A 71239-nucleotide genomic window follows, 5' to 3' on the forward strand; every position below is an offset into this window, starting at 1 on the left:
CATTCCCACACGCTGACACTTTCACATTAACGGTCTTACTGTTCCACATGAACAGGAAACATTATACGGGCTGTTATTGTGGTACGATTGCACTTCCCCTTACGATCCCCTACCTTGGCAGCCACAGAGGAGCCAGGCTTCTCCAGGAGATTCCACAGCTTCTTCCTCTTCTCTGCGCAGCAAGTGTTGTCGAACTCGCTGTCTCCCTCACGTTCCCTCATGGTCTCCGCCTCCCTTCGCAGCTCCTCGTTCATCTGCTCCTTTTTCTGGTGGTAGCGAGCCTGGCAGCAGGACTCCAGGTAGATCTCATCAATCCCCCAGAAGTCCAACTCCTGCCCGAAGGAAAGGGCGCACATTTCCTCCATCATGTGCAGCTTGCCCGTGCGGTAAAAATTCAGGATAGATGTGAAAGCCCCTGGGTGGCGGTCAAAGAAGTACTCGTTCTCGTTTAGGCTGTAGTCATCGCACACCTCCATCAGGGACTCATGCGTGTTGCAGTCCCGCAGCTTGCCGAGGCGGGTCCTCGGCAGCCTGTCCAGAGTCCGCCACAGGACCTCGTGGTTTAGGCCCCCGACATTCAGGCGGACCCGGCGCGAGCGGGCTTTAGTGCGGATGATGTCGATGGGTTCCGGCGGCACGGAGGGAAGGGGTAGGACGTTGGCGGGCTTGAGCCCGGCGGGTCCCAGCTTCTCGGCCATGGCGACGGAGAAGACCCAAAAGCCTTGTGACGGTTTTAAAAAAGTCCACCCAAAAGAGCCTAAAGATGGGCGCTGGGTCCTTTTAAGGCAAGTCTCTCCATGGCTGAGGAAACAGAGCAAAGAGTTTGAATGATGAAACATCCAGTGGTATTACAAATTCACACGACAGCACTGGTAATGACCCTGCTTCATCAAGTCTCCGGGAAGGTGGTGGCCGGAATCAATCATTTTGCTTTAAAAGTCAATATTTCTTTTGGAGAGCAAGATGAAAGCTATGTACGTGAATAAGAATCGTCATCTTTGTTGTTGGTAATTTTCCACTTTGTACATAGGCGAGAAAATGTGTCCTCTGCATTTAAACCTCATTTTACATTTGTTTCTCAAGAACAGCAATACTGTTCGCGGGTCAATTTGACAATTTAAATTGAATGTGTTTAATACATAAACTGTTTTACATGTACAAATATGTTAAATATTCTTTAGAAAATGTTTTGGTCTAAAAATGTGTCAGCTTGATCCATAACGTAAGAGGTTTACTCCATCACAGTAGTGAAGCTACTGGACCAGAGTATTCATTCCAGAAGAATCGTTATTTTTGTTGTCATGAATTTTACACTTTGTAAATATTTGCAAAGTTGGAACCCTCCTGTTTACGTTCATTCATCAGGAATAGCAATAATATTCCTAGCATCAATTTGACCCGTGTCACGTTTAATCATTCAAAGGTTTCAGGAATGCCAGTTAAACATTGTTTTCTACATTTATAAAACATCATTAACTCCATTACTTACCCTTTCAATCAACATTTATAGTTAATTACACTTAATTAGGCCAGAACACTACTACCTAAAAAAACCTTTTTTTGTGTGAAAGTAACGGGGGGGGGGGGGGGGGGGGGGGGTTAAAATGGGTCAATTGCACCCGTAACATAACAGGAGGAATAACACAACACTGTAGCGAAGCTACTGGACCGGTGCATTCACTAGAAGTGAATTTTACACTTTGTTACACTAATTTGTACTTTACATTTGTTGGTTCCTCAGGAACAGCGGCGCTGTTCCCGGGTCACTTTAAGCTGAATTATCCGAAGTTTCAGAAATTACAAAAAAAAAAAAAAAAAATATTCATATTATAGCACGATTAATTTAATTACCAACCGCTTAAATTTTAGTGCATAACCTCTCAAAACTACCTTTTTGTTATTTAAAATGGGTGAATCTGACCCTTTAACATAACAGAAGGGTAAACCTAGCAAAATAACGAAGGTGCTGGACCGAAGCATTCAGCATTTAACCCTCTGGTGACTTTTACCTCCATTAAAGCAGTTTTTAGGTTTTCCGGTGCCTTGCTCAAGGGCACCTCAGCCCTTAAAGGTTTCCTTCAAGCATTCCACCAACCATTCATAATCTCACTATTTTAAAGCCAATGCGAGACAACTGATGCGGACAGAGAATTAAATGACATATTACTTCTGGTTGACTTCAGAACAAATGCCCTTGCAGTATTAGTGTGTAATAATGCAACAGTTGCACTAAAATTTGCGTCTCATGAAAGTGATATTTCCCCTCCAAAACACAAGAGACATGAGTTTTGTTGTTTTTTAACACCATATTCCACCACCTGCATCCCAAACATTATAGTTGCTTTCAAATAAAGTGAACAGGGGTCTTACCTTGCCAAGTTAATTCACATTTGTCCATACGAAGTCCTTCCATCTAGGCGGGATCCCCCTCCTGCTCCACTGTGTACAGTCAAGCATCCACGGCCGAGAGCGATCCACAGGCACGGCGTAAAGACCGCGCGCCCCGCATGTTGTTGAGCGCTGCCCAGTGTGTGCGCTGTTAAAAACGGCTTCCTCTTAACGCTCCATCATTGCCCAAAGAGAGAAAAATAAACAGAGTCCCGCCTCCATTCGCGAGCCCTCGCTTGTTGCGATCACTTGCGTAAAAAGGGAGGGGAGTGCAGAGGAGGAGAGTGCGCGGAGCGAAGAGTCCAGCTGTAGTGTGCGCACACACCAGGGTGCAGAGGAGTGAGGCTGCAGCACCTCCCCGGCGAGAGGTGAACTAACTAACTGGCCACAAGCAGGCGGACCGCGCAGCTTCCAGGCGGGCCGGGGGGGGACGCACACGGTTGCGTAAACGCTGATTTGTGTGGGAAATGAGCCCCGTGCGAGCCAGCACGGGGCGACAGCACGCGCTGTTGATAGACTTTTGACATGGAGAAACTTGATGAATCAGCAACTTTTATGACTTGAAAAAGGACATTTGTGCAGATAACCGCAGTGCATCCCTTTGCTTTTCCGCTTGCATTTGCAATATACTGTATATGTATTTATAAAGCGAGTGTGTGTATGTATCACTGAGTCAAAAACGTAATAAAACGGCTAATAAGAATGTAGTAATTAGTTTGTTTATGAGTTGCTAATTTACAGTTTACACGCCAACGTCCTCGCACTTTTAAATCAAATCTGCAAGCTGTTTTTTTTTTTTTTTTAAGTTCAATGTTGTTAAATGAGTTTGAAATGATATTAAAGTGTTTTGGAATTATAGTTGTGAATACATGTAAGGTTTCAACTCTTTAATTATTAGGGGAAGCGTCCATTAGACCCCTGCATATTTGTGGTTTGGCATTCACAAATTCACCTATTCACCTTGATAGTCTTCAGATTTTCCTGAACACCTTATGCCAGATGGAGCAAAGCAGCCCCAGAAACATAACTGAGCCTCTTCCATGTTTCACAGTAGGTAAAAGGTTTCTTTCTTGGGTCTTTATCCAGTTACAGGGCCCCCAGAGACCAAGCTTTCTGACACCGAGCAGCATATTGCGCTCCAGAGTGCCTTAATTGCCTGTGGAGATTTCCTTGTACTCAGCCCAGATTGCAGCAAAGCAATCCCAGAACATAACAGAGCCTCTTCCTCTTGGCCTACTGGAAGTCTTGAAGAAAATGTTCACATTGATATCGATCAATCTCTCTGTGTGAAGAGGCAAAAAAACAACACGCGACAACCGGTCAAGCACTTGAGACACGTAAACTGATCCCGAGCAGAAACCAAGACGACGGTCTGACCGTTATTCTTGAACAAAAGAACAGTCGACCAAACCAGACACACCTGCACGCCTCCGCCACGTAATCAAAACCCGCGTTATCCTCCACTTATGAAAACGTAATGATCTGCCCCCACTCCCAGCTCTTCAATGAATAAATAGAAATATTAAATTATGCATCCCTTATTATTTCCAGGATGATTAGCTACACTGACATATCGGCCTCTCGCTCACTCTCACTCATGTGAATATTGTTCGATAGAGCGATGATATTTCCCCGTAGAGCTTCCGTGTGTGTGTAGGGGGTGAGTTGAACATTTCCCCTTAGCCAAGCGCTTTTCCGAAATTTGATTATGCACTGCATATGTGTCATTGATTTCCCTGCCATTTCCTTCCTCCCAGGGACGAGTGATCAATAGCGCAACATTGATTAAAGGAGCGCTTTGCCGCACGAGTACTGGGCCTTAACTGCGTGTGCGTGCTCGAAGGTTAAAGGCGCACTGCGGGTGTCACGCGTGGCCCACGCGCCTCCACACCGCCTTTAATGGCAAATCACATATGGACCTGATGAAGTATTTGTACTGTACGGGGGCTTTGCCTCTGTCGCTTGGGCGGTCACATGTGATTTGAATGTGGCATGCGCTTCCAGAAGGTTTCTGAGTTCAGTTGCTAACTTACGGTACAAGGAAGCGATTTGGGTCGGGCACGTTGCATCGGGTTGTCGTTGGACTGGCAGCATCAGTTTTGGGCCGGAGTCTTTCAAACATTTTCCATGGATCCCGTTATGATAGGCATAGCCACCGAAGTGTGTGTTTATTCGTAAAACAGATAAATACATACATCTTCACAAGGATTTCAAAAGAAGTCAGTTTTCTGTAGCGTTGGGGACCCCAAAAGGGGAATCATTCAGAATTTTGGTGAAGCGCTAGAGATATTTCATCAACAGCATTTGAGAGCTGAGAGAACGTCTCGATTTTTCTACATTTGGAACCCTCATTATACTTGTCGGTTTCTTTAGTCATTCCAATTTTTCAGGTTTGTTACCAACACTTCTCTTTGGTGGGTCGAATGTACAACACTTGCAATGAAGTGGTACACAGTGCAACAAATCCAAGTCCAGTGCCTCAAGCATCTAAAGCAATCAACAAATTTTCGTGCCGTTTGTCGAAACCGGTATCGCGGCGGCACATTTTTTTCCGTTCTAGGGGCCTTCATTTTTACACCTAATCCTCCAAATGATCATCAAATTTTGATGCCACGCTGTGCTCACATTAATTTGACTAATTTTAACTAATAGAATTCGCAATTCCTCTGTGATCTCATCGCCTGGTGGGTATGTTGATAATTTAAAGTACATGCAACAACTGTCCTCATGAGCTAGCCTCGGTTGCGTACTCCCCCAAAAGTGTTATGATGTGATAATGATGACTTTTTGCGAAGTGCTGACAGCGTCAGAAGCGGAAAGAGGTGAAGGAGGGGGAGGGGGGATGGGGTGGAGCGTGAGTCAGTCCGTGGTTGTTGTCGGCATGATTGAGCGGACGCGTTTTGTGACAAATTGGAAAGGAAAAATACGGCAGTGCACTGACAGCTCAAGGATGAGGCAGCTGCTCGACTGTAGCAGCTCGCTACAGTTAGAGACTTGTGACAAAGCCGCGCCGCTACGCTACTGTTTGGTACCCGCACTCGACACATTAACAACATGTCAGGGGGATGTCGAGGTTAATAAATAAATGCACCTCTGCCCGTTATTAAATGACGCCATCGCTGTCAAAACTTATATTTACTGCACGGGTGACCCTAACCCAACACTCCTATCATAGAAGTTGCCATTTTTTTGTCATTGCCGCACAGATTATAAACAAATAATACAATTTCAAAATGAGAATTAAAAATCTTACAATTAAAATATACTGACCCACCATTTGGGTTTGAGGCAGCCATTTCGGGCCAATTCCAGAGCTCGTACTTTGGCGACCTCCAAGTAGGGATTTCACCCGAATGAGCCCCAATGGTGAGCAGGTATCGCAGACAGATGGGAGACACTAAATTACACTACACCAAATTTATTTTGCCTACGCATCTAATGTGGACTGAGCGTGGTGTCAAATTATCATTTTGAGGATTCAACATGAAAAGGGGTTAACCCTTGGAAACCACTTTCACCAAACGGCACGAAGTTGGGTGGACATGTCCATCGTAACAGGATGCACGAAAATGTCTCAAGAACTCAAGTCTGAAATAAGTCAGCCATTTTGTTTCAGTAAAAACAAAATGTGGGCTGCATCCTTATAAATAGAAAAATGCAACACAAAAGCAAAAAAAAAAAAAGAAACTAATAAACTGCAAACATTCTTTTGTCTCCCACTCTCCCGCCTGCTTCCCAGTGTATCATTGTTATGAGAATCATGCACTTTAATAATTTAAAAAAAAAAAAAAAAAAAGGTGCCATTTGTGATATTCAGTTTTGGGGAAGGTCCAGAACTCCCTCACAGCGAGACCACCAACTGCGAGCATAACGAGTGTACGCCAGTGCCTGAGTGTACACTAGTGTGTGTTCAAGGCCGGAAATACACAAATTGCACCAGCCTATTTCTTTTTCTCTCTCTTTCTTTCCTTCTCTTGTGGCTATTTATAGACACCGGCCATGTCAAGGTCCATACAAAGCACCCACCCGCCCACAGTGGGCAGCAGAGGCCTTCGGTTTAATGGCCCGCCATAGCCCAAAGTCATAAATCCGTGTCACTTCTTCATTCATCCAGCAACAAACACCTGTTCACCTCTAACACTGCCAGCAGCACCGCTACGAGTCAAAAATACACACAACAACACAACACACACACGGGCTATGTCTCTAATCATGCTACCACAAAATCCCACTTGAAATCCCACCAAGGACCTTTTTTTTTTTATGTCATCTACGTTAATCACTGTCCACCGCCATCAATCAAAGCAAGGTAGCCATGTCCTCATCGCACAGGCTGTAGTGTTGTGTTGGCGGCTCGGGTGACACACACACACGCGCGCAATTGATCATAACTCAGTGCTGCTGCTTGTGTTTGCATAATACATCCAGGACTGTGAGTCCTAATTGGGAGAAAAGAAAAAAAAAAAAAAAGGTGGTATTTATTTGGATTCCCATTGCGACTGCCTGCTGTGTAATACAGCTCAGAATGGCAAAACAGAAGCATAAAAGAATGATACACAACACTATGGTACTAAACACTGTAAAAAAGCTTGATAAACTTTGGGGTAAATGTGTAGAATAAAAGTGCTTCCACACCTAGTCATTATGTATCATTAAAAACTGAAAACCGAAAATGCTTTTCTTGTTATTTTCTGCTCTTACTAGCAAACAGAACCCTATTAGCACAGGTTGTCCATTTATGTGCCGATAAAATTTCCTAGGCCATCTTTTTGACTATATCGTTAGATATTCTTGACAATATTTTGGTGGTGGTTATTTGAGCTAGTTACATTTTTGGAGACATTTACAGGGTTCTATTTTCTTATTATTTTCTGGTCTTACCTGTTAGCTACATCTTCTTAGCAAATAGGACCGCATCACAGGTTGTCCATTTATCTGCCCGACTGAAACTCTTCTATGTTTTAGCCACGGGTATTCAAACTACTGCCCAGCGACCAATTGCGTCACGCCTTCCATTTTTTTGCACTAAAAGTAACATTTGACACGGCCCGCAACACTATTTAAAAAAAGAGCTTTTCTAGCTATGTAAAGAAACTATTTGCCATACCCATAACCATTTTTCTTCATAACAATAAATAAAGATAATTTGGTTTCAGAAGCAAAAATTATCAAAATCAGTTATCAGAGGGTGTGCATACTTGCACTACCACATTGTCTCAGTTATTTATTTTTGCTTCTCAAAGATATATTTTTTTACCCCAATTGCGTTACAGAAGTTGTACGTAGCATGGTGGAAAAAGATTAGAAGTGATCTTGGTTTCATTTTTTTCAAACCTGGAATTTAAAAAGGGGTTTAAACCCTTTTATATTCACTGCGGATTGCTTCTTACGTGTTTGAACAATAAAGTCAAAAGATTTCAAATGGATCCATCCATTTTTCTGAATGCGGTCACTTTATCAACTACATTTTCATTTTGAGCACATAATAAAATAACAAGCAGGGCAAATCTGAATGAATAAAAAAAAAGTTGCAAAGTATGTGAAATCAGGCTTAATATAATACCATGGCAACAATCAACCAATATCCAACGTAAGATATATTTTTTATAAGACTATGTATGTGTTTTCTAACGTATAACATTTTCATTGTTGCTAAATATAAAAGCTTACCTTCAACATAGTGGTCATAACAAACACGGACGTATGTTTTGAATGAACTTTTTGACCATATTTTCACATATTCTTGATTTAAATTGTATTTAAATCGCGGAACTACAAGCCAAATATCCACGTATCTATATATATCGACGTATCTATATATATATATATGGTAAGGAGCAATCGTCGCACAATCACTTAATCTTATTACAATTGATAACATTAGTGAAATGTGCCGATATTGAATTTTTCACCCGGTAGCATTTACAGGCATACTTTGCAACGGTCAAGAGTCGCAAGGTGTTATTGGACTCGCTTGGACTTGGTCATATTTTTCACGAAATTGGGAAACGGCCAGACATTTATGGGCTGTAAGTACGCGCTGGCGCTAGCCTTGGCTAGCTGGCCACTTCATCAAGTCATCTAATAATAATGTACCGATGAGTTCAATCGTGATCAGTGTCCGGGCGGTGATGTCATATCACTTTGCTGGCTGTTCCTTCAAGGTTATATAGGACGTATCGCTCTTTAAACGCCAAGCTAGCTTCCCGGGTGTCAATTAAGTCGCCGCTCCTTCTGACGTCTGTCCTTGAGATGGAACGAACCAACTGAAGGAAAAGAAGGGATTGATGTACAGTAGCTCGCCGACCTGCTCAATCACCGCGTTTGCGTTTCTGTGCACGACGTCACGTTGGCTGTTGTGATCGAAGACAAGCGGGCGACGACTGGCTTTGGGGTCTTCAAACGGCGGGAGCTCATTCTCAATGCCACTTGTCAAAGTGCGACACGCGTCGAGGACTTAGTTGAACTCGCGCTGCATCTCAAGCAGACTTCCAGCGTCAGTATAAAAAAGCCCCGCTTGTCTGATGTTAACGCATCACAGCCGAGGTCCTTAATTGGTATGCAAAGCTCAATCCTCAACGGGATTCATCTGTGACTTTTTTTTTTTTTAGATTTGCCGCATCACTCATCTTAGTGTTCTACAACGTTCACTTTTTAACATTCTCCGCATTCTCCTGCGTATTAAGTTAAAACGCAGTAGCAAAAAAAAAAAAAAAAAAACAACGGCGATCACCATTACTTTGTAGTAATAAACCACGCGCAGAGCGTGAATAATGAGCGGAACAGTCCTAATTGGGCTTCTTAATTAGGCACTGGACTATGAATGACTTTATGTCTTAGATACCTGCTTTGTGCTATTATGAATTCCACTTGAGTTCGAGGTCCCCAGGTGGCCAATGGGCACACACCAGAATGAGCAGCACAGTGTGCATTGAATTGAATGAAAGTATTTAACCCAGTTCAAATCTTAGAATTCTTTATATATTTATTTTATTTTACGTCAATACAGTATGTTTTCATAATGTACAATATTATAGTGTGCTATTTTTCTCATTAAAAAACACATTGCAAATGTTTTTTTGGGGTTTTTTTTGGGGGGGGGGGGTGGAAGCTGGAACGGATTAGTGGCATTTCCATTCATTTCAATTGGGAAAGATGATTTGAGATTTAAGTGTATGTGGTTTTCATGTGACAGCAACAAAATACATTATGCCAAGATACTTGTGCCAAAATCAAATATCAGCATCCAGTTCGGCATGTACCATACATTTAAAGTACGACCCCACAACAGCTGATGGCTTAGTACGTGTGGTTGCTAAACAGAAGGGCTGCTCCTCAGTTTCCTACACCCGTGGGCAGTTGTCTCATTCAAAATGCTCATCCGATGAAGTCATCTTATGCTGAATACTCCCTCCTTAAAAATAGATACAATAGTACGCACAGTGCCTCGCCGTGTATTTGTTTGGGTGTACGCCAACCGCACCGGGTTCCGCGAGGTTGACATTCTGTATGAGTGCTTGTCTTCCTGGAAAGGTTTTTTTTTTTTTTTTTGTGGCGTTCGCTGCGATGTATGGTCTTTGCGCTACGAGACTTCACTTGAGCCAGCAGCGGGAGAAAAGGTTTTTAACGTCGTCTGTAAATTTACAGACAAGCCCGAGGCTTCGCTCTTCTATTTGGGCCTTCTTGCACCTTGAAGTTTAAATGCTCCAAAAGTGGAGCGAGGCGCAAAAAACAATAATTTTGAAGATCTGCCATGAAAAAGAGTGTGATGGCTCCTGGAAAGTGAGAAAAACATTAGCCGCTGTCCTTAGTTTCATTGATCGACACGAAATTGGGTGGACATGCTGATCATAATAGGACACCACAAATCCTCACGAATCCATGCCCAAAATTGCATAGAAGTCTGCCATGTTGGTTTGAAGCAGCTATATTTGGGGGTGAAAATGCAAAGTTGGAAAAAAGAAAAACAACCCCAACAATGATCAAAACGAAGATTTGTGAAGTGCATCTTAGCAGGATGCACGGAAAAAGTCTCAAAAACCCATGCCCGAGGTTGAATGGGAAGTTAGCCATTTTGGTTTGAAGCAGACATTTTGATGGTGAATTCCATGAAAAAGTGGCTAGAAAAGTTTAAAGAAAATGTTCTTTTTGCACCCCATCAACCTTCATTTGGATTTTATGCAGCCATTTTGGGGAGATTCCAGGGCTGGTTTCCATACATTCCTACAAGGGAATTCGTCCAAATGAGCCCCAAACAGAATCAAGCATTTTAAGATTTGCAAAGATTTTTGCAGACGCTATAATGTACATAGTTCGGACATTGGCCAGGTAAAAGCTTGCAGCTTCAATTCTGTTAGTCCCCCGAGCAACTGATTGCAGGTCTCTGTAGAGGAAAAGCAGGAAATGTATTTTTGGAGCCGTGACCCAACCGGCCCGCACAATGTAAGCTTGTGATCCCTCCGCTGGAAATTTAATGTGGCTGCGATGATCCAAGGACCACCATCGGTCTCCGCCGGTTGACAGCGATAAGTCATGTTGATACATCTCAACATCATTTCCCTTTTGAACCCGCGTTGTATAGATGGGCTCGTTGCGCCGAGGAGGCCTGCCAGGAACACCTTACGATCGATGGCGGGGATCACATTGGCCTTGCCTTGTCCGTGGCGAGTTGTTGGAGCTCTTTTGGGGCATTCATTAATTAATTGACGGCCTTGTTCCTTGAGTTGATATTGGCCCGTGATGCTTTTTAGAAAGTGACGTGTTTGTGTCCACTGGCTTATTGTAGCTGTACCTGCATTTTATTTCAATGTACATTTTATTATAAAATCCAAATGGATGACTTCCTGCTCAATTTCGGAACACGTCCACCCAATATTTTCTCAATATATCAATTTTCCCAGGGCCCTGGTGGCTGCATTTTTGCTGACGGCAAATCCTTGAAATGATCCTGATGATACCTGCTTACGATTACGGTTCATTTGGGCGAATTCTTTAGTTGGGATTAATCAAAGTGCAAATCTGTGGAAAACGCCCGTAAGGCTGCTTTAAACCAAAATGGCTGCCTTCCTGTTCAATTTCGTGTAAGGGTCCTTGTGACTTTTGCGTGCATCATGTCAAGTTAGACATGTCCAACCTTTTTTTTTTTTTAACTTTACAGGGGATGCTAGGGTTTGTGGTTATGACCTCGAAGATATATTAATTTGTGGGAAAAGGATTCATTTGTCAGAAGACTAATAATAAACACTGATTCCATGAGGGCCTTAAAAAAAACAAACGCAAGCAATGACAGAAAGGCGGGAACGTTATCCCCCGAAGGCCACAGAGCGTAACAGACACCTAAGGGAAAGGTTAGCTTGCGCCGAGCCCGAACCCGATCCGCTTGATTACCCTGTCAGGCGTAGAGGTAATTAAATCAATACAGTTTAATTACGGTGAGTAGGCCTTCAATGAATCTTTCATCCCCAAGCGCTGACACTTTGGGTAGCAGTCCAAATAGCGACACTCGCTTGACCTATTTGATACACTATTTTCTATTTACTGTACAATAATTGTTAGTGAGCTTTATTGTCGAAACACCATACAGTTTGCACGGGACGTGCAGGAATTGAAATGGTCTTCGCAGTCTCCAATGTTATAAAGAAAATTAAAACAGTCGCAGTCTTATATTTAATAATTATATTTGTATTTATTTTATTTTTAATTAATTGTTTCTATATATATATATATATATATATATATATATATTTTATATCATTGAATGTATTTTTTTAAATAAACATAAAATAAATAAAACTATTTTTGTTCTTTTTATTTCATTTATTGTATATATTACCTATCAAATTTTTAAAAAACAATAATAAAAATAAGATAATTTATGTTGTATTTACAGTGACTTTGTTTTTTTTCCAAATTCATTATTATCAAAATCAGCGCAGAAAAAAATTGGGGCAAATCACACAAAAATTAAAACATTTTATTGTGTACAGTATACGACAGTTTATTTGAATGCAGTTAGGAAATTAGGGAATATCATTTTCAAGTAACCCAACTGTTAAGTTCTATTTCTAAGAAATGTAATGCAATGCTTTTGTCCATGCTGGACCATCATGAATGGCAAAAGTAATAAAACGTGGAAATAAAGGGATCGATACATGACAAGATGCTTGATGCAGATGAGCGGTTCCTCACAGTGCCGAGGAACAAATTGCTTTTTTTGTTGTTCTTTGTTTCTGTATTTGCTTCACAGTCTTTTTCTCCGGGGGAAACCTCTCGGCCGACACAAGCACACATTTACATGCGGCTACACACACGAATACATCTCGGGAAGGACCAATCTGCATTGATTTTTGGACTTTTTTTCAGTGCCCCGTGTGTTATAATGTACGACGAGTTGTACAAAGGGCAACTTTACAGGGCAATCTCTTGACCCCGCGCTTGTGGGAAGCGAGGGGGAGGACGTTCAAGAGTGCAAAAAATTCCACACAGGAGTACCAGTGTTCGTGTTTGCTTTAAAGCACAAATAGCACTTTCAAATACAATAATCAGAAATAATGGAAATAGAAATCCAGTGGTACCCCGACTTATAAATTATTATTATTATTTTTTTTTTAGATACGAGTCGTTGCTTGGACGATATTTTTGTCTTGTGAGCAAAAATTTGAGTTGAGCGCTAAACGGTGGTAGCGAACTTGACAACAAGCAGCAGATCGTGTGCAAATCTTCAAAAAAGAAGGGCTTGCTTCAAGCTGTTTATTGCCATTCCCAGTTGACGTTTTAAACACGCAACAAAGGCAATTACAAATTAAATTGTAAGCAAATCACATAACTTACGAGGGCCCGCTAGCTTCACGCTAACGTGCAATGTACAAGGCCATAACAAAACTAGCATCGATGTCGCGGTAGTTATAACCCTGAAGCAACGCATATCTGAACACAAACGGTGCAGAAAAAAAAAAGACAATACAGTGGAAAATACAGTTAAGCCAGCATGTCTTTAGTTTCTCTCTCTACTTTAATCCCCAAAAATGTCTATGTCCTGTACTGTACACTGAACCAACCCAGCAGTAAATCTAAAGCACTTTTTCTTTTCTGGAACTTTTTTAGCCCCGTTATTTATCGTTTGCTGAGCGTGTGCGCGCACACACGCACGCAAGAATGCGGCTAATTTATTTGCGGGGCATCAAAAACATTTACGAGTCTGTTTCAAGAAAAAGAAGCAGCCATAAATCCGGCCGTGCCTTTTCACGCTAGTACCTCTTCATCTCCTCGTTTCTCGGCGGCGTCTCTTTGCAGAGATTTACCTCCACGCTTTCTAATTCTCTTTTGCTGTGTAAAAGAAAAAAAAAAGTGATGATGTTATTTCTTAACATATTTGCCAGGTGTGCACTGCTGCAGCCAGCACGGCCTGCTGGCTGCTACGGTGTCCACGAGGTGGTATCATCCTCATTTGCCTGCAAAGCCTGATTGAGGACCAATGCAGCAGCAGCAGCAGCAGCAGCAGCAGCTTGTAATGCTGATACCTCGTCCAAGGCAACATTTGTGATGATGACATTGATAAAATGGGAGAAATCGCTCACTCGTGTGTTGAAAAAGCTGGCGAAACGAGCGATTATGAAACCGGCTGCCGCGAACCCGTCCGTCGACCTTCAAAAATAATGGCACCGTTGGAGCGGAGGCGCTTCATTACCCGTTCGCAATCTCGCAGCCCCTCGGCAGCTAAATGGGGGCCGGGGGAAAAGGTCAGCCTAACTCTCTGCTCTCCGTTTTCTCCATTGTTCTCCTACAAGCTGAGCCCTCAAGATGATGATTTCCCACGTCGTGCCTTAATGACACTTGCAAAACAATGACTTTGCAAAACATACAGTAATGACATAATTCAACACAGTGTAAACATTTACAGTTTGTGTCTCATGATAAATTCATTGTGGCTCCTTCTGGTGTGCGTGACTTGACCACTTGGGGGCAGTATAATAGAGTCATGCAGACAAACGAAAACGAGTTTTACATTTACTGTGACTCAGAAATCATTTTGAATAATCGTTTCTTTTGTTTAACCAGGTTTGAGAAAAGTTTCTGTTACTTTCTTTTTTGCACCATTTTGAGTTCAAATGCAGCTGTACAACCCTCCCCACAATTAAGGAAATGATTTCAAACTACTAAGTGTGGCAGACAAACAACCCAAAATTCGGCCCAATTTTTTGTTTACTTTTGTTTGTAAAAAGAGTTTCTTTTTCGCTGTCACCCTAGAATTTAAAAAAAATGGTACGATCCTGTCATCTTGAACCAGGAAGTAACATATGGACAGAGAAACAAACTAACAAATTCGGCACTGCGCACTTTTACAAATCTTTTATTACAAGAGGTTTTTCAACCGCTTTAGTCAGAGTTAAAAACGAAACTAGAAAGAATGCACCTAGATTCATCTGGAAACAACATGTGCCGCCATAATTCTTTTACTTTTATTGGTAAAAAATATTTTAGCTTCTTTTTCACGCTTCATCTCACCCTGCCCAGAATTAAAAATGGGATGGTCCTGGTGGTTTCCAACAAACAAGGAAGTAGTCAGATAATATACCTGCTGAGCTATTAAAAAAATAATAATAATTATGAGGACTCTCTTTTTTTGTCACCATTTGAGTCGCAATAGAACCTGTTTCATCCACCCCAAAATCATGAATGGTACGGTCCCATTCTCTTAGCTTAGCTTTCATGACCCAGGAAATAACCTGATAAAGTTTCTCACTAGTTTACAAATTGTTTATTTTTTTTTAAAAATGAGTTTACATGTTGGCTTACATAAAAGAGGTTGAGTGCAGCAATATGCGAGGTGCACAGTGCTGTCAATCACAACCCAAGTGATGCATGGGTGTGTGTGGACGTGACCGCGTGTGCGTTGGCGTCCTATCACTTATGAATGAGATTTGCTCTTAGGCGGAGTCCTCGGGGGACGAGACCTCCACTTCTTTTTTTTGCCAGGTAAAACATTAAATGCCACTTGACAAAAACTGCTCGCGTCATCATAAACCCACTTCCACAGCATACAGGGATTAGCGAGGGAAGCTAATTAGCATGTAACAGCTATATAAATAGAATATTTCAATGCCCTGCGGAAAATAAACATCTTTGAATAATGAGAACCCGTAAGTTAATGTGAACTAAGTTTTGGGTTTCAAGCAGGGTCACAGAACGAATTCAACTTGTTTATCAAGGCATAACTGTAATAGTAAAGACAAAAAAAATGTCGAGTGTCGTATTTGTGTTGTGTTTGTTTGTCTGTCAGTCTGTTAGCTTGTTGTTTTGTGTTTTGCTGGGCTGTACCATTTAGAATTCTGGTGTGGGACGGAACAGTTACGGACTTTGTTTTTTGTGGGAATTTCAATATCAACTCGTTAAAGTGACAACTTTAACATTTCCAATATCACAAACGTTATTATCTAAGCTTTCCTTCTCAGTGTGTTTCTAATACACCTCGGTAACGTTCACCATTCAAATGAGTGGCGCGTTCGTATCGGCCGCATATCGAATGAGCTGTAAACTAATATTTGCCCGGTTATTATTCTTCAGGCCTCGCATTCTGCCAATCACAAAGCAAACATCATCCAGAACTTGTGTGTGTGTGTGTGTGTGTGTTGGCAATTTTTTTTTTTTCTGAGGATTTGTCATCTTTGTTTAGGTAATGGCTATGTAAACATTCATAGCATTTGCATCGTCTCATCGGCGTGCACCTGTGCACCGGTCCAAACAAGCTGGCCTACAGAAAGCTACAGCGATAAAAAATAAATGACATCAATAATGACACGCAAGTTCGTCCATGCCTTTGATACTACCATGACTCACACCAGCATAAAAACAGATTACAGAGGCGCCTCAAATCGTCTTCTCCCACTGAAGTGAATGGAAACACCATGAATCCGTTCCAGCCACGCAAAAAACACCATCCACATTTTTTTAAATAAGAAAAATAGCACTCAATTACTGCTACAGTAGTCACATTATTAAATAGATAAATTAGATAAAGAATTTAACAATTTGCGCATCATGATTTCATGCCCATTGAGATTGCGCTGCTCCTGCGGGTTTGTGCGCCTTGGCCACCGGGTGGCAGTATAAGACATAATAAACACACAAAAACGCTCTCTTGTAAACTCAGTAACTGCCGTCCATCTATCCATTTTCCACACCGGTTAATCTATCCTCGCTAGTGTCGCGGCCGCGCTGGAGCCAATCCCTGCTGACACCCTGAAGTGGTCGCCAGCCAATCGCAGGGCACAGATAAACAACTGACCACTCGCACTCACATGCACACCTGTGGACAATTCAGTCTTCAATGAACCTACCACGCATGTTCTGGAATGTGGGAGGAAACCGGAGTACCCGGAGAAAACCCACGCAAACTCCACACGGGCGAGGCCGGATTTGAACCCGCAACCTCAGGACTGTGAGGCACATGTGCTAACCAGTCACTCACCGTGCCGCGTTAACTCATTTATACGGAATTTTACATGAAGGCTCACTATTTGGCAAGCTTTCCATGCAAGCTCCTGATTTGGCAAGTTTTTCTCGTCTATGTAATATTTACATCAGTTTATTAATATGGTTTAACAAAGGAATTAAGAACCAGTTCATATACATTTTTCAATTTGAGCTCGCTATATGGAAATGCTTTTCTCATCCATCCATGACTTCCAGAAATGTATAAAAGCTGTACAACACTTTAACAAATAAGTTAATAATCAATATATACCCGATTTTACCTGCCGGTTTACAATTTGATGATTTTTTTTCTCATCAATATATGATTCATAGTTTATTAAACCAACTAATTAAGAACCCATTTTCGAAACCATTTTAAATTTGGGCTCACTATTTGGCAAGCTTTTCTCTTCCCATTCAAATGATGCCGTTCCCACCCTGATGGGAGCGCTTGGGTAAGCCCCTGCTAACGATGCACTTTATCTGATAATCTCGCTTGATAAACAGGAGAATTCCTTAATCCCACCATGACTGAGGGGGGTCTTAAAGGTTACTTTACGGGGGGGAAGGAAATTGCTTTCTTCCGTGAGGTTTGATGGATGGTAGACACGCCATGTGCAGCCGGGCGGTCAGCTTTATAAAAATGTCACAGTGAGCCTTGCCGAGCCTTTCATATATAAAAACCAACAATGAAACCCGCCTCGGTAAACAGGCAATAATGGAGAGTCTGTAACCACCGCCACCACTCCTACACCGCCCCCTCCCCACTTCCAGGCCTGCCACTCGTCTTTCCCTTTTACCAGCATTTGCAACCGCTCAGATTTCCTGTCATTAACCACGTGGGCATGGCCATGCCCGGGCTCAGTACCACATAATGAAAGCGGCTGGGTGGCAGGGGACAGCATCTTGTCAGCGTCGGGAGGAGGAGGAGGCTGCACTTACGAGTATTGAGAAGATTCTCCACTTCAACACACCTCAAGTAAGATAGTCTTTTTAAAAAAAATTATAGAAAGAAATGGTTCTTCTCATTAATTTGTTTATAGTTTAAAACTAAAAGGGGTAAAGATGACTTTGTCTACACTTCTAATCATTTAGAAATTGGTAATTGACTACCTATTAATAATTAAATGTTATTATTACAGTAGCTTGCCAACATGTGTGTATGGAAAAAAGTGCACATGAATAGATTGCCAACCAGTGAGCCCGTATTTTAAATTGTTTATAAAATGGTTATTAACTAGGATATCAATGTGTTATAAAGCTGTAAAATTCACACTAGTGGGAAAGGCTTGCCAAATAGTCACTCCACATGAAACGTTTGCTAAATAGTGAGCCTGCAGTCAAAATGTTTTATAAATCATCTGTACAGCACTGATATTAGTTGTTCTTGGCAGAGGATAAAGAATACATGACTGTGAGAACTGTCACATTCAACTTCATCAGTATAAGTTTCGCAAACAATGAAATCAGTCCGTGGAGATCAACATTCTCATGTTAAAATTACGACTTTATTCCGGTTAAGTTCCAATGTTTTGTTGGCCCTCTTTTATTTGTAGTGACTTTTTCAGCGCAGCCTCAACACTCCGTCGTGATAATGGGCAAACTTATGCAAACTAAACATGTGAGGTTGCGTCGTTTATGAGCAAAACAACGAGACCACAAAGCAAATGCGAGTCACTTGCTTCTCGGAAACCAGCGAGCCATTGCCCAATTTGATTGGAAGAAAAGCAATCCCTCGTTTTCTAGTTGCGCTTTGTGCACTTTGGTCTGAATGATGAAAGATGATCAAATGATAAAAAGTTATTCAAATATTTATGGCAGTGAGACAGGAATCATTTTAGCAGATGTTTTATTGTATCTTGTTACAAACATACTGAACTACCAACACATTTATTGGGAGGTGCGGACATACATTTTTGATCTGAGTATTACAACTTTATTGACGTGGTAAAAGTTAGTATTACGGCCACGCTGAAAAAGGACAACAAATATGTGATAATGATACAGTATGAGAAATATGGCAAAATATTTCCAGGGAAAAAAACTGTTGTTTTGGATTTTTGTTAACAATAAGGTCGTTATCGTACCGTGCGATTGTCTTTTTTTTTTTTTTTACAACCATATTGTAATCATAAAAAATAAGTTGTATTAGTTCAGCAAAAAAAAAAATTCTCATTTATTTCAAGAAAAAGGTATTTTTAACCAATTTAATTGTAATCTTACAAAAATACATTTGTATTTTTTTTTATGTGAAAAAGTCTGAATCTTACGAGAATTAGTATATTATGATCATAAATTAAAACAAAATCTAAAAAAACATTAATTCAAACAAAAATTCTAACTTCATTCTTATTAATACATTTTATATTAATAATTTTTCCCTTTGTTTGCTTTTTTTTTAAATTTAGTTTCTCGTACCATTCCATCATTATCATAACGGCACCAGTAAATTTGTAATTTTAGAAGAATAAAAAAGGAGTATTTAAAGTAATTGCTGCCAAACAAAACACATCATCAAGTTTCCTTTTTCCCAATTGAGGTTTACCCCGGGTTCGCTATTCCGAATTTTTTTTGCGCTGCTTGAATGCGACCAAAATTGATTACCATGGCGACCGCTGGGTTTCAGCGAGGGTCACTTATTGATTTCTCATTTGATGAGAGAGTCATCTTCTTCCCGTTAAACGAACCACAGAGCAAAAAAAAAGAAAAAAAAGTAGACAGTAAGACTAAATATGCTTGCAGTAAAATCTCAATTTTATGAAAACTAGCTCGTAATATTATTGGGATAAAGTTTTTTTTCTTTCATGATTTAAAAAATGTGACTATTGGAATAAAGTCACAGTTTTACAGAAAAGGTAGCATGACGGGAATAAAGTGTTATTTGAACGAAAAAAAAGCTACTTTCAACAAAAAATAGCTTGTAATATTGGAAGTGTTTTGATGTTAAAAAATGTTGATTTTAGGGGTAATGAAGGCAACATTTTTGGAGGAAATAAAAGTGCAATATGATAGGAATAATGTTATATTTTTGCGAGAGAATTTATTTTATGAACAATAAATGGCAATATTATTGGACAACTTCGTATTCATAAAGATAAAATCATGTGATATTAGGGCAACAAAGTCGCATTTTTCTTTTGCTTCTTTTAAGCGCCTTTCACAATCTCGCCTACCCAGGATCACCCAAGGACGCACCCTTTCACCCCCACAGGCGCCCCCCTCCAGCTGCGAGGGACATAATTGCTTTTCTCCACACCGACCTCGGGAGCGACAACTGGATCTGGACGTCCTTCCGGGTGTAAGGACAATGTCACATGGGCCAATTTTCCCTCAAGGCTGGGCTTAAGGCCTTATCTGCCCTCTTGTTGCTTTTGCGCGGCCGGAATGGAGATACATCTGCTACGTATATACATTCTGAATTATTTCCTATTTCTGTGTGTGTGTGTGTGTGTGTGTGGGGTGATGTTTGTGTACGGTGACACACACGCAGAGCTGAGTGATGAACTTTGGCAGGGAGGTGGCCCGGCAGACAAGTTGTTATACTTACGTGATAAAAGATGAGGATCCAGCCCTGGCGCATCTAAATATATTTGAGGTGAGGCGTTTATACCTATTTTTTAAATAACATGAATAAAGCTATGCATTCTGTAACACTCAAACAGTCACTCCCCGGTAAAGAAACCCATTGTATGTCTACGTGTTCACCCACCGTTTGTGTTCAAATGCCAGCGAAAGGTCATAATACCGCATCACTGATGCTATTTGTTCCAAAATTCTGCAAAATAATCATACAATTACACGAATAAAGGTGACATTTTACATTTGTTTTGTAATATTATCTAAATACAATTATCTTTTTATTAAATGCAAAGTAGAAAAAGGAACCTAATTAAAGAAAATATATTAATATTTTATTTAAAAAAAACATCATCCACTTATAAGATTTTATTTCAATATGAGAATACTGTTGTATTTTTTTATACGTAACTAAACTAATATTTTGAGAATGAAATATTTCTCATCCTATGAGGAAAATGTAATATGAGACCAATTAATTTGTAGACAAAAACTATTTTTTACTTATATTTCTTGAGGGGAAAAAATATCTTGCAATAATGTCTTAATTTTACATTTTAAAACATGGAATAAAGCTATATTTTATTCATGTTAAAACATATATTACGGGAATAAAGCCACAACTTTAAGAGGAAATATAAGGACAAGTGGTATTTTTAACCATAAAAAAAGGTAAGTCTAAATTTTATGAAGAATAACATGAGTAAAAACAGTAGTTTTATGGGCATAAAGTGTTAATTAGTAATCTTACAAGATTTTTTTTGTTTTAATATGAAATGAATAAATTCCTATTTTAAAGGGAAAATACTATTTGGTTAAATACAACTCACATTATTAGATTATGCCACTGCACTTGGATGTTTTTGGTGCCATATGTAACATGTAGTGGTGGCAAAACATCAACAGAAAAACGTTTACCTCTCTTCTCTGTGGTCCAGTTGGCCGAGAAGGGTGACCAGGCTCTGCTGGAGAGCCTGGTGAGCAATAGCCCTGAGGTCCTAAATGGGAAAGATGAATTCGGAGCCGGCCCCGTTCATCACGCCGCCGCGGGGGGCCACGTCGCTCTCATCCAGTTCATCACCAGCGTGCTGGGCCCCGAGGGTACCGCTGTCATCGATCACCTGGTCTGTGCGTGGAGATGTTGGATTCACTCTCGTTCATTTGTCTATGTCCTCATCCTTCCTCCAAGCCCTGAACAGCTGCGACGAGCGCGGCGAGGTGCCCCTCCACTGGGCCGTGGACAAGAACCGGGAGGAGAGCTGCAGCGTTCTGCTGGACCTGGGGGCCGACCCCAACGTCCTCAACGCGGCGGTGCTGTCACCCCTGCACCTGGCCATCAGCCAGGGGCACAACAGGCTGGTGGAGGTGAGTCCCGATTCCCGAGTAGGAGTGTGGCTAAGGTCAAGTCTTGGATTTCGCCAAAAATGGGCCGCTTGCAATCAAAATGGCTGACTTCCCGTCCAATTTACGGCACGGGTTCATGTGTCCTGTTATGATAAACATCTCCACCCAATTTCATGTTGACAGGTCAAACTGGAGCCAGGGGCTGATTTTTTTTTTTCCACTTTTCAGACTGTTTTTGATGGAACTTGCTCCAAAAGCGCTTGTTTCAAATTCAAACCAAAATGCCCGACTTCCTGCACAATTTCGAGCATGGTTCCTTGAGACTTTTTCGTGAATCCTGTCATGATAGACATGTCCACCCAATTTCGTGTTGATAGCTAAAATAGCTATTTTGTCATTGATTCACCTTCCTTGGCAGAGGTAATAAAACACGAAAGCCGAGCATTGCTTTCCCCACTCCTAATGAAAAGTTTGCCCCTAGCCTTGGCATTCACACGCCCTAAACTCACGTCAGCGCGAGTCAATTCCGGGTGACATTGGGGTGAGCGACGCCTTGGACGTGTCGCCGGTCAATCACGCGTCAAGTCGCACTGCTGACTACTGAAATGAAGTCAAGTGTTTGCCCTTCACAGCTGCTGCTCTCGTACGGCACGGTGGACTACAACCAGCCCGGAGACCTTGGCAACACCCCGCTCATGATGGCCTGCTCGCTCAATAACTGCGACGCTCTCAACTTGTTGGTGAGCACCGCCGTGATGTTTTTTTTTTTTTTTTGCATGAAGACGGTGGCGAAACATAAAATTAAGCATAACATTTGGGCGGTGAAATTTTTTTCCACGGGTGGAAGATTTTTTTTTTTTGGGATTGAAATCATAAAAGTTCCATATTAATTGTAAAAAAAAAAAAAAAAAAAAAATCATCTTTTGCAGGGCGTGCAATGTTTTGGTGATAATTGCTGGGGGTCACAAAAGTTGTCGGGGGGGAAAAAATGTCACTGAAGGAAAGTAGTAATCATTAAGGTTGCCAAATTTGGCGGTGATGGCATTTAAAAAAAAAATTTATGTAAAATAGTTTTCAGGGTTCACAACAATTTGAGGGCACAGTAAAAAATTTGAGGAGGAGTCCCAAAATTTTGGAACGGGGTACAAAATTTGGATAGTTGTGAAATATTTGGGGTCACAAAATTCCCAGGCACATTTCAAGAGAGGAAAAAAATGTTTTTAGTGTTCAGAGCAATTTTGGCAGTCAGCAAAAAAAAATATTGGTGGTCACAAAATTTGGGGGCGCTGTTGCAATAAGTCCTATTACGCGTGTGTTTTTAAACAGATAAAGCACGGAGCGCGTCTGTGCCAGCAGAACAAGCTGGGACACTTCGGGGTGCACGCGGCTGCATTCGCGGGCGCAAAAAAGGCCTTGGAAATCATCCTGAAGGCCGGTAAGACAACGCCTAAATAATAATAATGTATTTAGTCATAATACGCCTTGCTGAATGTCTCCAAGTGAACCAAAGAATACATTTTGAGCACCGGTTGCGATGATGATGATGATGATGGTGAAAGAATTATAATATAATTGAACAAATGTTTCAAGTTTCATCGTCTTCATTTTATAAGAGAAATGAGCTGGCGAATTGCAAAAATAAATATCGTTTTAATTTAGGGAAGAACTTTTTTTTAGTATAATAGTCGTAAAATTTAGTGATCATAGGATTTTTGGTGGGGGACCAATTTTCATTTTGCGAGGCAAAATCATAAGCGATGGGAAATCTGTAGTAGTAGATGTCAGTCAATCCCTGATTTCAGTCATTTGTTTTTCTTGTTAGTTTAACCTAATGCATTTTACATGTGATTGAATTATCCGCCAACAGGGGAGGAGCTGGGCTACTTGGGTGAAAACCACATAAACTATCTGGACAAATCCAATAGCACGCCTCTGCATCTGGCCGTGCGGGGCGGCAACACAGACACCATTCGATTCTGCATCGCCAAGGGGGCCAAAATTGACCAGAAACAGGTACTAGTTTGACAGCGCCTCCTGGAACTTGTTTGAAAATTCCGCCCCTGAAGCCAGTTTCACTGAGTAACATGAAATTCGGTAAGCGTTTCTATCTTGAGTAGAGCCCCCAAAAAAGTCTCAGGAACCGATGCTAGAAAAGATATAGTAAGTCGACCATTTTGGATTGAAATGACCATTTTATGGTCCAAGTTTCAAAGTAATTTGTGCCCCCATCAGCCTCCATCGTCAGTTTCACTCAACAACATGAGATGTGGCAGGCATGTCTATCATGAGTAGACCCACCAAAAAAGTCTCAATAAGTAATGACCGAAAAACCAAACCATTTTGGTTTGAAGTGAGAATTTACAGTCAAATTGTCCCAAAAATGTACACCTCAGAAAGCGCTGTCTGGAGTTTGGGGAAATTCAGCGCCTGTGTTCAGTTTTACTGAGCAACAGGAAATTCGGTACGCATGTCTATCATAAGTGGACCCCCAAAAAAGTCTCTGGAACTCATTGCAGAAAAGGCTCATTTTGGCCATTGCCAGAGCTCCTTAAAAGAGAATTCAACCCTCAAAGCCAGTTTTACTTAACAAAATAAAATTTGGTGTAAAGCACCCGACTTCTCATCATTGCCTGAAGGACCACTCGCCGTACGACATTGGTCAGCGACGTCATTACGATTCAGTAATTATAACTAGCAGAGCATTATAATGATGCCCATCTGCTAGTGGTGTTCTTTGCAAGTGGGCTCGTGTCCAGAGAAACAGAGTGCGCTGCTGTGTTATATTGTTTCAAATGACCTCCAATTACACTGCGGTGCAATCAGTGGCCTCCTCCTGCCACTCCTGGTTATCTCATTAAAGGCTCGTGTTACATATTTCAGTGTTCTGACAGCAAGTCTCGGAGAAGCTTTGCTAAGTGCGCCATATATGTACGTGTCTATACTAAGTCCTGTATGTTGGTGCTGCTCTGTCAAACTCAATTACATCAGTGCGTGGAGACGACAAAATGTCGGGCCTACAGATTAGATGCATCGGTTTAATCGACACATTTGTTTGTTTGGCGTGCAGCATGACAAGTCGACGCCGCTGCACTTGGCGTGTACCCAGGGTGCCCTCGAGGTGGTCAAAATGATGCTGTGCTCTCACGGCCAAGTGGAGGACATCATTAACCTCAAGGATGGAGCTCATCAGACGCCGCTGCACAAGTGGGCACTCTGCACACCTCTGCACCGTGGCTGCATGGATGGATGGATGAACAAGTCAAGGGAGAGGGTACAAAGTGGTACCCTGACTTCTGAGTTTTTTGTGTAATGAGTAGTACAGAGAGTAGTACTTGTAAGTCAAGGTACCACTGTACTATCTCGGGATGGATGGATCAATGAAAGGATGGATGATGGATAGACGTATTAATGGAAGGATGGATCAAAGTGGCATGATGGTTTTACAGAGGGATGTATGATGGATGGAGGTGCATGGATCAAGGCAGCTATGGATGATGGATTGATGGATGGATTGATGGATAATGCATGGATGATCAAGGGGGTACAGATGATTGTGGATGATGGATGGACAGAGGGATTATGTATCAATGGCCAGACAGATGAATGGATTGATGGAAGGATGGATGGATGGACATGGATGTGTTACGGGAGTGATGGATGATGAATCAAGGAGGAATGCATGAACGAATGAATCAATGATCAAAAGATGATGGCTGGATGGACGGACGGACGGACAAATGGATGGATTGAGGGAGGGTGATATGGATGGACAAAAGCAGGTTTTGGATGGACAGAAGGATGGATGAATGGATGAAAGTATGGTGGTATGGATGGATGAATGGATGGCTATATATACAGCATATGGATGGATATATAGATTGGATGGATGGATCAAGGGAGGTATAGATGAATGGACGATGTACCAACAGGCAGACAGATGAATGGATGAATGATGGAAGGATGGATGAATGAATGTACTGTATGTACGGATGGGTAGATGTACAGAAAGGACTGAAGGGGTGGATGGATGGATGTATAAATGGACGCGTGGAAGAAGGGAGGTATGGCTCGATTGATAAATGTATATATGGCTCTTCTTTTTTTGGACGGATGTCTTGATGATCAAATCACGCAACCACTAATAACGGAAACATGTTGACATCCCACCTGCTTGTAAAACAGCGCTGCAGGCACACAATGACAAACTTAGCAAACAAACTCATGTGTATTGTTATATTGTGTCTGGCTTACAATCCCTCTTTCTCCTCGTCCTCTTCTCAGGGCGACAATATTTGACCACGTGGACTTGGCCGACTACCTTATATCTTTGGTAAACATCTCCATACTGTGTATACAATGCAGTCCCTAATAACGTGAATGCCTCCATTTTTTTGCAATGATATGGATACATATTGTTGCACCGTGACCTGTGAACAAATTTACGAGCACACTTATTAGCTTGTCGAAAGGGCTCGCAATTACTTGTTGACCACATGTCGCCATCTGCTGTTGCCAGAAAAAAACGAGTTCAAGTTGACCTCTCGTCAAGTCATTATTTAAGCAAACACCCCGGCAGGAAATAGACGCATGCGCACCGTTTATCTTAATTAAAAACGATGTGCCTCGGCAGGGCAAGGTTTATGGCTTTCGTGTAGCTTGTTTGGTGTATTTTATGCATGCTATGTATTATTCATGAGTCTATAAAGAGTTGGTGCACCGCCTCTCCTCCATGTGCACCCTGAAAAAACTTGAAATGATCGGAACGCGACAGAATAATAGCCATCCGTCATTTACTACTTAGCTAACGAACCAATTACAAAGGCTTTGGTCTGCCCCAGGGTGCGGAGGTCAACGCCGTGGACTGTAAGGGCAACCCGCCCTTGCTACTGGCAACTAGTTGCGGCGCGTGGAGAACCGTGGCACTGCTCCTGTCCAAAGGTAGAACACCATACACACATACTTGTTGCGCGTGATTCGCGTTTCTTATCAGAGTTCTCCAATTTTTTTTTAGGGGCCAATGTAAACCTAAAGGACAGGCTTGGCTGCAACTTCCTTCACCAGGCCATCTTGCAGCCCAAGGGGCTGAAGAATCTGCCGGAAGATGTTCTGCAGGTAAATGTTTGTCCCTGTGAAGCTGGTAAGCTCTGAATTTGTTATTGGAATCACTCCAAAAAAAGGAATAAGAAAACACACAAACCCCAAAATATTCCCAATGTGTTTGGATAATCGTTACCTTTTTAAAAGGACAAAAAAAAAATTGAGCTAGCTGTGTGTGTTTTTTTTTTAGGGCTGATATCGATAGCAATTATTTGTGGTCAAGGAGGCTGAAAACTGAAAAAAATTCCTAAGCTTTAAACATTTGTGCGCTCTGATTTGCCTGTCCAGTCCTGGGGGTGTGGCTTACTTAAAGCTCAATTCCTATCGTAAGGACGTCCAGCTCAAGTAGTGTATGGTCTTCCCGGTCACCATAGTAGACTATCACTTACGTAATCGGCGTTCAACTTTAGATAGGATCCATGTTATGCAAGCGCTCGCAATTAGCCGCGTGACTGCTTTAGCACGTGCGATGCTTCTGCACGCTACATCGCTGCCCTACACATCCACATTTAGACGATTTTTTTTCTTCTTCTCTTCGTCTTTTAGCGTAGCAACGTGAAGGCGTTGCTGAGCTGCGAGGACAACGAGGGCTGTACGCCGCTGCACTACGCGTGCCGACTGGGTATCCACGACTCGGTGCGCAACATGCTGGGCCTCTCGGGCCAGCTGGGCTTGGCGTGCAAGTCCAAGGACAAGAAGTCTGCCCTACACTTTGCCGCTCAGTGAGTAGCTTTGGTAAACCCTGAGGGTTAGGAATAAAGCTCCTTTTCCAGCTGTTGCTACAGTATTATGCGCCACAGTCTCCTCTTTGCTGCAGCGGCCCGTTTTCTTGGTTCCCACTCTCCGGACTCAGGGCAGCGACGAGCCAATACCGTATGGTAGATGTTGCCCTAAGTCTCCTCCCAATTAACATTGGGTTCTTGGGTTTTGAGTGCAAGCCATTTATCGAGAAGTTGGCCTTGCACTATCATACTCCGCAGTCTCTTCTTTGCTGCAGTGGCCCATTTTCATGCTGCCCTGAGTCTCCTTTGAAATTACTGGATACATAAGTGTTATAAAAAGTAAAAATAAAGATTAGTTCTGGGTGCTAAAACCAGTCTCCACTTCTCTGCGGCAGCCCTTAGTCTCCTCTTAAATAAACGTGGTCTTCTGGACCTTGGGTGAAAGAAGTCTATCATTAGCCAGAGTGCCAAGCATGACAAGCCAAAACCATTTGAGTCAGGGTTAGTAACACTATTACACTCCATAGTGTTCACTTTGCTGCAGCGAGCCTTTATTGTTGCCCTTAGTCTCTTCATGAATAAACTCACCAACAAAGTCTCCTGAGCCTTGCGTGCATCAGTATGGGTTAGGGTCAAGGCACGACTCTACACCACAGGCTCCACTTTGCTGCAACAGCCCTGAGTCTCCTCTATAAACGTGTCTTCTTACCAACCCAGAAGCCCAGAAGTAAAAAGTAAAAGTAAAAAGTTTTCATTGTCCTTTCATTGTTGTTATGCCTCGTTCTTCACTATGCATGGTGAATACTGCAGCTCGACTTCCTCGCAATGCTTTTTACTCGATAAACTGTTTGAAATAAAAAAAAAAGAAAAATGACTCTGTAGGAGCATAAGTGCTAAAATATGACTCTTCAGAGACCCGAGCCTACAGCCAACTGTTTCATCTCCCTAATTGGACGACAGTGATATGAGGACAAAAGAACAATATGAGTGCGTTTAGGCGTTACCTCACCATCCCCTTCGGCTTCGATCTACGTTTCAGGGTTTTTTTTTCCTGCACAAAAAGCTTTTTTCCACAATGAATTGGCCGTGACATCTCCATTTCGCACTGACCCAAAGGCCTGGAACAGAATTCAATTAGTAGGGCATATGTGATATATATATATATTTTTAGTACAGTGTGTAATGAGCAGACATACTCATTCCAGTATGGGGCATGCTTTAAATCCTTGAGCTTTAAAACATGATGTCCCACTATACTCATTAAAACAGGGTTCTCAAAGTGGGGAACCCGGATCCCTGGGGGTCCGCGAACTGTAGCTGAATGACTATTAGTGCCGTACTGATGACTGAAAGGAGTTAAACATCTCAATGAACAGTAGATTCATCTGTCTATCTTACGCTGCCCCCAGGTGGCCAAAGTGGGCATTCAATTGGTGCAGTGTGATAAAAAGCTGTTTTGATTCTCTTTAATTATATCTAATCACTTTCTGAAATATGAATTCCCCCGTTTGTTAAACAAACAATATACGTCTTTGGGCCTGCAAAGATTAGAACTTCTTTTTCTTAAAAAAAACACATTCTTTTTCAAAACAAAATGTTTTTTTTCGCAGCACACATTGTGTTCAATTGGTGCTCAGATTATGAGGGTGGTCTTCCGAATAATTTCTCTTCTCGACCCACCAAGTTCTGCCTTAAAGGTCCCGAATATGACTTCTTTGACCACAGTGCCCTGTAGGTGTAGCTATTGCTTTGTTTCCCCCTGTAGGTACGGCCGTATCAATACGTGTCACCGACTGCTGGAGACCATCACGGACTCCCGCTTGCTCAACGAAGGCGACGGGCGGGGCCTGACGCCGCTTCACTTGGCGTCAAGAGGGGGGCACACGCAGGTGGTGGGGCTACTGCTGCGTAAAGGGGCTCTTTTTCACAGGTAAACGTCAACATGCCCTTCAAAATCGTCCTAGGCCATTGGTCGTGTAGTGGTTCACATAGCTGACATTGAAGCAGCAGACCTGTTATGGTTGTGCTCGTTTTTCTTTCACTGTAAACTGTTGGGACCACCCTTGTGAGTCTTATGGTATCATGTATTTGTCCGGAGCGATTACAAGGGCTGGACCTGTCTGCATCATGCAGCCTTTGAGGGATACACACAAACTATGGACATTCTGTTATCGGCCAATTTGAAACTGCTGGATAAAACAGATGAAGATGGGGTAGGAGCTATTACTCCCCTCCGCATTTCAAAAGTTGACTACATTAAAATTACTTCATCTGCTGATTACGTCATCTGCTGTCACGTGACACAACAGAACAGCGCCCTCCACGTGGCAGCGAGGATGGGCCACGTGGCGGCGGCCATGCTCATGGTGAACCGAGGGGCGGAGTTCGTGTTGAACAAGAGCGACACGTCATTCCTACACGAAGCACTGCAGAACGGGAAGCACGCTGTGGTCAACGCCGTCATTGACAGCGAGAGGTACATACAACTTCTTATTTGGTCAAAGATGTGTGGGAAAACAGTGGCTGCTCGATACTCCGAATCGAAACACATACCTATCCTTCAGATCGTTGGCCTCAACTACCTAAAACATCTTCTTGCCTTAATGTCAGACTGTCATCTAATATCATTTGAATAAGATTCGTGGAACACAGTGACTACTCGAGCGCCGACTAGAAACATCTACCTATATATATATATATATATATAAATATATTTGCATATTTGGCTTCAAATACACCTAATCTCTACGGATCTTTTATAATCAACTGGGTCTCTTGCGTCGACGTAAGACTGCCATCACTTATTGTTTGAAAAAGATTCGTTGAAAAGAGCGGCTAATCGAGTGCCTAAAAGAAACACGCACCTGGAGTTCTATTTTATGTATGATTGTCGCGTTAGGTGCGTGGAGGCGTTGACCACGTTTGAAGTCGGTGGATCCCAGCGATGCCCCATCATGGACATGATTGAATACCTGCCAGAGACCTACAAGGTTTGTTTTCTAGTGATTCCCACACATCTACAGTACACAATGTAACATTCATTTCTGCTACGTAGCACCTGTTGGACTGCAGCGTGAGGGAGTCGGAGGATGATCACAACTGCCCTGCCTACCACGTAATTTATCCGCAATGTTAATCCCATCCAAACGTATCTCCCCTCACAATGAATCCGATGTCCACGTTCCACAGATTGAATACGATTTCAGGTGGCTGCAAGCTCCCCTCGAAATGCAGAAGAAAGGGGATAAGGGGACCCGGGTTCAGCCGCTAGCCGCGCTCAATGTAAGCAACACCAAACATTATTATATGATGACGTAGCGTGTCACCGGACAGATGTTCCTCGCTTATTCCTCCTAGGCGATGGTGAAATACAACCGCCTCGGGCTTCTCAACCATCCCATCTGCAAAAAGTACCTGTCCATGAAGTGGTGAGTGTTTCGTCGTACGTTTGTGCATCCTTCTTGCGAGCAATCTTGGCGTCGACCCCGCAGGGTGGCGTACGGGAGCAAGGCGCATATTCTCAACATGTTCATGTACCTGCTGGGCCTGCTGCCGCTGACTCACCTCATTGTGGCCCTGAGGCCCACCATGAACATCACGGAAACGGGCGAGCACAAGATCCCCATGGTCCCCGTATCGTTCGTGGAGGTAAACGTGTAGTCAAGTGGCTGGCTTCCGCCCGAGCGCCGTCTGTAACGCGATCTGGTGTAACTCGCCAGTGAGTGAAACAAAGAACAAGAAAAGCAAGCAGAATTTGTGTTAAATGACACGGTGTGCTAAATATCTTTTCATAGCCATGTTTCTGTCCTACTTCGGTTCATTTATGGTGATTGCCACCCGAGCGCCGGACATAATGTAACATCAAAGCAACCGAATGCCCAACCATTTTCTATAGTTCTGCAAGGTCATACGGATATTTCATTGGATTTTCTTTGCGTGGAGCAGCAAAGTGTGTTCCTGTCCTTCTGTATGGTGATGGTCCTGGTCATGAGCGTCTACTCCATAGTGAAAGAAGTGCTCCAGATGATACAACAGGTAAACAAATAAATGAATAAATACAAAATAAAAAATCTTCAAAAACATGTTTCATTTTGTCATGTGAAAGGGTTGCTTCACGAGGAGCAAAATGTACCATTTTGAATAGATTGGTGCTTGAGCCCTGAAAAGAAAATGCCTACAGTTTTGCTCTTTGACATCAGCTATCGCAAACATCTGCATCTTGCTTTCACGCGAGGCTGCCAGCCCTTCTCGTTTAAAAAAGATTGGTGCTTGACCACCGGATAAAAACCTACAGTTAGGATTCTTGACTTCAGCTACCTCAAACATCTCAAGACTGCGCAGACTTTAAGCTTAGTTTAGATTCTGGAGCTAAGCTACCTCAAACATCATTTTGTTCTTTGACTTCAGCTATCTCAGACTGTAGGATCAACAGGCTTTAACACGAGACTATCATCCCTTATGATCCGAAAAGATTGGTGTTAGAGCGCTGAATAGAAACCTACACTTTCCATTCCTGGCACTAGCTACCTGAAAGAACTCAGCCTGTGTACTTGTAATTTGTCTACCTTGTGTTTCCTATCAGCGTTGGAACTACTTAAAAGATTATTCCAACCAAGCCGACTGGTTCTCGGCCGTCACCTCGCTTCTCTTTATCATCCCACTCATGCTCAATGCGTCGGGCTCGTGGTATTGGCAAGCGGGAGCGATGGCGGTCCTCAACTCCTGGTTCGGATTCCTCCTGTATCTCCAGAGGTACGTGGATCGTGGATTCCTCTGACCATTTCCTGTTGTCCGACTGGTGGTTGACCGCAAATGATCGCTCCCGCAGGTTCGAGGGGATCGGCATCTATGTGGTGATGTTTGGGGAGATCTGCAGGACGCTCTACCGCATCGTGCTGCTGTTCTTCTTCCTCCTGCTGGCGTTTGCGTTGACGTTCCACGCTCTGCTACTCAACCAGGTAGAATGAATGATTCAGTGCAATGCACGTTTTTTTGCGGATTGTTGCACACCTGCAAATCTTTGGTTCACCTAGCATTGCTGGCTACTGGACTATAATAAGCAGCAATGACTCAAATAAGGAAAAATAGACTTGTTGACTTTTCAGAAAAAGAAATCTTACTGACCAATTTCAACTCACACATTTGCTAAGTTACCAAGTTGCTCAGTAATGCAGTGAACATGACCGGAATGCCATCGTTTAGCACACAAGTCACAGTGAGAGTTTCATGAAATAAATTCACAAATACCAACCTAGTCTGACGTAGAGTATAGCTAATGCACATGCTCATAAAAATGTGGAACAAATGCAAGTAAAGAGCAACGTTTAGCTTGATTTTCTACAACCTGTAGTTAAAAGCGAGTTCGAGAACGACACTTGATGCCGAACGCAAAGAGAATTTTTACTAAATGACCCCTGACGCCTCCTTTTTTTCTCTCACGAAGCAGGAAATATCTTTTGATAGCCATGTTTTCATACTCATTTAGTTAATTTGATGGCGACTGCTGCCCGAGCCTCGTAAATAAGCCTTGTAATCACGTGATGTATTTTTACATTTTCTTCCTATCCTTCAGAGAGAGTTCGAAAACGTGCCACTGTCTATGATGCAAACATTTGTGATGATGGTGGGCGAACTCAATTACCAGAACAACTTCCTGGATGCGTATCTGAAAGGCGAGCTTCCGTTCAGCGGGTTGACATGCCTCACTTTCGTCTCCTTTGTTCTCATCATGCCCATTGTTCTCGTAAACTTGCTGGTAAGTTTGCCCTCTGGATGCTTTAATTCAATAAGGAAACACTGGGCTAATGTGCCCCTTTCCATCTTGCAGATTGGTTTAGCAGTCGGAGACATCGCAGAAGTGCAAAGAAATGCTGCCATGAAAAGAATAGCCATGCAGGTTGTTGTTTTGGGTTTTTTTTCAACACATTTTTGTAAAGAAACAAAAGTCCGTAGAAGATGTTTCCATTTTACATACGCCGCTGTGCTGCTCAGCCCATACATGCCTGTTTCTTACGTATATTGCATCAGTCAAAAGGTTCATGAACAGGCTTTCCAACGGCATAAGTAATATTGGAATTAAACATTGTTACCACAGAGAAATAATCCACCCAACACACATCAGGCCGCAATCAGACAACTGATTGTGAGTGCCTGTTGAGCTCCAAACAAGAGTCCATAGAAGATTTATTATATTTTACATTCCTCAGTGTGCTGCTCATCCATTGAATACAGGCTTGCTACAAATAAGGTACGGTTCAAATGGCAATAAACAGGCTTTCTAATGGCGTAATGTACTGGCACGGAGCATTGTTACCACAGAGACACAAGCCACCAAACACACATCGTGCGAGCAACAAGCACCTGTGGGGTATGAGAAGCTTCAAACAAATGGGACCGCATTTAAAAGGGTCACGAACACGCTTTCTATCGGCATGAGAGTGATTGACAAGAATTATTGTTACAACATATAAATAATGTGTTTTATGCCTGACTGTGAAAGAGCATTTTATGCCATACCAGATTGATCTCCACACCGCCCTGGAAGACAAGCTGCCCTACTGGTTCATCAAAAGAGCAGACAAACCCTCTGTCGTCATCTACCCTAACCGCAAGTGCTCCAAGGTGAACACATTCATAGAAACAAATATGATGCATTCTTGTGATTTATCACACGAATGTCCCTTTCCCAACTGAAGCACTTCATCATGCAGATATTTGGAGACAGGATGACGGCCAACGACGAGTGGAAGCGAACGCTGGTGGCTTCGCAAAGCTGCTCCACGCTGGAAGTTGAGCTCAAAAAGCAGAAGTGCAGGTAACAAAAAAAACTCCATTACCTCACATTACAATCACATGGACGTTATTCTATCACTGCGAATGCACGTAACATCCAAACTGGGCACGTTTTGATGCATTAGTGGCCCTTAGTGGAAAGTGTAGTCATGACACCACTCCAGTAAGTCTCCTTGCATCTATTGCATTTTGCCGTAAATGCATTATTAATGTTTCGGTAGCATGACCATTATAGAGAATAATGCTTATATAAAACACACACATTTCATTCAAGTTGGTGCACCCCCTCGCCACCGAACACACCATCAAAAGAAATTGTGTCGCTTAAAAATGTTTCCTTTCCTGCTTCAACATCCCGACATTGTTGCCGCACACCTTCTACATCCACACACGCCCTAAAAAAAAAAAAGATTGACGCTCTAAATTTGCTCTACAGGCTGAAGGAGATGGCCAGCGTGCTGGAGAAGCAGCACAACCTCCTCAAGCTCATCATCCAGAAGATGGACATTACCTCCGAGGCGGACGAGTACGACGGTCCGCTCAACGTTCGAGGCGCCACGTGGAAGCGAGTGTGCCTGCCCAAGCGCACCACCACCAGCAGCGCCGGCGTGTCCCGCTGGGTGCCGCTCATGAAGGCCATCGAGTCCAAGCGCAAATGAGGCAGACATATTTCGAAAAGTATAACACCCAGTAGGAACCAAAACTCAATCCATGTTGCCTTATGTTGCTTATCAGGTTTACAATAGGATTAATTTTTCTCAAGCTGCTGCTGCGCCTGGCCTGTAAAGTCCTTAAAAACTGCTGTCCCAGATCGTCCCACGCACTTTCATGTAGGAAAGTGGAGTAACACACCACAGCATCAGAATCAGAATCAGAATCAGAATCATCTTTATTTGCCAAGTATGTCCAAAACACACAAGGAATTTGTCTCCGGTAGTTGGAGCCGCTCTAGTACAACAGACAGTCAATTTACAGAACACTTTGGAGACATAAAGACATTAACAAAAAACAACAACAAACAACAATTGTGCAAAAAGATGCAGAGTCCTCAGTTCGAATGGCTAATATCGCAATAGTCCGGTGCAATGACCATTGTGCAAAGGGCACTGAGACTTCAAGGAGTGTATGCGGTTTAAAGTGACGAGTACTGCGATAATCTGGGACAATGGTTGTGCAAATGTTACAGATACTCCTCAATCAGTGTGCAAATGGAGCAGATGCTACTCTGGCATGAGTGGCCACTATATGCAAATAGTGCAGCACGGCGAGACAACTACAGTGAGTGCACGAGTAATACATAATACAGAAATGTGACAACGAACTCAAGTCAAAAAATTGCCAGCTTGTTGTAATGGAATTGTAAGTTAGCTGTTCAAGAAGTTGATTGCAAGAGGGAAGAAGCTGTTGGAATGTCTACTAGTTCTAGTTTGCATCCCGGCAGAATTGGCGGACCCCTTAGTCGCCTGCACGTACCCTCCCAAAAACATACAAATATCAAAACAATGATGTTAATAGTGGATAAAACCTAAAATCATATTCAGTCATGCAAGCCTCTAAATGAAACCAGACAGAGTTGGCGCTCCCCCCTCTCCGCTGCACACATCCTCAAAAAATACAAAAATTGGTATGTCAAAACAAAGATTTATAATCAATAAATGTTTCAAGGTGAGTCATGTAAACCTGTAAATGAAAGCCAGTCACCTCTAGAAATAGGCGGTGCACCGCCTCTACCCTGGCACCCACCCTCAAAGAATCGTATTCAGTTTTGCCACCCTGCAAATAAGCTGACGCACTGGTTGGCGCACCACATCTCTCCTGCAGGCGCACTAAAAAAAATGTGCAAATGTTCATAACATGTTTCATCAAGCAAGCCTGCAATTTAGACTGAAACACCCTCCAAATTAGTTATATATATTATATTATTATATATATTATATATACACACACAGAGAGACACTACTACTGTAAGTGACTCAGTAAGATGCTGTAATATTAGTCATTTTTTGTAGAGAAAGAATACAGACTATGACTGTGAGTATTGTTATATTGTCTGTCTACATATGTTGCTACACATTTGTTTTCAAAAATCTGTTGCTTTTAAAATCGCGACTATCGATACTAATGTCAGCACGTCAATGGCGTTATGCGCTGCTTGTTAGCATTATGCTAGGTTGGCTTTTCTAACGTGCAATGGTCTTTGTTTTACGTTTAATTTGACAGTGAACTTAACCCGGGAGTGGCATGAATCCTCTTCGTTGATGAATTGTTCAATATTTGTCAAACTGCTGCTGATTGTGAAAACTCGTAATCGGGTCAGTCATATCTCAAGGCACCACCTGTATGTGCTGTGTAATACAACTATGTAACCACACTTTGTTGTGATCGCTATGATTAAATGTTTCACACTATTGATGTGTGCGCTGTAGTTGCAGTGTTAGAATTGTTTAAAAAGACAAGCCTGCACCTGTCTCGCTCCTTAAAATATTTTGCTGATTTATAAACGCTCATGTCGCCTTTGAGTCGAGGTGTCAAGTGGTATTTATCGCTACTTTCTCTCTGTGAGATTCATGATTCCCAGGCCAAGGACAGCGGCAACCTTCTCACAGTCCATTTCCGTGTTCGTATGTGTAGTGGATACTGAATCATTTGGTGTTGATCCGATATTGAGTATTATAAGTTTGATATTGCAAATACCAATACAGACGTATCATTTTATAAATTAGGCTGGATTATTAATAACTTAAACACAGTGAGAAATTTAGACAGTTTACCGATGGATAGAAAATACAATACAAATATTTTAAAAATTTGGGATTGATCCCGTAATGAGGACATATCAGTACTGTCGATACCAATACTGTTTTTTTTTTCAACAATATTCTCCATCAGTTTATTTATTACATTCTCCCTTCATTGCATGTATTTTCTGGATTTTTGTTAGCCCAACAAAGTGTGGAACATTTCCACCCAAGTGTTCAAAAATATGTTATATTCTTTTTTTTTTTTTTTCAATACAGATTATTGATCATTTCAACCCGGGACAGAATGTGTGCAAGGTTTAGCGGTAAATCAGGAAAATACTACAAATATGTGAAACAAATATTTTTAAAATTATCTAAATATTTGATTTCAAAATGTAAATATAATCCTCCTTTGTTTCATTTATTATTATTATTTTGTGAAATACTGCAATTGTACAAAATTATTACATAAATGTCAAAGAAATATTGAAATACTGTTATGCCTTAACAATTAAGGTGGCTTATTAATGAGTTCAAACCCAGGACATAATTTATGCAAAGTCTTTTGGCAAGTTTGTTTTTATAAATAAAGAAAAAAATGATGACAAAAAATGTTGTCAAAGGTTTTCCCAATAAAATTTGTGATGAAGAAATACAAAAATTACATCAAATAAATAAAACTTCTTTTTGTGGCTTTGCAAAAACAACCAAAAAAACAAAAGGTGTAACGTTTAGTAAGAATACAATAAATAAAGCACAGAAAAGTTTAACAACCCCCTTGAGAGCCTTGCTTTTGGCCTGTATTTGAGGAAACCGCAAGAGTCCGCCTGTGAACTGCTATTCCAATGGATGGACACATTGCTTTCCAAGTATTATATTGACGCTTCTTTTCATTTCCCACAGTCTTGCCAAAAACCTTCCATCACCCTCCCGTTTTCCCTCAGGTGCGACTTTCAGGTTGAGAGCAGTTTTGGCACATTTACATCCTGCACGCTTTGCGTGCGTGAGAAACAGAGTGTGCAACGACCAATACGACTTTCACCGGTCTTCCGCAATGACCCGTGCTCTGCCGTATGGGGCCTCAAAAAGAAACAAGAAGGCAAAAAGAGCGACGTTAGCCCTGGTCATGCCAAAGCGCCAGATGTCATGGGAACGGCAAACAGCTGCTCCGTGTGCGCAACACGATCCCTCTGTGAAACCTCCCACAGGATTAAACGCTTTTGATAAGGTCCTCAAGACATTTCTATCACTGGAAAAAAACAACAACAACAACACATTGGAGGGGGGAGACACACTCAAACAGGTTTTGTCGCACAGGGCGCACACACAATAGTCTGGGTCATTCTCTCAATCTTTTTAAGATATGCACCCCGTTCAAATTCCTGACAGTTGGCGCACCCCCTCTCCTGCAAGTACCCCCAAAAGAATATACCAGACCCCCATTACTTATTATGGTCCTGAACTTGGGCACCATGGTCTGGGAATTACTGGCTTAGATAAGTCTTAGTTACTGATTTTATGCCATCCACCCCCTTCAACATCCCAACAGACAAAGTAACCCATATTTTCAAAGCTATGCAATCACGTGAGTGGGTGCACCCCCATCTCAAGCCATTTCCAGTTTTTCTGAAACATCAAAAGTTCACCCTTCACTCGCTTGGGGGGAAAAAAGCCAGTATGTGACCCTTGCACCCCTTGGGGTGCACGGATCCATACAGTTTTTTTTCCTTAAGAGAATGTGGCAAAGTCTCCCTAAGTGGAGGCTGAGCGTTGCTGTTGAGTGGTGGGAGGGGAAAGTGTTACCCAGATGTCAGCTTTCTTAAATGACAGCCGTCGCGCAGCCCGTGGCTTGTTTTTGCTTTTGCCCAGCTCCAACGTGAAGGGGTTCCCACCCCAACTTCCCACAGACGTAGTAAGGGTACATCTGGAGGAGCAGGCGGCCATGTCCGCCGGCCAGGACGAGGGCGACAGGGGAGCGGAGCGAGGGGGCGGGAAAGAGTCGCACAGGGACGCGGCCAATGCCCGCGAGAGGGCCAGGATGAGGGTGCTGAGCAAAGCCTTCTCCAGGCTGAAAACCACCCTGCCCTGGGTGCCCCCCGACACCAAGCTGTCCAAGCTGGACACGCTGCGGCTGGCCTCCAGCTACATCTCGCACCTCAGGAGACTGCTCCAGGACCACCCGCTGGACGACCCCATTGTCAAGACCACCTGTCTGGTATGCTACCTTTAATTCATTTTTAATAGCAAATTTCAAGATGTACTAAAATCTTTAGGTGTCGTATTACAACAATATCGTAATTTATCACATCATAAACAAACATAGTATCACATCACATAGTAATGTGTGGTATCGTATCAGTTTTCATGATATCGCATTGTATTACAACATGTGTAGGTGTTTTATTTTAAGGTACAGTACGGTTGGGCATCGTTTGAATTTGAGCAATTGCAGTCGCGATTGGTTCCAAATGATCCTTGATTACGATTCTTTTAGGGAGCAGGGTGTACAAATTATTAACATCATATGAACATTTGAATCAGGGTTCTTTATAACCAGCATCAATATCAAACTATTAATTTAAAGGTAAGGGAAAGGTGTGTGGAACAAACCCAATTGACTTAACTTTCATTAAATAACATTTCAGCTAAAAGTTAAATATAGCATAATTTGTTTAAAAAATAGATATTTGCAACTGTTTTATCACGTCAAATGGTTCATATCGGCACGTTTTAACTTGACTTCCTGTTTTAAGCATGTAGCCTTTTATTTTGAAGGGTACGCACCGGAACTCAGCATTTTGTAAAGTAACTTCACATGGCACCAGTGAATTTTGAAAACGAAAGTAAATCAGCAAAGACAAGAAAAAGAGTAATAAATGTAACCAAATACTATAAAACGTTGATTCCTTTACCTTACCGACTGATGAGGCAAAAAGTTAAGGCCTCTTCATACGCCCGCATTGCATCACGTGACCGAAGAACTGCCCGCGCACCCGACAAAAATAGTTCATCAATCGTGATTGGTCCGTTTTAGTCACATGCTGTGATGACGTACAAGCGTACCCATTGGTTCTCCATACCATCTACGTCGCCGCCTTCTCGATCGATTTTGCACCTTAATTAAAAGTATCATCTGGTCATCCAGGTCCATTTGTTCTGTCGCGGTCGCCATTGTTGTTGCTTTGTTCCTTGTTACTGAAAAGAAAGTAATAACGGCTACCAGAAATGGCTCCCCCAAAAAATGCAAGGGAAACTCCACCCCGTGGTGTCCTAGCCAATACCAGCTGTAGCGACACCCGCGACTTGGAGGAGAACTGCAGCACACTTTCAAAATAGCGTGCGTGGGTTGCGCTCGACTATAAAGACAAACTACGCGCCGGATAGCCGCAGTGACCTTTAGCCTTTAGTGTTTGTGATACTGTGAGACTACGTTTATGTGAATTTTATCCCAATTCATTGTGATGTAAAGTTGCTACGGTGAAGTTTTACCTCAATGTTAAGTTGTTTTTTTCCCCTCCTGTCATCGGCTCTTACGTTGGTTTGAAGACAAAAATAAACGCTAAGAACCATCAGTGCAAAAGCGCAACCCACCATTTAACTTGTTAGCTGCCTCGGTGTTAGCATAGACATATTTGATTGTTTCACTCACCCAATTTGACCTGACTGAAGTTCCGCGCGGTGTAGGACATCAGACTTCTACACATCGTGAAAGTCTCCTTTGCACAATATAATCTTATTCCAAGTGTTGCACTGAGGTGACTGGTCATTCATTTTAACAAAGTTAAGAGACACTTTCGTTCGCAGCCGCCATTGGGCACAAGCAGGTCTTCGTGCGTGTTCTTCTTCGTTGGTTTTCGCCGCTTTCTTCTTCAAGGCCGACGGACTGAAATTTGAACGATTCTGGGAGAACCGGAACATTAGTCCTGGTTCCAATCGATTCTCAATTCTCCACGCCCAACCCTAAATATTGTGTCATATCATATCATAATGTATGGTATTGTAATGATGATATTGTAGTGTATGATATAGTATTACAGTATTTCACCATGATATTGGTCATTGTTCGCGTCAATATCAATATCACAAATTTTTCTGTGGAACATACCTGTTGGTAGCAGAAATTATTATATTATACAACTATTATTCCACAATTTTATATAGTACTGCATTGTATCGGTATGGTGTCATAATGTTGATGCATTAAGAAAAGTCATCAAAATGTAATCAAATGTAATTTTTATATTACTTTGAGAAAGTAATTAAAAGAGTTACACTATTATTACATTTCCAACAGGGTAACTTGTAATTGTAACCAACTACAATTTCCAAAGTAATCTTCGGAGCACTGATAACGACACACATTTGTTTATGTGTTTGTCCCACCAGACGTGGCCATTTGAGACGTCGGGACACTTGCAGGATGAAGACTCTCGTTCTCAGACCACGACGAGACTTTGCGGAGCAACCGCATGAACGCAGGCACGGGGTGGACAAAAGGGGGGCCCGTCCCTGGGCCGATGTACGGCCCTGCCGGAGCGTTTCATGCTGAAATCAGAGACAAAAGATGGATGTAAAAGCCAAAGAAATATGTCATGCCAAATACCACTTCATATTCCAAAGGGCCCGACTGATTAATCAGCTAGCAGATTTAATCGGCTGATATTAGCTTTTTTCAAATCGGCAAAACTCAGCCGTTGCTACATTTTGCCCATTTTTTTTCTTCTTCTTTTATTTTGTATTTTTTTATACACAAAGTATTACAGCATAAGACAAAGATAATGATAGTCAAACAAACAAACAAATCGGCAAAGACAAAAACGGCCTGTTGTTTTTTTTTAACCCTAAGCCTACCAAACAAATTAATAAAGGACAAAGTATTGTAAAACAGTCAAATATTCTGCCCGTAATTCGTATCTTTATAGTCGTAATCGTCAAATCCATATCGGTCGGGCCCTAGTTATCATTACACGAGGTTCGCCGCCATGACAGATAACACTTCCTGTTCAATGGTTATCATCACACTATCATCTGTACGTCCTTTCGATGCTCACTGAGCTGAAGTCTTAAGCTGAAGGCCTATTTTGGTCGGAAATAAAATGTTATTTGCTGCCTGAGGTTTGCCGTCACAACAACGAACCCTTCATGTTCCGTGGTTATCACCTCAGCTATCTTCAAGACATCCTTCCCATGCTCGCCGAGTTGAAATCTCGTGAGATTTGGTGAGATTTGAGGCCCATTTTGCTGGCGCAAAACAAACAAAGGGAAGGGTTTTCATCGGCTGGGTGTTGAACTCGCAGCTGTCGGTGAGATTCCCACAAGCGGGAGCAATGCGAGGCGACTCTCCAGGGACTTTTAATGAGCTTCCTTCTCACACTGATGCAAACATGAAGAGCTGACGAGCAAAAGGCTCCAATGTACACTTAAGTGGTGTCATCCATCAGCATAACAAGGTGATGAGAAAGATGGATGGATGGAGTGCACCCATTCTCATGGAGCGCTTTCTCCATTTCATACCGACATTGAAACATCATCTGTTACATCACTGACACCTAGTGGGGGGCAAAAACTAAGTGCAAAATGTGAAGCATTTCCCTTCGCATTAATTGGTCGAGACCAAAATAATGATACAAAAATAAATAAACACCATAGTAACAATAATAACAATGATACTAGTAGTATTTTAAAAGTACAAATATGAAAACAAATAAATTAATCAAATACAATTCAAATGAAATCAAACACAAGTAAATTAAAATCGAATTCAATGCAAATAAATGCAATTAAAATGTTGTAAGGGTAAAATAAAACCCCAAAATAAAATCAAATAAAAACAATTAAAATTATACGATTTACTATTTATATTATTTACTCATTAATTAAAAACAGCGTCAGTACTTACGAATTTTATTTATAGTAAATGCTAGCAATAAACATGAGAAAATACATTTATTAAATATAGGTAAGCATTTTAATCAAAAGATAAGTAAAATCAATACAATTAAACTTAAAAAGGAATCAAGTATTCTTTTCCCCAATTATAAATATTATATTAACATATTAATCATATGAATTACTACTATTGCTACTGCTGTTGCTTCTGCTAGTACTACTAATAATAATAATCACAGTAATGTTCATCCATACTTTCTAATAAATATGATAAAAAAGTCAAATAAAACTGAATAAATATACATTTGTATTACGTGAACTAAAAAATCAGCTCCACCAACAGCTATGGCGCAATGGCGTTAATGTCCAGCAGGGGGCAGTGCTTATCCATGACTGAACATCACTGAACCTGTTGACATTTTGGGAAAATATCATCAGTGTGCTTTCCAAAGTCACTTTTAGGAATGTCTGTCACTCAGTGCTAATGAGAAAATCCCAAAACATTTCAATCAGGTTTCAGGGAGGCGGGTGCAGATTAGTCCCTCCCGGGACAATACTTTTCTTTTATTGGATTATTCCAAAACAAGTTCTGGTGGCGACGAGCAGTTTCAGTGTAAAAGCTCTGTAAAATTAAAATAAGATAAAGTAAAACTACTCATCCAAGATGCCTGATGGACATTGATTATAGTGTGTTAGAGGGTCTCCTAATGAAAAGTTCATCCCTGTGTGTATTAAGAAAAAACTCACCACTACTTAAGTAAAAGTACTCATCCATTCAAGACACCTGACATACGATAAGAGGAACTTCCGAATAAAACTTAATAAAAGACAACAACCCAAACATTTCCCCAAAATGTCGATTTTTGTGCGTTTTGCGGAAATGACTTCCTTCTGGCTCCCGATTGGCCCAACTATCCAATTACAGTAACACCCACTTTCCTGGCTCCCACCATTTTGATCGTAAAATGATTGATTTGAAAAGATAATAGATCCCTCCTGTCCTCGCCTCAAAGCGGTATGCTCCGTCTTCATGTGGTGACGAAGACATCCTGACAAAGGAGTTGGGTCTTCGCTCTGGGGCGAATAGTCCGGGTTTTCCCGTCCCTGTCATCCACCCACCAATGAGGTTGCTGGAAGGGCTGAGCTGTCAGCGCTGCAGAGGGATTAGCCGCCGCCATTGTTCTCTGGGCCACAATGGCCTTTGTCGGACGGCCTGGCGGGAACTTGGACAGGAGTGGAACACACCTGTGGATTAAACCATTGCCTGTGGCGCTGGGGGCCGAAAAACATCAAATGTTTTGGGTCGGGAGCTAAAAGCAAAAAATGTCTCGTACAAGTCCTGCCTTTGACGTTTGGCCCCAAAACGGTGGAGTTAAACCACAATGTAATGAAAAAGTGGGGGTGGGGTGGAATATGGACAAATGTCATAATTTGGATCTTTTGTGACTGACTAGTGTGGCGCATTTCAGTCTTGACAAGTAGAAGCACTGAGATGTGGACTAATTCATTTATCTTCGCATGCTAAACAGTACACTGCTACGTTAGCTTCTCTATTGGTGAAAGCTGGTTTGACCTGGTATATGGTCTAGACCAGGTCTAATCAACTTTTGGTAAAAAAAAAAATGACTTCGATGTATACCTCTGTGACTGGTGTTGTGCATTCCAATCCATCTGAGTGAAGATGTAGACGGGTTCGTTAGATTCTTACGCTAGCTAGCTGGCCAGTTTGATGGGACACTCAGCCCGAGGTGGTACTGACCTTTTTGTTTTTTTTTTGGTGAACAAAAGGACTTTTAGTCTTTGTGACTGGTGTGATGCCTTTTGAGTCCTTTTGGGTAAAGATGCAGACTGCTACATTAGCTCAGAGCCAAGCACACTTCTAGCTAGTGAACAAAAGGTAGAGCTGTACTTCCTTTTTTTTTTTTTTTGCTCCACAAATCCCATTATTGACCTGCTTTTTGTGAACAAAGGACTTCATTTGGCTTTTCTGTGAGTTAAAATGACGACTGCTACATTAGCTTCTTGAACTCGCCGTCTGCTCGTCACTTGTGATCAATGCAAGAGTTTCTTTTTGCGTCTTCTTGTGTGTTCTCTCTCTGGGACAACAAAAGGTGCACTGGCTTTAAAAAGCCCAATAAAAAGCCAAACGAAAGCCTAAAATTCAAAAGCCGGTTTGGTCACACCTGTGTTCGGCCCTCCTCCTCCTCGTCGTCGTCCTTCTCCGCCATCGCCAACGTGATCTCCTTCAGGAAGTCACGTTTTACACCAGCAGCGTGAAATCGCTTTGATTTCTATCACGGTCACGGAAAGTTCAAGCCTCTTAAAGTTTGGAAAGCGCGGATTTAGTTTGACAGGACATGTTATTTCTCAAAACTGGACGCAGACAGATTCCATTTGGATATTTCGTGCTTTTTTTTTCTTTTTCCCCTGATTAGATTGACAGCAACATGAAAAAATAAAAAATAAATGTTCCCACTGACATCAATTCTATTTGGAATAATTAGTTCCAGTGTCCAAACTGTCATAAAACATTTAGTCACATTACAGACAACGTTTCAAGTAACATTGTAAAATTATTTATTGACATACATAATCATGAAAAAAAAACAAAAAACAATTGTAATAAAACAGTCACTTTGACAACAGATGAGTAGGGATAGTGACAGTGCTTCTTTTATGACAAAGTGTTAAAAATGACAAAATAATAATAAAACAGAGCCTTAATATCACTTTTCAACATAACATTAACACAATAATTTACAGGTGTCAAGCACAAGGCCCGGTGCCAGATCTGGCCCGCCAAACCATTTTATGGGGCCCGCTAAAGCAAATCATGTACTTCATGTTTCTTGCTAAAATCTGGACTAATACTGAAAATCGGCTTCACTTTTAATAACACTGAGATATTGCAAGCATTGTTGTCACAAACCTCCTTTTTATAATACATACATACAGGGTTTTAAGTTACGAGAGTGGCCCGGAACAAATGACACTTGTAAATCAAGGCAGCATCGTATTTTTTAAAATTGTTCCCTTTTAAAAAGACAATCAAATGCAAAATAATAATAAGAATTAATGTAATGATATACACACATACTCTTGTTAATCAATCAAATAATGGGATGCATGCATTTGAAAGGTCCAGCACATGATGATGATGATGGCGATTATTCCGAAACGTCACTGACAGCTCCATCAGCCCAGTTAACGGCACTTGATGGATCACCTGTGCGTGTGAGTGTGATCGTAGATGAATGTGTATTAGCCAAGATTATGTGAAGGGATGGCGGATCAGATGGCGCGTTAATTACTCCGCCTTCGAAAAGGGGGCGGTGGCCTGAGCAGGATGACAGATACGTGAACGCAGCGGCATAATTGAGCCACACCACCTAGTCTGCCTAGTAACAAGTGGCCATTTAAATGTCCTATGTATTTACTTAAAAAAAAGAGACATTCATATTTTATTATATTGTTATGATTTTATTATTTTATTGAGTCCTGTGAATTCTGCCTAACAACAAGTGACTAGACTATGCTTGCTTTCAGTGTGTAATTTATGTAATACAAAGTCAAAGCCATTAATCTGCAACCGCAAAAACAGCGACATTTTTCGTCATGTGTTTCTTTACCAAGAAAAATAGCACTCTACAGTATTGTACTTTATTAAAACATAAAGTAGTACTAATTATATAGAATGTTGTGCAGTTTGTGCATCATGATCATTCAAGGGGCATTACCAGGGGGCAGTATGATACATACATACTACATGTAGATTTGATGATGAAACGCAACTCAACTGCAATATTAGTCGTTTTTCGCAGAAGATAAAGAACATGCATGTGCGTATTGTTGTATTGTCTGTTCGGAAGTCTTGCTCCCACTTGTGGTCAAATATACGTTGTTTTCAGATTTATAATTACCACAATGTTGATGCTAGTTTCGTCAGCCCTTCTATGCACTGTGTTAGCATTAAGCTAGCGTACTTTTACAAGTCAACATTATTGTTTGGTTTGATTAAATACACAACATGTAATCCTCTTTGTTTTGTTAATATTATGTATTTTACCATGCAAATAACACTAAATAAAAGAGCTGCTAAAAGTAAGTTGTGTTGTTTTTGTGTGTGTTTGTTCAAATGCTTTGGAAGCAGCACTTCTGCAGCCAACAAACAGAAGGCCGTACAACCTTTGAACCCAGCCGACCCTTAACCATCCCCCTGCCACCACATCACAAAGAATGCCCTCCCCCCCCCCACACACACACTTAAGTGGTGGAGGGGGCTTCAAGTTGCCAAGTCCTTCTTCTTCTTCTCGTGTGCGTCACATCAAAGCTTGGTGTGGGGTGCAGCGGAGAGGAGGACCTGACCCCCTGGGAGGGGTGCGCCAGGAGGACCCCGCCGTTTGCCCGCTCGGCAGTGTGGAAAGAGACTACCAGGCAGCGCCAAGGACGGCCCCGGGTGAGGTCCTGAGTGATGGGGGGGGGGGGGGGGGGGGGTCCTGATGGAGAGCCTTTAAATCCGCAGCGGTTCCTCAAGGCCATGCGTGACAACAGCAGCTTGTTTGTGTACTCTCAACACACACACACACACACACAAGCAGATACTTTTCATCCATCATCTTGCTCCCACTGTGTGTTTGGACCCTGACACTGATTTATTTGAGCAACTTAATGGACACAGAAGGGAGCAAAAAAGTAATCTCCAACCATTTTAATTCAATTCCATCATTTTATTTATTGTTGTGCATCTTTAGTTTTATTTTATTCGCACATGACATAACTACATATTCATTTTAGTTCATTTTATCAAGCTTGATAATGTTTGTCATCTTTTGTATGCGGCATATAGAGTACTGATTCTATGCAAAAATAATGCATTGGTGTCAAATTACACTTCAGAATAATAATTCTAATTTCGGTATTTTATTGTGTTCTGCTGCTTCCCGGGGTAGTGCAGTGACCGAGGCTCACAAATTCTGCCTAGCAACAAGTGACCTTGCATGTGTGTGAAGGCACTGGGAAAATTGTCATTGTTTTCAGTTCACATTTTATGTGTAACACAGAGGACTAATTCAATGACAAATTCTGCCTAGCAACAAATGATTACAGAAACATAATGCGATTGGGAATACAAATCTGACAACTTATTTTACTTGATTAAAAAGCAAGTCATTTGTAAAGTTATAACATTGATTTCATTCACACTATTTCAGTTTTAAATTCACAATTTAGCTTTTGTTGAAGTTTATTTCTGTTTTAAAAAAAAATCTATTCTTTTTCTGACACCTGACGTTCGTTTGAGCTCCTTCTCATAGTCGTCTTCTTTTTTTCTTCTTCATTTTTATGAAGTCGTCTCTGTCTCCGGAGTGCCACAAAAACACATTCATGGATTTTTCTCTCATCCCCGATCGCTTTACAAGGTGACAAATCTGGCCAGGGCCACCGAGCCCAGCTGGCGTCGCCGTAAACGGGCCTCCGCGGCGTTATCTCCGAGGGCGAGGGCGTTTAAATCGCTATGTGTTTTTCCCACATGGTCCACTTTAATGACCGTGTGGGAAGCAGGAAGTCAGGAGGACACACTTCATTCAGACAGTGAAAAGAGATTTATTTCATTTTATTGTTAATTTTTTATTTTAATTATATTACTATTTTATACATTAATTTTAATGGAGTTTGTATTTAATATAAAACACGACAAATGTGATCAAAACAGTAACCAAATAATACAAATTGAAAGCAAATCTTAAGAGAAGAAGAGCAAAATGCTACCAAATTAATGAATTCAAAAGAAATTTTTGCGGGAGTAATTATTTTTCTCATAAAACATTTTTTTTTTATTTCTAGTCGGCACTCGAGCGGCAGCATTTTGGAGAGGATCGAGCTCAGACAGAGGGCACATTTACAGTATTACTTCCCAAATTTGATATGTTTGTTGTGGAAATAAACACGCATAACGCGGTGCCTGTGAGAGTGAGGGATGAACTCATTTATGCAACATGCAGTTTATATGTCGTCGCAAGTGACATCTTATCTCATATGTAAGGGCAGCCGTCACCCCAGAAACAAGCAGCAATCACCCTTGAGGCAGTTGGTAAAAACATTTTTCGTACTTGCCATAAGTGATTTATCACGACCTCGTCTAACTGAGCCAAAGTTAAGAATGAGTCCTTTCTCCAATACGTTTCAAAGTAAAATTTGTCACAATTGATTGAAAAAAAAATCTCCAAAATGTACTTCTGTTGGGCTGTTGAAGTTGACGTCTTATAAACATTTGGATGAAAGTGGGAGCATTTTACTTGCTGTGTTTATAGTCTGCGATTGGCTTAATGGGGAGAAGGTTCCTTTGATGGTGCTCCAACAATGCTCTTTTCGCAGCATCAAGTGAGGTCCCCTCTGTATTGGAATAAAACCTCGACCTCACTAGACCTCATTTCAGCCAGCATCAAAGGATTAACACTGCATTTTTTGCCCTTCCTCTGGCTTTTTGTGACACTTCTTCTGAAAGGACAACAATGTCAGGATCTTCGGCGATGATTGTCAGTCCTGTTGGTCCTCACTCCCGTGGGCGTGATAGGCCTCTGCGCTGTTTTTTTGCAAACCAAAGAACTTTGATTTGGATAGATTTTGTGAATGGTTACAAGAAGAAGCACACAGTGAGGTTGCCAAATGGCCAGCCGTCATTATGCTTTTCACTTGTGATCAATACAAAGGTATTAAAATGCTGCATGTAAAACATTTTTGCAAACAAAAACAAATCCATAGTAATTAAAAACATTTTATAATATAGAAAAAATATTGCAAAATAAAATGCTGCTGCTCGTGTGCCGACGAGAACTAGCGGTTGAGATCTAATTAAAAAAAAAAAAATTGTTTGGGTAAAGAATTTTTGAAAAAAAAAAAAACAGAAGGAATGTGCATTACATGAGTAAAAACAACTACAAAAACAAAATAGTGTATTTTTTTCCATTAATTATTGTCGCAGAGTTTTTGTTCTTCACTTTTTTGTTTTAGATTTACTGGTTGTCCTTTTCCTCCGCAGCCACTTGCGTCGTCTTTGTGGTGCTGTCATCTATCTCTGATGGCGAGGCGGCCATCGTGAGACAAATTGAATCTGATAGGAGACTGAGGGCGGCGGCAAAAAAACAAACGCAGCTCTGCAACACAGCGGATTCTGTCGAGTACACTCCTGCAGGATCAATCCCGGATGAGTTTTACTTCATCCAGAAAGGGAGGCGAGCGTTGATAAATGATGCGGGCGCACCCCTGGGGGCCTCTCCTGTTTAAGGAGCGGTGAGGCGATTTATGAGCGGGCCCTCGCAGGCTTCAGAGTGATTAATGGCCGCCGTCCTCCGTGGCTGTTTGGATAGGCAGATAACATCAAAGCGGCCTGCTGCTCGTGTTAAGAAAATACTGCATTGTGGGTCAGTGCAAATGAAGCCGAGAGGGGATCGGGGGTGTTTTTAATGGCGCGCACCCCTAACACTCGAGATACGCGGAGGTCACGGATGACACATGCAAATGAGTGATGAGCTGTTAGCATTAGGCCACGTTTATGAATGGAGGCTCGAATACGAGCAGCCGTCACACAAATTTGTACCTAATGAGCAGTTTAGAGATATGTACGCCCACCTGTGCCATTGATCACTCACTTGATGCTTCGGGCCACTCACTTTGATGTTCTCCCTTCAAATTACCTGCTTGTCAACAAGTTTTATCTTTTGAAGTCTGAAATCTGAAACGCCAAGTAGCCAAGCTGCACTGAACGCATCGGTCGGAATAAGACCGGGCTAGCAAATAACAACAATGGCGGAGAATGAGGGTGTCCTCAATTTACTTGTGACTAATGAAGAGAATTGAATTTTATTGTCACTGTCACAGGAACAATGGGGAAAAAAAGAGGAGAATAAGGGTTGTTGAAGCAAAGTGGAGACTGTGGAGCAACAGGGTAACGCTAACTTTAGCATGCACGTTTATATTTGGGTCTTGGAGTCATGTAACCTCAAATACTCTGGTGATGAGGCTGAGGGCGACGAAACAACAAGCCACTGCAGCAAAGTGGAGACTATGGAGTCTGATACTACCACAAAAACCAAGCAGTATTGAACGCTTCAGTCACACAGAGACACACTAACAAACAAAAACCATGGCGAACCATGCAGTTCTTGCTTTTACTACTGGCTAATGGTAAAATTATTATTATTTTTTAGGAAAATAGGGGCTGTTGCAGCAAAGTAAAGACGGTGACGTACACTACTGCAGCAACAAGTCATAGCGAATTTTTTCACTCATATTTATTTTTGTTACTTCAAATCATACCCTCAAATGTTGCGGTTATGAGGAGACTAAGGGCGACGAGACAAAATTGAGACTCTGGAGTCCACTACTACAACAGAAACCGCGTTGCATTCAGTTTCCTCATCGCAGCAACATTTAAAGATACACGACTGGTAACAGCAAATCCTGTTGCTGCAGCATTGTGCTCCACAGTCTCTGCTCTGCAACAGCGGCCCTTAGTCTCCTTTCAGATAAAAGTTGTCGTCTTACCCACAGTCACATCGAAATACCGAAGAAGTCACAGGGAGAGCATGATAGCGGTGACACGCAACAGAGAAGCGCAGCCCACAATGACATTTCCATGGCCAAGCATGACTAATCGTCCTGTGAAAAGAGGCAAATTGCGGCCGACTCATCTGACTCGCCGCGTCCCCTTTCCCGCCGCCTTCTCCAGTTTCCTGCCATGTAGGTGCCCTATCGCCAACGCCCCCCCCCCCCCCCCCCCCCCCCCCCAGCCCCTGCCCCACTCACGTCTCTCAATAGAAGACTGAGATTTCACATGGCTGCCGAACAGGTGTCCCCTCTGTCCTGCCGCCGCTTGCGGGGGTCTGCCCGTCGGAAGCATGGGAAAGGGCAGACGCAGCCCACGCGGGTTCTACCCCAGCGGCCAGGTAACAGTGAGCCTTTCAAGGAGGTTTGCCCTTCTCACCGCTCCAAAGGATTTTGATGTGCAAATGTGGCTACAAGAAGAGGACGCTTGTTTATTCTGCTCGTGCAGTGAGCATGAGCTCCACCAGAGGGTGCTGTGTTGAAAAAAGACTTCTGGATTGGTTCCGTTTCGCATCTTGTGCTGCTTTTGGACTTCTTAATGTGGTGTCCCCTTGTTGTTTTCCTGCTATGTGGGGCAAATTGTGCTCCACTAATACATGTCAGATACATTTGTTCTATAAAATAAATTCATGAAAAAAACAAAACAGGAAGTAGTATTATACAAGATTATTTTTTTGAAATAATCCATCCATCCATTTTCTTTTACCGCTTATCGTCACTAGGGTTGCGGGCTGGTGGAGCCTATCCCAGCTATCTTCGGGCGGGAGGCGGGGTATACCTTGAACCGGTCGCCAGCCAATCGCAGGGCACATACAAACAAACAACCATTCGCATTCACATTCACACCTACGGGCAATTTAGAGTCTTCAATCAACCTACCATGCATGCTTTTGGGATGTGGGAGGAAACCGGAGTGTCCGCAGAAAACCCACCCAGGTACGGGGAGAACATACAAACTCCACACAGGCGGGGCCGGGATTTGAACCCGGTCCTCAGAAATGTGAGGCGGAGGTGCTAACCAGTCGTTCCCCGTGCCACCTTTTAAAATAATCTAAAAATTAAATGTATGTAATTACAAGATCACGACTATCCATGCTAACTGTTGACATGTCAATGGTGTTTTCCATTATATGTTAGCATTAAGCTAGTAGGGATGTTTTACCGCAAAGTTTGTTTTAAGTGCAAAACATGTCATTCTCTTTGACAGTAAACTTCAAATGGGAGTGGCGACTTGTAAGTCAAGCCACTCGTATCTCAAGGCACCACTGTATTATTATCTTCTATTTGCTGGCCTCTATTTGTTGGGGCGCACATGAAAAGCGCATATATGCTGCTGGTGACAGCTTAATGGCGCGTCCTAATTTATGCCCGCCCTTTCATCCATCCTTTAAGTCAGGGCGCTGAAGAAGAACAACACGGAGGATGTTAGTGGGCCGGGGCCGTTAAAGCTGTCCTCACCTTTCCGCCTGACCCCGGCCGGCTCGCCGGAGACGCTTCCTTTCCTCGGCCTCGGCTGATTTACGACACGTTGAGAGAGGGATGAGGATTATTGATCCTGGGAATCAGCGGCCGGGAAGGGATGATGAACACAGAGAGGGGAGGCGAGGGAGGCCATTAGGGCTGTGGGAGTGGAGAGCGAGGAGCTTGAGGGCCTCTAATAGGATCAACTCCTCCATTAGCCCAGGGGAGCTAGCTGATGCTATCCATCCCTGCCCGCCTCACCGCCACAGCTCTCTCCGTCCTCGAGCGTGGCACACCTTCAGTCACGTGGCACGCAGACCAGAAAGTCACGGTTAAGACACTCGCAATGCAACTTGATTACTTTCCACTGACAGGAACTGCTACAATGCAACACATTTTTGAGAAAACAAACAAATACATACATGAAAAAAAATATCACAGGTGCTAGTAATTTAACAATACTTAAATTTAAAAAAAACGACAAATTAAAAAAAAAATACTTTCTAATTGTTCTAATGATTTTTTATTTTAAAAAAAGAAAATCATTCAATTCAATTATTCAATTTTAAAAAGAAATAAAAGAGACAGGAACTAGTCATATGTAATGCATTACACTGCAGAGGCCGTGGGAGTCGACGCGGTAGCTCATTTTTTGCAGGGGTTTACATCACTGCCGTATCGTCCGTGTTTACAGTCCAAACCCGGGCATTTAAGGAAAACGCCGCCACACATAAACATCATCTCCCTGTTATCCCAAAGGTGGTTGACGCTGCTCATAAAACGTCAAGCCGTGCCATCGTAATGTAATCAGCGTCTCATTTGCTGTGTTTACTCATAGCCTGTGATTGCACCGGATGACTCATACAAAGAAAAAGAGCAAGAGTCATCAGTGGGATATTTTGTTTTAAAAGTGAACCTTGTTGTAAGCCTATTGTTTGGCCGGACACCTTAAGTGGATAACCATATGGCGTCGCCGCAGAGCAGACGTGTCTCGTCGAGCCCCCTTGACCTGGGAATCGTGTGGGAGGCGAATGGAAGAAGGGGTACAAATCAAGGACTTGAACTACCCCAGCAGACACTAAATAAGCCTCGGCGTGTGTTTTGCAGTCTGTTTCATGAACCTTACAGCTTCCCATACTAGGAATGTGCAGTCAGGGGAGGCAGGGGATGTTAGAGCCTCACCTGCGTCATGAAGAGTAAAAGAAATAAGGACTGAGTAAAATTCTTTTAACACATTCACTGCCATTGACTGCTTTCGAAGTCGAATATTCATGTTAACTGGGAGGGCTGCCACTGAATGAGTTAAATCTTAATTCTCGGTGAATCCAATAACGATTTCATCGTCAAAATTGATGAATTTCAATGTTGCCTTGAGATACTCGTGACTCGTGAGTTTTTCGAGATATGAGCTGTCATTCGGCTGATTCTTCGCTTTGACTCGCGAGCGCAAGCTTGAGATACAAGCGCTGTATGGGGAACTCAATTCAACTCACTTCACAAATAAAAATGTAAACAATAAAATGACAAGAATTAGAAATGTAGATTTATTTAAATGTATTGTGTCTATTTAAATATGAATTGTTTAAACAAAAATAAAAAGAAAAAGACATTTGGGAAAAAAACGACAGGAACTGTCAGGCAATTGGGCTTTGGTTGCAAAAGTGCAAGGCAGGAGTGCAGGATTTACTCAAAAGGATTTATCAGAAGAAAAACAAACCCCTCAAAAATCATTATCCAAAGTAAAAAAGAATAAACCCAGAAACACAACAATCACCACCAAAGATCATGGGAAAACATGACAACTAAGTCTACATTGTCAGTGACAGCAACAATAACCTGACACAAACCAGGGAACTAAATACTACCAAATTGACGAGACAACGAGCTACACCTGGACAAGACATGAGCGGCTGGAGGGAGCTGATTGGTCGACACAACGAACACGTCTGACAAGAGCAGGTGGAAATGAAAACCTAATGAATTGACAAGACATAAACACAAAACATGAAAAAACTAAACATAATGCGAAATGAAATTAAATCTAGTCAAAGAAATGCAAAAATTCAACAAAAACACAGATCATGACAGGAATTGCTAACAAAGAAGATGCATTCAACCGTATTGATTATTATTATTATTTCCTGAAAAAACATATTTTGTACTAAATAAATAAAAAAATGGAAACAATGCCTGGAAAAAAAAATACATACAATTTGTGTTAAATAATAAAAAAATGACATGTTCTAGTAAAATACAAGTTGCAACTTCTCCTCTGAGCAAGAATGAAAGCTTTGCAAGAGCGCCATCGCTGCTCTCAATCAGAGTCAGATGTCGAGTCCCGCCGGACCCAAACCACATCAGCTGTCGCCCGTCTCGTTTCCTCTCTCCAATTATGTCTCAAACAGGGGACAAACCAAAAAGCAACCATCAAAATTCCTGCGAGCCCGGGCCCACGAGCCAAACCGGCATCTGTTTTTATAACCGGGGGAAACCCCTTTTTTCTGCTTGTGACAGCGGACTGCAGCTAGCACGCTAGTTTGACGAGCACTGGCAGGGGTGAGGCCGGGGGAGTGTTATTATGGTTTAATGAAATAAAGCCACCAGCTTGTCAAACAACTGATGTCTTCGCCGCCCCGGGAACGTTGTTGTTTGAACAGCCCAAATCGTACTTGCGGTCCCGTAGAATCGTTGGCGAATTAGCGTAGCACAAGGCAGCGGAAGCAAACAAACATTCCTGCGTGAGTCAAGCGGGTCAGGCATTTACATATTTGGATGTGCGTCAGTAAAAAGCAGCTAGATGGGACTTGTTTTGCATTACAGAGGTGGATAATTATAATATTGTTCAAAAATTTACATGATTATTGTTGCTTTGACCAATAATGCCAAAATCCTTCAAAAATCTCAACCAATAATTTCAAAACATTAAAGAAAAAAGTCTCGACCGACAATTTAAAAAATCATCAGTACTTTGGCCTGAACCTTTTGATCGAGAGTTGTAAAAAGATTTTTTAAAAATTGACCGATAATCTCAAAAAATAGAAAATTGAAAAAAGCAATAGAACTCTAACCTAAACCTTTCTATTGATAGTTGGAAAATTATTTTTGAAATCTTGACAGACAACGTAATAGATAAAAAAAATAAATAAATCACGAAACCTGTCACTTTGACTAACATTCCCAAAATCTTTAAAAAAATTCTCAACAGACAACTTAAAAATCTTGACGAACATTTCCAAAATCTTTAAAAATCTGGACCAACAATAAAAAAAAAGCATCAGAACTCTGGCCTCAACTTCTGCCCAAAAATCAATTCAGAAATCAATAAAGAAAATATCAATAAGAATCTCTCAAAATTCTCAATCGACAACTTCTGAAAGCTTGACCAATAAATCCCAAATCTTTTCAAATCTGGACCAACAGTCAATATATATAATATATAAAAATTGGACTCAGGCCTGAGCAGACAAAAATCAAGAGGGTAGTCAGTTCATGAGAAAAATCACAAAATCTTTCAAATATCTTGCCCGGCAAATAAAAAATTAACGGAACTCTCGCCTAAACCTCGCCAGCAACAATTCCAAAATCTTTCAAAATCTGGACTGACAATTACAAAAAATCAGCAGGGCTCTGGCCCGAAACAACGATCCAAAAATGGAAAAAAGGTTTCTCGCCTCAATCTTTAACAAAATCTCGACTGACAAGTCAAATCATCATCAGGACTCTCGCCTCCAACCAACAACCCCCCCCAAAAAGATGATTCTTGCCTCACCTAATAATCACAAAATCTTTTTAAAATCTTGACTGACAATTCCAAAATCAACAGACTTCTTTGTCTCTATCAGGTATTATGGAACAAAACCATGAAGTTGAAACCTAACACATATGTACAAAGCTTACCAATTGCCAGCTAAGCTAATATATCAGTCTACATCTTCACTGGACCCAAGTTCTATCAAGCCAACAACTCCTAACCCTAAAACAGCAAGTATAAACCCACCAAAACAAAAAAACGCCTAAGCACACATTCAGCGTTAATCTTCTTGATGCTGGCTGAACTGATTGATTTGCTTGACGATGGCTCAAAGGCGTATTTGCGTGTGACTCACGAATCAGTTCCAGCAGGACTCCTCTAATGGGATCCGCGGGCCCTCGCCTGATTAGAGTCAACTGTAGCTACTTCATGCCTCCAAGTCTTGGATATAAATCGAGTGAGAAGGAGGTGGTGGCTGAAGGGCTACTGTTTCTTTACACTACAAAAGAGTGAGATAGCAAAATTAGAATTTTGAATTAGAAAAAAAAAAACTGTTTTTTACTGGCTCTGCTATCAAAATAGAATCAGCAGGAATCTCACCTCACCTTAAATCCCCAAATCCTTCAAAAATCTTTAACCATCCCAAGATATTTCAAAAATCTTAACTGACAATTCAAAAACAACATCCCTCTCCCTTCAAAATTACCATATCATTTATAAAATTTTGAACAATCTCTCAAGCTTCAAAAAAAAAAAAAAGCTTTGACTGACAATCCCCAAAAAATTCAACCAGCAGTCCCCAAATTCTTCAGTCTCAATCAACAATTACAGACACGACAGATAATCCCCAATGCTTTGAATTTTTTTCTAAAAAACCTTTATGACCGAAAATTGGAAACAGGTTCCAAAAAATGTGACTGAATACTGTAAACTCGTTTGAAAATCTCGATCGACAACCGAAAAATCTCAAAAAAACAATCACAAAATCAACCATCACCCTTAAATCCCCTAACATATCAAGTATCTCGACCAACAATCCCAAAGTCTCAATTGGCAGTCAGAAAAGTCTCGGCTGACAAGTGATAAATGCTTAAAAAAGGAGAATTGGAAAAATCCTACAAAACTCTACCAAAACCCCCAAATCTCAATCAACAATCTCCAAAACATAACTATAACAACACTTTCACCTCACCGTAATATTGAAAAATAAACATTGACCAATCAACATTCTTTAGAGAATCTTGACCAACGATTGGAAAATCTTTCAAAAATCTCAACCAACAAACCGGTCAAAATCGGTCAACAATCCCCATTTTTTTTGTCAAAATATAAAAAAAAATCTTCCAAAGTTGTGAATGATAATTGGAAAAATGTATAAGAAACCTGACCAACAACTGGAAAATTGTTCCAAAATCTAAAAATATTTTAGAAATCACAAGGACCCTCACCCAAAAATGTCAAGAATCTCGACCAACAATCCGAACAATCAGAAAAGTTGGAATCCGCGATCAAAAAGTCAAAAATCTTGACCAGAAATCCACAAATCTTTCTAAAACCAACATGATTCTCGCTTCACCCAAAAATCCCCAAACCTTTCAAAATCTCGACCAACAAACATCAAATCTTTTGAAAATCTCCACCAACAATGCCCAAGTCTTGATTGACAATCAGAGCAACCCTTCAAAAATCTTGATGGATCATCTGAAAATCTTTCAAACATTTCAATTAACACCCCCAAAATCTTTGAAAAATCAATGGAACGCTGCAATTTTGTTTGAATTCCAAACTGAAGTAAACGAATAATGTAACAACTTCAGCGGTTGCATTGTAGCGTGAAAATCAGTTTGAGTTCGGTTTTGTCCCTGCATCGAAAACAAAGAGCGCCCACATGGTGTGTGCTTTTGTCCACTGCCCGCGATCCGAACTGACAGAAGGGAATAAAGCAATGAGAAACACATCGCGTGGGCTCCGACTGTTATTAATAAATACTGCTTCACCACAGAGCCGTGACATTCCTGCACAATAAATGACGCTTAACAGCCATTAAGCCAAACAAGGCCGCTGCATCCTCCTTCTCCGGCGGTGTTTTGTGGCCGGAAAAGCAACCAGATCCCTTTGACATCCCAGAAATCATGCAAAACATACTTATTGATCACTCATACAATAACACAAGGCTGCTGGTTTGACTTTTTCTTTCAACGGCTTGATCATTGTTTTATGATGTTTTGATGATCCTCGTATCATATTCTATATTTTCTCCCTCAATTATGTTCCAGTCCTGTACTTCCCCTCACATCCTGTATGAAAATGGTTAAAATCCCAAGGGTAACGGTAATGTGGGGAATGAACCCCTTCCACTTTGAGTCGCCTGCTTTGAGTCAGCTAAAACATTCCAGACTTCAAACGGGCAGCGTTTGCCATTTCGGGTGCGTCCGCCGCCTATGTACGGCCCTGCAGTTAGAGGACTTGCTGATTTGGATTCATTAACTTTTGGAGTTGCTCAACCCCGCAAATCACCTCACACTTGATAACCAATTAGTCTCAAAGCAGGGTTGTCTAAACTGTGGCGGGGGTACGGTAAAGCGCTAACGATAGTTAAAAAAAACAAAAAAAACATTGGTAAGCGCTAACAATATTGATTGACTTGGGGGGAAAAAAACAGCATTTCTTTAAAGAAAATTCTAACTTTCACCAGACAAATTCACAAAAAATACTGCTTTTTTGAAGACTTTCACAAACGAACAACCTCCTGCATTTTTCACCCCCCCCAAAAATACTTTTCCTAAAACAACTACTACTGTGAGTGACTCAGTAAGATGCTGTAATAGTCAGCATTTTTCGTAGAGGATGAAGAATATATTCCTGTAAGTATGGTTATATTAGCTGTCTACATGCGTTGCTCCACTGTTTGTGCTCAAATATCCATTGCTTCTAAAACCACTAGCTTTCCAAGGGCAAAGCTACGTTGGTTGTTTTCAATAGACGAAGTTTAAACGATGTTTAGTTTGACAGTAAACTTCAACTCGGGGTGGCATTGAACAGCTCGTAGCCCCTCTTTGGATGAACTGTTCACTATTTGGCAAAGTGCTGCTTATTGTGAAGTGAGTTGAGTTCACTGCCACCTTACAGTATTCTAAAATAATTTAAAAAAAAAATACAACCTTTTCCCTCTTTAAAAAAATAGTTTTTTTTCCAACAAAAAATATGATGAAATGCTTTCTCTCAAAACGAATTCAACTTCACAACCCATCCCAAGTCTATTTCAGGAGCAGCAGCACGGGCTTATTAGACAGCCGTATGTGATTTTGCAGTGGTGTCCTTGGAGTGCTTGAAAACGTCTCGCACCATTAATTCCAAATCGTCTTCATCTGCTTGCCGTCTGGGATCTTTTCTTTGTTAAATAAAAATGTTAGCGTTTTGAGTTTTTTAATATCGCTCACTGCTGTTAAAAATTTACAGGAACCCGTCAGCTTGGTGCCGTACACAGCTGTTTTGTTTTACAGCAAAAAAACAAAAAAACAAAACAATTGACCACCTGCTAGAATATAATTTTACACGCTATATTTCATCATATTTTAATGATCAGAATTGTGTTTACCAAAACAAGCACATGGAATGTGTAAAACATCTTTATACAGTGGCTCCCTTTGAGAAGCTCTGCATGTATGCGGCATAATCACGATGGCACATAAACTACACTTCTGTCCGGGTGATGCGCTTTAGCGATACATCACCGAAGCGCCAGAAAATGAAGACAAAGCGGGATGGAAAAAGCAGAAAAAGGGCGAGGGAAGCCAATCTTTCCGAGGTTGTGTTTGGTCGCTCGAGTGTCTGCCGAGCGCGTCCGACATATACGCAGGACAAAAATGTTCATATTTAACCTGCGATCCATCACTGTCAGCTGTGGTGCGTTGCAAAAAAGGAAATAATTAGACAGAAAAAGGACCGCAGACGCCAACCGCACAAGGTTAGTGTGATGGTAACCATAGAGCAGGAAGTGGAGTTTATTGTGCCGTAGAAAAACTGTCTGGCTACTCACTACAGTGAATTAAATAAGAACTTCACGCACAACATTAACTTTACCGCGCAGATGCTAACGTAGCATAGCGAAGTGTAGGGAGCGGTTAGCATGTCTACTTCACGGTCAAGAGGTTCTGGGTCTGAATCTTGGAGTTACTCTGCACATTAGAATCACAAAACTTGGAGATACAAGTTAGCTAATTATATTGTGACAAATATACATGCACACGTATACACACACATACATACTGTATATACATATTTTATACATTTAAACACCCAAATAAGTACACCTACTGTGTACAATAAAATAATATCTAATAAGTTTTAAGGACTCCTATCAATGTATGAGAGGACAACTACGTTTACCTTATGCAAATATATTTGCATTGAAGTTGCAGTAGTCAAATATTTTCAAATAATGAATGTTCACATACAAAGAATAGATATTTAGTAAAATAAATAAATCAAGTTTTAAAAAAAATAAGCTCTATTTTTTTTAAATTAAAAAAAGTAATTTAAGAATACTAAAAAAGGTTTTCTGAAAAAATGTTGGGGATGTTGAAGCGGGGGTGCATGGCTGTGATTTTCTTGTGTGATTTGGTTGGCACAAATGGCACCGTCCCCCCCTGGATGAGGTCACATCTGGGTCTCAAAATGCGAGGCTGGCTTGATATCACCATCGGTAAAATAGTTCATTTAAGCTCGGGTTACGCCAGCTTCTTTTTCCCTGAGAATTTGCTGCACCGAGCGAATAAATCACGCAGGCCTTGATGAAGTACCTGACAATAGTGTTAGCGCTGCGCTCACCGTTTTTATAGCAACACGGCGGACGTGGGCAATTAGGGCTCGGGGTGCGTAATTTACAGTACGGCGTGCAGGTGGGCTGCGAGACCACCTGAGTGACAAACGAGGGCCAAATAAAGCAACACAATCAAGTTCTGTTTGCTCATTTGGGTTTTCTTGTGTGACTTATAGTGTTGGCTTAGTCCTGCTCGCCGAATGAATGATCACGTTTTATAACTTGTTGATCTTTTTGCTCTCCCTCTACCTATTATTTATGAAATAGGCCTTTTCATTTTACTGCCGTCTTCCCGTCTCTCTGGTATTATGTCATCAGAGTCAAAAAGGCACGGCTGAAGGGGGTGTGGGGTGGTGGGAGGCCGCTTGACGATAGACACGCACAGTGTGAATGGGAGCCGGAAATGGAGCTGTGACATTTACTGCGCTTACTGCTGTAACCTACGTACGTGCGTAATTTAAGTAAAACACTTAAATCCTCATTAATTAGGCTTAAAAAATGTGCCTTTGCCTTTCACACAGAATGCAGCAAAGGTACAACTGTGTGTGATTTCACATAGCGATACAGCATTGAGTCACCATTGGTTTTTACACAAAGCCCAAAAAAGGCGCTTTTACACAGCGGCACAACGTCCAGCAATCAGATGATTGCATTTCACACAACAACACAACATTATGCCACCTTTTTTTTTTTTTTTTTATACACAAAACACAACCATGTGAAAAACTTTGCAGCCCTGTCCCTCCATTCCGGCAGTCACATGCTCGTTCACAGATTTTCTTCAAAACAGATGTATAACAACAGAAGAGTCCGCATTAAGCTGCCTTTGCTTTTCACACATAACCCAGCAAAGGCGGAATATAACCACAATTCTGTGCACTTTCACGAAGCAATGGTTTAATTACAGTCAATGACGTCAGTAGCCCCTTTCACACAGTTTCTGCAAAATTGTCGGATCAAAGACAGAACAGCTCGCATTTAGCCACCTTTCACACAGAACCCAGCATAGGTTCAATAATGCCACAAATGTCTGCACTTTCACACAGGAATGGGATAATTAGATGACATCACCAGCTTCTGCAGAAATGGCGCACCAGAGACAGAATAGAAGCTCTCTTATTAAGCTACCTTTGCCTTTCACAAAGCACTAATAAAAGGCGCAATATTGCCACTGTGCCAGTCTAGTGTTGGAGGCAGACATCCTTCTGGTTCCTCAAGAAATCTTCAACCTGCTAGTCATGATGCTGTCATAATGCTGCCAAACGTAGACGGCGTAATCGTCCGCAAACAAAACCGCCACACTGGGACGGGTCTGGAGGCTGGGCTATTCCTTTCCACGCGCAGTTAACTCTGTCAGATCAGAATGCCATGCAGAATGCAGGAAATATATTTAGTAGTTGCCGACAGACGGCGAGGCGCACCGGCGGGTCTGGCCTGGTCAGGTTATTTAAGGCGCAGGATGGGCGCACAATTATTGTAACACGGCGCCAGACGCCTTCAAGATGCACACTGGAGATGGGGCGTCCCAATACTCTAGGATTTTTTTCTTGAAATTATTTTTTGTTATCATTTTATCACTCATAATATTAAAATGTTTTTAGATACATATTTACCCTATATGACAGCCATTTTTTATTTCATAATAGGACAATGTTTGTCTTTTAAAATAATTTTTTTATTGAGGAAAAAAGTCCTGACAAATTTGTACTATCATGTATTATGAGCATTGGTGGGTTAAGTGTATATATATATATTTTTTTTAAATAACAGTTCCTTATCGTTTTAAAATAGCACGGTGGACCGGATAAGACAGTGTCTTGGGCCACACTGTATGCAGCTTACAGGCCTCAGTTCTTCCTGCTCCTTGGATCCAATGCATGGTGGATTTCCCAGCCCATTAATAGGAAGGTGCTTATGGACAGTGGAAATACCCGCACAGCTGCAGCCCAGCCATATGTGATCCCGCTGTCAAATGCCCAAAAAATACTTAGTAGGCTCTCTCCCAATGCGCTCTTGAGCTACAGTAGATAGATATCCTCCTGAACATAAATGCAGGCAAAGTCTCAGTCTTAGATATGCTGGACCTGAGTCCTGTCTTTGACACAGTCAACCATGTGATCTTATTGCAGAGGTTAGAACAATGGGTGACAATCTCTGGTACTGCTCTAAACTAGTTCAGATCCTATCTTGAGGACAAGACATAGTCAGTGTGTCTGACACTAAATGGCTACGACTGGTGGGGTTCCTTCCCCAGGGGTCAATCCTGGGAGGCCCTGTTCTTCGATATTTGCATGCTTTCATTATGACAGCTAATTGGCACTTTTCAAGGGTCTTACCACAATTATGCAGATGACAGATCTACGTATCACTGACGGCAGGTGAACATGTAGATTCAGTCTCACACAGATCAGTGTGTGTATGCAAAACGATTTCTCCAGCTTGACTCAGACAAAAGTGAAATAATTTTCTGTGGCCCACAGAAACAAAGAAAACATGTTACCAGTCACCTTGAAACTCTCTCTCAAAAACTTAATAATCAAGTCAGAAACCTAGGGGTAATTTTGGACTCAAACCTGAATTTTAACAGCCACATTCAATCAATAACATCAGCAGCTTTCTATTGTCTAAAAAGCATTTCCAAAATCAAAGAATAAAACTCTCCAAACAAGCTTTAGGACAGGTGCAGAATGCTGCTGCTTGAGTCCTGACTAGAACCAGGAAATATGACCATATTAGCCCAGTGCTCAGGTCTCTGCGCTGGCTTTCTATCGCTCAGAGAATAGACGGCAAAAAGGTTCTGCTCATGTTAGAGCCATATGAACCTTCTTGGTCTCTGAGAACCTCAGGGAGTCGTCTCCTGCTGGTGCCCAGAGTCAGGACTAAACACAATGAGGCCGTGTGTCAGTTTTATGCTGCAAAAAATATGGATCATTCTTTCAGAAGATGTGAGGGGCTGACAATGAATGAAAACAGTTCTATTTAGTTGTGCATATGACAACTGAAATTATGTTATCTGAACTCCTCCCTTTTAATTTAGTTACTATTACCAATTTGTATATGTTATGGAATGATTTTATTTGTCTTCTTGTTATATTGTGTGCGAATTCTACAAATAAACCTCCCGTGCCTATTTGCTGGAGGTTCTAGCTAAAGCTCCACAAAGCTGGTGGCAAAGCCACGTTATTCAGCAGGGATGAAGGGAGGAACAATGGGCCAGGTAAGTGAATTACCTACCTGCTGGAAACAGACGGGCCAGGCAACTAGACAGGCTCATTGTTTGCGTTAGGAACCCAACTGATCCCGTTGAATCGCTATGTAATTCCCGCAGTTGTCATACAGGTCTGTTTTGACAGCAGACAGGGGGAGTAGAGTGTATAAGAGGTCGTCGAGTGGTTAAGTGGGGGTAAATAAATGGTTGCAGGATTTGTGTGTCTGCGCTGTCCACGACAAAGTGGTATTGTTCATTGTGTAATTGGACATTTAAAGTGGAGAAAATTGCATTAGTGAGGTTTTAGTAAGGGCAGCACGGTGGACAAGAGATTAGCACACGCATGTTCTGTTCATTGAAGACTCTCCAGTGTGTACCGTCCCAAAGTCAACTAGGCTCTAGCTCAACCTGATGGTGGTTGATACATACATATATTCTTTATCCTCTGTGAAGAACGACGAATATTACTGGTGAGTTGTGTCGTCGCCTGTCTCAACGTATACCCTTAGGTTTGTCTTATACTGCCCCCAGGTGGCCAAGGCACACATAGCAAAATGAGAAGCACAATGTGCATTGTACTGAAGGCGAAAGTGTGACAAAAATTACTTAATTCTGTTTCATTCTATAGAATTTAATTAATTTAATTACATCTTTACTGTATGTTTTTATAACGTATAATATAGAGTGCCTTTTTTCCTATTTAAAAACATATTACAAAATGTTTTGTTGTTTTTGTGGGAGGCTGGAACGGATTAATGACATTTCCATTCTTTTCAATGGGGTAGGATGATTTGAGATATACATAGAAACGGTCACAACTGCTAAGTAAGCTGCAGTAATATTAGTAGTTTTATGGCTGTAACTACTGTTTTGTTGTATTGTCTGTATACATGTGTTGTTCCGCAACTTGTGTTCAATAATCCGTTGTAACACCGCAACTTTCGATGCTAAGTGTTAGCATGCCAATGCTGTTTTCCATCATGTGTTAGCATTAAGCGAGCAGGGGCATTCTTAAGGCAAAGTTGTTTGGTTGTTTTAAATACACAATGTGTAGGTCTCTTTGTTTTATGTTTACTTTGACAGTAAAGAGCAGCTGGGTGTGAAATCGGCGGAGCAACGGCTCGAATCTTGAAAAACTCGTAAGTCAGGTCACTAGTATCTCAAGGCACCACTTTACAGTATTATTTATACTAATACTATACTAAAAATGACTAATATTATTGCAACTTAGTTCAATGGTCTTCTTCTCCTGCGCTTCATCAAATCGTATGTCTGTATGCATTATACTGCCACCTGGTGGTCAAGATGCACACAGCATAATGAGCAGCACAATATGCCCATTGAATTATCACAATGCACACTTATTTCTTAAAAGTAAAAAATAGAGAGCTATTTTACTTATTAAAAACGTGACAACACATTTTGTTGATGTTTTTTGTCACGAGTTGAATTTGCAAGTCGAGGCGCCACTGTATATTCCTTGTTGGATTAGCACTATAGATTGAAGTGATGAAGCATCTGTGCAATAAATATAGTTAGGTGAACTAAAACTCTTTTCGAGGATCCTGGAGGAGTTCTAGTTCAAGTCCCCATCTAATGAAGGCTCTACCTCGCGGGCAAGGAGATTTCTCCAAATGACACTAATTTACATATGATGCATTTAGCGAAGAGGAGGAGGAGGAGGCCGGGCTAATTCTATTTGGAGATTCTCCCTTTTTTCTTTTTTTGGTTTTAGGCGTCATTAGCAGCTCACTCAGATCTAATTCTTCCAATTTCATCAGGCCCATCTTGGAAAAGCCTCGGCGAGCTCATCAGAGAGGCGCGTTTATTGCTAAGTGTTCTTTATTGCATTAGCGCAATAAAGCGGCCCGGGGACGGCCGGCGACGTTTACGCGCAATCTAGTTAACACTCGGCCCATTCGCTCTTTATTGGCACACAATCAATTTTTATTCATTTTAAAAGCCAGCGTGCCTTTCTTTCATTGTGCTGACCAACCCCCACTGCGAGCTTATTATGCGTTAAATATATTACGCGCTTGTTTTGGCAAAATGCTAATGTTTGTACTGGAAGTATCTTACTCGACAGGCAACTGTCACGTGTGGATTTGTCTTCAAACAACTGTCATGGGTCTCATATTTTCTTGTAATATAATTTATTTATTTTTTTGCTCGTAATATTACAATTTTGTATTAAATATGAGGAATTTTGTTCCTGAATATGAAGGTTTTTTTCAGGTAATGTACTATTTTTTTCAATTGCACTATTTTTTTTTTTTTACTTTTGGAGTATTATGACTATTTTGTAGGACAAGGAATATGTTTTTTTTCCTCGTAACATCAGGATTTTTTTTCTCTTATTCCTACTCTTTTCTCTTGAAATAATTTTTGGGGGGGACTCGGAACATTAATATTGTAAGACCAATATTATGATTTTTTTGTAGTTAAGTCAACATTTTACTGACTTAACTGTTTTAACATTATTTTTAAATAGACTTCATACTAATGAACATTTCTTTTTGTAAACGTGATTTTCCTTTCATATATATTTTTTTTAAATCTCCCGACAATACAACTTTTTTTGCTCGTAATAATAAAATTGCTTATCGCAATATATAAAAATATTCTTGAAACATTTCATTGCAATATTACGTTTTTTAATCTGAATATTACAACTTTTTCTTGTAATTAAGTGGTACAGAGAATGGATTTACCTGTATGGATGGATGATTCCTTTTCCTCATAAAATTACCATTTTTTGTAATTCTTACCTCATCCTAACCCTTTTAATATTACTTCTTTTTTTCTGTTACTATTTGAGTAAATATTCCTGTTCAATTTTTCCTCTTAATTTCAATTTTTTCTTTTAATAATACAACTTTTTTTCTCATACGATCAACATTTTTTGCTTGTAATCTTGCAATTGTATGCTCATACTGAGATTTTTTTCTGTTAATATGATTTTTTTCTCACATGATATTACAACCTTTTTCTTGTGTTCTTCTAACGTCACGGCTTTTTTTTTTTTTTTAGTAATTAAAATTGTTTTCTCTAACCAGTGTGGTCGTAATACTCCTGTGTAACTAACAATACTGTAGTTCTGCATAAAATGATGACATCAATTTAAAGTTCTTCTGACGCTTTACATAAGACACTGAAAAGTGATCCGCCTGTGGCAGGAAACCGCCCTAAGTCATTCGAACGTGAATCCTACTGTACGTGTGTGTGTCTTGGCTGCGGCATGTGTGTGTGTGTTTGTGTTTCAGTGAGATAATGAGAGTCCTTAAGTGCTAAGATAGATACGCTCTTCCTCTCGTCTTTAATGGCTCTTTATTTGACTGCAGTGTTGTATCAGGTACCCCTCGCGCCCTTTGGGAACACATTAACCTGAACCGATGACTTTGTCCTCCAATTGTCTCATGATGTGATTATGCAATCTTAATATTTATAATTATCCAAAGGGAAAGAGGAATATTTGATAAATGAGGAACTTGAATAACAAGTATGTAACTTTTAATCAAACAACATGTGGGCAAATACGATACAGACCAGTGAATCTTGTTTGTGAAGAGGATACGTTCAAGGTGAAATACTGCAATAGAGAGAAACCATTAAAAAAAAAACATTACAGTAGTGCCTTGAGATATGAGCTATGACTTCAAGATGCAAGCTGTCATTTGGACAAACTTTTGTAAGAATTTAGAGTTGTACAGGGCACATTAATGGTGGAAAACGTTTTGAATTTATTTATCTGGGTCTCATTTTTTTTATAGCCCAAAAACTTTGAACAGGGGTGTGTACACTTTTTATACCACTGTACAAGGGGGAACACTGTAATCTCCCAGTCATGGTTGGAGGAATAAATGACAAAATGGAATCAATTGGTGTCATGGTAGTGACTAAACTATCAAAACGAACATTTTAATACATTGACAGTGGTGCCTAGCGATATGAGTTTAAGTTGTTTGTGGCCACGCTCTTTTTGTTTGTTTTTTAATAAGGAAAAATAACACTGTATAATATTTTTCTTCATTCAAAAATACACTAATAACAACTAAACAGAAGAATTAAAAAGTTTGAACATCATGATTTAACGCTGCAATTCAATTCATTGTGCTGTACCTTCTGGTGTGCCACCGGGCGGCAGTATAATACAGTCATGCAGATACAAAGAAGAAGAATATTTATACTTCTTCTTCTACTACTACTACTGTAAGTCACTCAGTAAAATGCTGTAATCTTAGTCATTTTTCGTAGAGGATAAATAATATATGCCTGTGAGTATTGTTATATTAAATGTCTGGATGTTGCTGCACTATTTGTGTTCAAATATGAGTTTCTTAAAGTGTTCTAAAACTGTGACTAACAATGCTAACCGTTAGCACATCAGTGGCGTTTTTCATTTTATGTTACCGTTAAGCTCCTGGGCCATTCTTATCGCAACATTGTGGGCTTGTTTTATGTACACAAGGTGTAATTCTCTTTGCTTTATCTCCACTGCATCTTCCCATATTTGAGCCAATTAACATGATATCACAGTTGGCCCTCAGAGGCCCCCTTTTGCGTTTAATTGAATTAGCCCATAATGAAAACTGCCCCTAATGAGATCAATTTGAATTATTTAACAGTGGCCAATTTGAGCGAGAGAGGCGGTGGCGTGAATTATGCATGCGGGGCCTTTTTCAATTCATCACCTCTTCCTTTTGTTCAAGGTACAATTTATTAAGTGCGTCCGCAACTGCCGACGTCGACGGCGCTGGAAATAAGCCGAGGCTCAGGGGTGAGTCGGAAGTGCAGGCCGAAAGTGCTCAGGCGTCATCGGACACCGTGCGTCCTATTGATTCATTAGCGTGCCCTCTACCACGCCCCCCAAGATGTGTTGTGCTCTTCCACAATGTACAAAAGAATGCACTTGACTGGATTTTATATTAACACCTTTAGGGAAGGGAAGAAATCCAATTTAAAACGGTAATTCCCCGCTGATGTTTCTGTATCTCGAACGGGTTGATTCCCCTCGTGTGTTTGCGGCCATTAGACGACGTTTGGTAGGCGGCCAGCAGAAAAGGGGCAAATTCTCCGCTGTCGCACTCTCTAATTAACTGGCACGGAATGTCGTTCTTAGCGGTTGTTGCATGGGACACAGTCAAAGCAGAACAAGTCAGGTGAAAAGAATGTCATTGCAGTGCCGATTAATAATTCACGGCGACTGCGGGGATTGCGGTTTCAGCCGGCGCGTCATTTTGTAAATTGCAGTAATTGGATGGATATGCTTTTCCGACAGCTTTCTCTGACTAGTTACTAGCTGCTAAAATTGTGATAACATAAAAAGTAGCAATGGCTTGGAATAGTGGGTACAGTGGATCCGTGCATACTTGCAGTTCAGCACCTGCAAAGTCATCTATCTGTGGATTTGATTCTAGTTTCATTTTTTTCAATTTTTTTTTCATTTAAAAAAAAAAGTTTTGAAACATTTATTTAAAATTTGTTTTTACATTTTTTTCCTTTTTCCTTCCTTTGTATTATGATAATATTACACGTTTTTCCTCATAATATTAGAATGTTTTTCTTGCAACATTATGACAATTTTTTGGGGTACTTTCTTTCTTGTAAATTAAATTGTTTTCTCCGAATATTCTGATTTAAATTTTCTTCATTCTCATTTTCCTGACATTATTCCCGCAAATATGCATGCTTTCCTCATATTGGTAATATTTTATCTCTGTTTTTCCTACGTACAATCAAGAAAAAAAATCTAGACAAAGTCCAGATTTTAGGAAAATAAAGACACGTATTGAACGAAAGCCAACCCCCTGGTTGTCACGGTAACTAAAGCCGTATGAAGTTTTGTCCCTGCAATAGAGAAGGCGGGGTGAGCAGTGGCTCATTTGACACGTGAGACACGACCGCCCCCCTCAATGTCCGGTTAAAAGTGAATGCAATGCAGTCTGTAATTCTTGATGCTTGAGGAATTAACATTTTTCAGGACATGGGGGAATTGTTTGAGGAAAAAGCCAGTCAGGGGTTTCCCAATAGCTCAATTTTCACACATGCACCGTATTGTGGAGCTGCGGTAAATAACAAGACGAGGAGATGAGAACCAGTCATGTCACTTTACTCTCCACATACAGGCTGATTGTTTTGACATCAAATAGCCAACCACTCCCTTTGGAGCCAACAACTGCCTTTGGATCTTTCATCTCCCGCCCCTGCCTTGAACATACACACCCCTGGTGAATGTCTCCCTCTTGTGGGTCACCACAGCATCATGATATTATGCTAAAACAATGCTAAAAAAAATACAAACAACATAGTTTTGGCATGACTTCCTAGCATACTTACCAAAAGATAAATTAAATTGTCATTTCTATTACAATCTCA

At 41.3% G+C, this 71239-nt stretch overlaps 3 protein-coding genes across 6 annotated transcripts in view; 2 read left to right on the forward strand and 1 right to left on the reverse strand.

The window, feature by feature from the left end:
- kcnb2b (potassium voltage-gated channel subfamily B member 2b) overlaps positions 1 to 7337 on the reverse strand; it is a 73017-nt gene extending 65680 nt beyond the window's left edge. The window contains exons 1-3 of one of the 3 annotated variants that reach the window (XM_061758843.1): positions 7270 to 7337; positions 2371 to 3670; positions 114 to 801 (exon numbers count right to left, since the gene is read on the reverse strand). In XM_061758843.1, coding sequence (XP_061614827.1) covers positions 114 to 698 — 585 coding nt within the window. In that variant the 5' untranslated portion in view covers positions 699 to 801; positions 2371 to 3670; positions 7270 to 7337. The remainder of the gene's footprint in view (positions 1 to 113; positions 802 to 2370; positions 3671 to 7269) is intronic. The other 2 variants (XM_061758845.1, XM_061758844.1) reach the window with 2 other exon arrangements.
- A 10369-nt stretch (positions 7338 to 17706) lies between these two features.
- trpa1b (transient receptor potential cation channel, subfamily A, member 1b) lies at positions 17707 to 36799 on the forward strand. Of its 2 annotated transcripts, XM_061758925.1 has the most exons (29): positions 17707 to 17839; positions 20038 to 20158; positions 20351 to 20455; positions 21375 to 21537; positions 21626 to 21801; positions 22413 to 22520; positions 23107 to 23215; positions 23648 to 23793; positions 24848 to 24984; positions 26062 to 26110; positions 26619 to 26718; positions 26792 to 26892; positions 27424 to 27599; positions 29365 to 29529; positions 29698 to 29812; positions 29909 to 30075; positions 30499 to 30589; positions 30655 to 30714; positions 30789 to 30881; positions 30957 to 31027; positions 31091 to 31247; positions 31545 to 31634; positions 32182 to 32351; positions 32428 to 32557; positions 33172 to 33354; positions 33427 to 33495; positions 34119 to 34220; positions 34295 to 34413; positions 34828 to 36799. In XM_061758925.1, the coding sequence occupies exons 3-29, from the start codon at positions 20360 to 20362 to the stop codon at positions 35048 to 35050; spliced, it is 3366 nt and encodes a 1121-aa protein (XP_061614909.1). In that variant the 5' UTR covers positions 17707 to 17839; positions 20038 to 20158; positions 20351 to 20359; the 3' UTR covers positions 35051 to 36799. The 2 variants fall into 2 exon arrangements, with proteins under 2 accessions (XP_061614909.1, XP_061614910.1); XM_061758926.1 differs by having other exon boundaries at positions 20038 to 20455; positions 34310 to 34413.
- A 2231-nt stretch (positions 36800 to 39030) lies between these two features.
- On the forward strand, positions 39031 to 42164 carry LOC133470430 (musculin). Its single transcript, XM_061758815.1, has 2 exons — positions 39031 to 39347; positions 41519 to 42164. Exons 1-2 carry the CDS (start codon positions 39075 to 39077, stop codon positions 41603 to 41605), a joined length of 360 nt encoding a protein of 119 aa, XP_061614799.1. The 5' UTR covers positions 39031 to 39074; the 3' UTR covers positions 41606 to 42164.
- Positions 42165 to 71239: the final 29075 nt, after the last annotated feature.

The sequence above is a fragment of the Phyllopteryx taeniolatus genome, chromosome 20, assembly GCF_024500385.1.
Source record: "Phyllopteryx taeniolatus isolate TA_2022b chromosome 20, UOR_Ptae_1.2, whole genome shotgun sequence".
NCBI classification, from domain to species: Eukaryota; Metazoa; Chordata; class Actinopteri; order Syngnathiformes; family Syngnathidae; genus Phyllopteryx; species Phyllopteryx taeniolatus.

Excerpts from the sequence above, each read along its gene's own strand:
- trpa1b (XM_061758925.1), top strand. The coding sequence starts at position 20,360 with ATGAACTTTGGCAGGGAGGTGGCCCGGCAGACAAGTTGTTATACTTAC. Across the intron at positions 24,985-26,061 it reads CATCAGACGCCGCTGCACAA|GGCGACAATATTTGACCACG; the intron begins GTGGGCACTCTG and ends TCCTCTTCTCAG. Across the intron at positions 30,076-30,498 it reads GCCGTCATTGACAGCGAGAG|GTGCGTGGAGGCGTTGACCA; the intron begins GTACATACAACT and ends TTGTCGCGTTAG.
- LOC133470430 (XM_061758815.1), top strand. The coding sequence starts at position 39,075 with ATGTCCGCCGGCCAGGACGAGGGCGACAGGGGAGCGGAGCGAGGGGGC. Across the intron at positions 39,348-41,518 it reads TTGTCAAGACCACCTGTCTG|ACGTGGCCATTTGAGACGTC; the intron begins GTATGCTACCTT and ends TTGTCCCACCAG.